This window comes from Microtus pennsylvanicus, chromosome 5, assembly GCF_037038515.1.
Source record: "Microtus pennsylvanicus isolate mMicPen1 chromosome 5, mMicPen1.hap1, whole genome shotgun sequence".
Classification (NCBI taxonomy): Eukaryota; Metazoa; Chordata; class Mammalia; order Rodentia; family Cricetidae; genus Microtus; species Microtus pennsylvanicus.
Genome location: NC_134583.1, coordinates 64,227,305 through 64,297,792, shown reverse-complemented (window position 1 = coordinate 64,297,792; position 70,488 = coordinate 64,227,305). Strand labels below are relative to the sequence as shown.

Below are 70,488 nucleotides of genomic sequence, written 5' to 3'. Positions count from 1 at the left end.
GGACACATGCATACACATACTCACACAAAAGCACTACATATACATATACCCATGTGCACACCCCCACACATAGCACTATGTGTAAATGTACACATATACATATGCATACACACATGTATTATGTTAGTTTTTCATTCCCATCAGAATGCCCTCCCCACATCCAAGTCTTGTCCGCTAATATTACAATCTAAGTTCATGCCTGATTCCATCTGGTGCGTACCTGCTTTCCCCAGCTCGTTGGGACTTTCGCTTACTACCCTTCCCCCTGTCAAATGCTTTTTGTCTGATGCAAGACTCTGCCTGCTCACAAATCTCCACCAGACCTTGGTGAATAAATCCTTTTCAGGAATTCTCACAGCCTATTCTTCTGGGAGAGTTGTTGGCTGGGCACCACGACCATGTATCTTCCGACAAGTCCGTGATTCCATTTATACCTCCTTCAAGAAAGATGTCCAAACCTAGCAACAGTTCAAAGGAAGGACTTCTCTTTGGTCTGCTCCTGGGAGGTAGCCTCTTAGCCCTGGGGATATGGATATCTTGCCCGCTAAGAGCCTTAATCAGCTGGATGGGGCAGGGTGGGGTGGAATGGGGTAGTTATGTCTAGTAGCTCATGTTGTGTGGTTTATGATGGGGGCATTAGGCCGTGCTATCTGTTCTGTCTGTCTATCTATCTATCTATCTATCTATCTATCTATCTATCTATCTATCTACCTACCTACCTACCTATCTATCTATCTACACACACACACACACACACACACACACACACACACACACACACACACACACATCAGGTTCACCATTGACCCAGGAACTAAAGAAGACTGGGTACCTGATCCCAAATAAAAACCATGGATGCTGAGGCGTGGCTTAGCAGCCCTGGACACATTAAGTTCGCAGGGTCGCCCATCATCCACACTGGGCAATGAAGTACAGTTACCTCTGCCCTGTGCATCTCTTTCCCGGGCTGATTTTAGTATGCATCCGTCACTGTCATAAACTGTCACTCTGACTTCAGGGGCTTTCTGAGCTCTGGAGTTCTGGCAGCTAACCATCAAACTGGGCATGTCTTAGGAACTCTCTGACCTGTCTTCTCACCCTCTCCTCCCTCTTCTCACCTTCTCTGCTGGAGTAAGTGAAACTGTTCTTCTACTTGCTTCTGGTCAAATGGTTCTGACCATCTGGGATCACCTGTGATCTCACACCGTCTCCTAAGTGGCCCGTTTGCAAATTTCTTCTGCCCATGGACTCGATGCTAGTGATAATGGTTTTGCTCCAGCATGGTCTGTACTTTTGCGAAACTCTGCTATGTGAGCATGTTTGTACAAATGCAGCATCCCTCTGTTCGGCTTTATGTAAATAAGGGGAAGGATCCTTAACCAATCCTCACACCACGAGGGGCCAGCTAGATTCTACTGCATGGACGTTCTATAGCTTTCTCCTGCAGTTCTCTATTCGTGGCTACTTAGATGGACCAGCAATGATTCCTGGGGAGGAGGCACTAGACACTTCTGTCATTATTACCTCGAGACACATTTCTACACAGGAATTTCTCAATTCAAGAGACGTTTTGTTCACAGATGTTCATGGAACTGGGGATGTGAGGGACACCCGAGGAGTCGGGGCTTAACTGGAGGATGGGTCACTGGAGTGCAGGCCTCATGGGTTCTAGTCCTATACCAGCTTCAGCTTCTCTGCTTCCTCACTGCTGACTGAATGGAGCCAGCCTCTTCATCTATGAGCTGTCCTAGCCACTGGGCCTTGGCTTCCAGAACGGACGGTTTGCTCTCATACTGTGAGCCCGAATAAAGCCTCCTCCCTTCAGACGTTTCTTCCAGGTATGCCATCACAACAATAGGAAAGTAACACAGAAGGCAAAGGGTGAGGACCCTGGAAATATCAGCAGGTCCTGCGATTTGGAGAGAAGCAGGTAAAGAGAGGGGCCAAAGGGTGGGAACACTAGCAGCCCCTTGCTCATGTCTAGGCCCAAGGGAGAGCCACAAGGCACCCAGATCTGGCACTATTTAGTTGAGAGGGAGTTTGCTATTACCATTGCCTTCCATAAAAGAGACCAAACAGAAGAGGAACCCAAGAAAAATAACCATCTTTGGGGGACTGTGGCCTGTGTGGCAGGCAGAGACACCCTGCTGTCTACTTCCTCACCACACCTAGTGAGCAGATTGAGGGTGGAGCCCCCAAGTAAGGCTGGGGAGGGAACACCCAGGGCCAAGCCTACCAGGTACGGGGTTTAACAAACCTGTAGAAGAGGGGCTCATCACCTGTTTCTCTTTGCTGCCTGCTCCTCCTATCTCTGAGAGAAAGCTGAACAGAATACAGTATATTAGCAAGCAGTTATTTTTCTTTTACTTTTGGAGGTCAAGAGATATTTCCAAAAATTGGCAATTCTGGGAACAGAGTTAAATCAGCCTTCCTTCCTTCCTTCCTTCCTTCCTTCCTTCCTTCCTTCCTTCCCTCCTCTTCCTTCTTCTATTATTATTATTATTATTAATTTAGTTTTTCAAGACAGGTTTCACTCTGTAGCCTTGACTGTCCTGGAACTCACTCTCCAGACCAGGATGACTTCAAGCTCACAGGGATCCACCTGCCTCTGCCTCCTGAGTGCTAGGATTAAAGGTGTGCACCACTCCTGCCTGAGAAGATTTGAATTTTCTAAAAGAATACATTTAAAACAAAGATGAAAACGGCATACAGAAATAAATATAGAGTACAGCACAGCAAACGGTGCTTGTATCAGATTATCGAACACACAGGAGATGTTAGAGCACAAGATGACCGAATTATGACAAATAATATTTGAAAATTTCATCAATGAACTTGGAATATAAATCCCCCAAAGGATCAAATTCAGATTTGATAAAGAGAAAAATATTCAGATGAGCTCAAAAAAGTAAAAGCTACAGCAGGAGCTCACAGCTGCCTGCAGCTCCACCTTTTTAAGAGATCTGTTTTGAGATAAGGAAACTGGTGCTTTTACACAATGGAGTGCTAATCAGCAAGGAAAAAAATAGTGACATCTTGAAATTTGCTGACAAAGGGACAGAGCTAGAAAAAAAAGCCTATTGAGTGAGGTGACCCAGACACAGAAAGGCAAATAAAGTATGTATTCACTTGTAAGCGGATATTAGACAGAAAGCAAAGGGCAACCCAGCCTACAGTCCACAACCCCAGGGAACCCAGACAACAAAGAGGATCCTAAGAGAGACATACATGGATCTGCCTAAGGAGAAAAAGACGAGATTTCCTGAGTAAGGGAGAGGGTGGGAGCGGAGAGGGAAGAGGGGAGGAAGGAAGGGGAGTGGGGAAAACATATAACTCAATAAAAACAATAAAAAAAGATGCTGGGTGATAGTGGCACACACCTTTAATCCCAGCACTTGGGAGGCAGAGGCAGGCAGATCTCTGTGAGTTTGAGGCCAGCCTGGTCTACAAGAGCTAGTTCCAGGACAGCCAGAGCTGTTACACAGAGAAACCCTGTCTTGAAACCCCCCAAAAATTTAATTAATTAATTAATTAATAAAAAGAGAGAGAGATCTGTTTTGACCCCCAAATCACCTGCTGTCTGCACTCTCGTGCACACACGCGCGTGCACACACACACACACACATGCACACACACACTAAAATAAAACCTTTACAACCAACAACAATATGAACCAAACCCATGGTTGGGGACTAGAGAGAAGGTTCCGTGATTAAGAGCACCCACTGTTCTTTCGGAAGAGCTGGGTTTGATTCCCAGCACCGACAGGATGGGGAACTCCATCGTGCACCGACATCGTGCACCGACAATCATCTGTGACTCCAGGGGATGTGACACCCCCTTTTGGTCTCCAGTGGTGCCAGATACACACGTGGAAGACAGACATACATGTAGGCAAACACCCATGCACATTTCAAAACAAAACAAAGCTCCTGAGCTGGCCAGATGAAAGGGCTCAGTGCCAAGCCTAGCAATTTGAGTTCATTTCCTGAGACTGAACCCAGGGCACAAGGAAAGGACTGATTCCCACTAGCTGTTCTCTGCGCTTTTGCTCTCTCTCTCGTGCACAGACACACCTAAAATAAATAAAAATAATAATTTTTTAAAATGAAAACTCAGCTTTGGGTTGAAAAGAATACAACAAACCTTTTTTTTAAATATAAGACTGGAATTAAAAGTCTAAACAAGCACATAGCAGATAAAAGATAACACAGAGCTATAAGTATCAGATGAATTTAGATCCAAGACTAAGGAAGGCAACCAAGACAAACAGGGATACTGAGTCAGAACACAGAGGGCGGAACTTCACTGATGTGGAAAGCACCACACAAGAAGAGAATCCAGCAGACCTGAAGGACCAACTCCCGGCCAGCGATCTGGGAAGAAAAGTCAAAAGAAAGTTTGTCTGTCTATCTTTCTTACTTAATTACTTTGTAGCAGGTCTTGTATAGTCCAGACTGTCTTCAAACTTGTTATGTAGCCAAGGGTAGCCCTTGAACTCTTGATTCCCCTGCCTCCACCTCCCAGGCACTGAGATAACAGGTGGGTGCCACCACTCCCAGTACTGAGGATGGGACTCAGGGCTTCCTGTGTGCTAGGTAAACTCTCCGCGGACTGAGGTACATTCTCATTGTGGATTGTATCCATTCTGAATGTGGATATTTTTAAAGGTCATCTTTGCAATTTAGTGTCAAGTGCTACAATATACAACAGAGAACAACATTGTTTATGGTCCTGAGGAATTTTTATAGTAATGAAGTCTATTAACAGTCTGGGAGGAAAATCTTAACAAGATCCCAAAAGCAGCTATGATAAAGTTCCTTTTCTAAGCTTGATTCAAGAAAGAAAGAACAGAGTGGAAGAGGAAGGGAGCTGAAGAGATGGTTCGGTGGTGAAGAGAACTTGTTGTTCTCACAGAAGACCCTCTTACGTGTGTATGTACACATTATTAAAAATAAAAATAAATCTGGAAAAAGGTAAATTATGAGTTGAATGATCAGAAAAAAAGAGAGACAGTTCAAAAACTTACCACCTGGAATATGAAGTGTAGGTACTGTTACAGACCAAATGGGAAGACAATATTTTGCAAAACTTTGCACAATCAAATTGATCTCTTTTTTGAGAACAACACAAATAATTACGAGAATAAACACAAGCTTTGGTTCATATTTGATCACTTTTTAAAATGTGTGTGTGAGTGTTTTTGCCTGCTTATGTATCTGTATACCAGTGCAGTGCTCAGGAAGGCCAGAAGAGAGCATCTGGAACTCCAGTTCCAGAGAGTTCCCTGTGGGTGCTGGGAATTGAATCTGGGTCCTCAGCAAGAACAGCCAGTGCTCTTAATCACAAAACCATTTTCTTTGAAGAGCATGGAGTAACATTTATTGAGAAGCAAAGAAATAGCTTGCTCTAGCCATGAAGGGGCTTGAAAGTGAGTTGTCCTTAAATTTTACTTCAACTAGGACTACTACTGTGAATTTTTATAAGTACTACCACTATTAATTATTCTTATTATTTGGTTCAGGGGTAGAACCCGAGGCCTCGCATATGCAAGGTAAGTGTTCGACCACTGAGCTTCATCCCCAGCCCTGGGCATCTTAAAGAGTTAAGTAAACAGGAACCCTGCCTAGCTCACCACCTAAAATCTATCAGCCATGCATGTTTTCTTGGGGAAGAACTTCCTTTGAGTTGGCTTCCGGAAACAGGCCATTCAACTTTCTTACCAACGATACCAGAACACAGAGAAAACAAAGACTTCTTTCTTTCTTTCTTTGGGAAAACCACATAAAAACTAAAAATTAAAATCCACAACATTATAAAATTATTGCTCCATGATCACTTAGAAATGATACTGGCTAAACACAGCATGATCATGGGACATAGCATGGTCTAGGAATGTAGGAAGGTAGGATATATTCCGAATGTAAGTGTGCCAACAGGCATCGTTCACTCTGTTTTGGCTTTTCATGTGTGTGGTATGTATGCCTGTTAAGATGTATGTGGGAAGGTACATGGTCATGTGTGTGCATATGTATGTGGAGATGCAAGGCTGATCTATGGTACCTTCCTCAATTGCCCTCCGTGTTATATATTGAGGCGAAGTCTCGCATGAACCCAGAGCGCATCCTTTAGCTAGTCTGGCTAGGCAGCTTGCTCCAGAGTTGCCATGTCTCTGCTGAAATTACAGATGGGCCACAACATCTTTCTGGCATTTATGTGGGTTCCTGGGATCCAAACTCTGGTTCTCAAGCTTCCTCAGCAAAAGCTTTGCCTGCTGGGCCATTCCCTTTTAAGTTCCTATTTTGCCTTAAAAGAAAGAAAATCTTAGCCAGGTGGTGGTGGCACATGTCTTTAATCCCAGCACTTAGGAAGCAGAAGCAAGTGAGTCTCTGTGAGTTCGAGGCCAGCCTGTTGTAGAAAGTGAGATTCAGGGGAGTCAGAGCTGTTACACAGAGAGAAAACCTGTCTCAAAAAAAAAAAAAAAGAAAGAAAGAAAAGAAAAAAAGAAAAAAATCTTGAAAATTTAATTAGCAGAGTATTACAAAATATTTTCTCACTATTCCCCTGCAGGTGTCTAAAACCCTTTTTTATTTCAAAATATTATTATTGTATTGATTTCATTTCCCTTGATAAGTCTGTCTAGAGCTTTAGTTTTAGTTTATTGATTTTTACCAAAGGCTCAGATTATGATTTTATTTAATGTTTTTCCTCTCTATCACTTAAGTTAGTAATGCCTGTTTTCATCATGAGTCGTTCTGTTTACCTGTCATTTACAGTCTTTTGGTCCTTTCTCATGGATCTTTGTTTTTTGTCTTTTTGTGTCTGGTATCCCTGCCTGCTTGTATGTGTACTAGAATGTGCCAGGGGCTTGGAGTTTACAGACATGTGGAGGCCACTGGTTAATATGAGTTCCTTTTCTCAGTAATTCTCCTTTATTGGATGAGATAGGATCTCTCACTTGAACTCAGAGCTTTCCAGTCTAGGAAGCCAATTTATGCTGAGAAACCTGTCTCCTGCACTTCAGGGGTTACAGGCGGGCCTTCATGCCCACCCAGCATTTAGGAATTTTTGTTAGTGCTGAGGATTTGGATTCCAAGTCTCATGCTTGCACGGTAAGAACTTCCCCACAGAGCCACTCCTGACCCCGTCTTCATACCTCTTTTCATTCTTCCGTAATAAAAACATTTCAGATTATGATTTTGCCTCTGGTTACAGGATTGTCTACGTCTTAATCAGCTTTGAAAGGTCCATGTTATTTTTGTTTTATTTTGCTTTTCAAGACAGGGTTTCCCTGGTAGCCCTGGCTGTCCTGGAACTCACTCTGTAGACCAGGCTAGCCTGGAACTCCCAGAGGTCAGCCTGTGCTAGGATTAAAGGCGTGCACCATCACTGCCTGGCCTTTTTATCATTTTTTACAAAAACAGAAACTGCAGCTCTATTTTCCTCAAGAGTTGGATCATTCTCCTTCTCTCCCTCTTCCTCCTTCTCCTAACCCCCATTCCCTCACTCTGCATTCTGACTGGCCTTGAACCCTCAGCGCCTCAGAGTCTGGGATATAGAATTGCAGGTGGGCCCCATTGTGCCTGGCCTGGATGATTTTTTTCAAGACTTTTAAGTGTTTTGATTTCTAAAAAACAAAACAAACGATAGCAACAACATCAAGAAACCTCGAGGGCCAGAGAGATGGCTAAGAGGTGAAGGTCCTTGCACACAGACAGGCCTGATGACCAAAGTTTGATCCCCAATCACACGAGGTAGCAGGAGACCCCAAAGAGTTGTCCTCTGATTGCCACACGTGTTGCCTGCCTGTGCGCACACACACACACTCACACACACACACACACACTCTCACACACACACACACACACTCACACACACTCACACACACACTCTCTCTTAATTAAAAATTAACTTGATATAATTTGTTATTTGCTTCTATCTAGTACTTGACTCTCTAACATCTGCCCTAGGAACCACTTGGCTTCCATTTGTCCTCACACATTCCTGTGTTTATATGTGTTCTATATGTTTGAAAAGCATGTACACTCTTGCTGCTTATCTATCATCTTGTGTTTGTTGATTCCATTTTTAAGATATTTACATTATTGTATTCTGTTCTGTCTGACTGGAAATAGTTGCTTTCTTGCTTGGTTTTGGACTTCTCAACATTTTTAACATTTCCATGTTCTTTGTCAAGGCTTCACTTGAAGCTCATGGGGCAATCAACTCAATGGCCCCACCCCAAACCCTCTAAGATATAAGCTGTGGGATCCAAATATTTTTAGAATACAAAACATGGACTTTTATCTAAAGAGATTTCTGAAGATTTTTGAATGCTTACTTTTAGTCACTATTTATTGTGAATTATGGCATGTGTATGGATAGGTATGTGTGCCACGGTACGTAGAGGGAGGTCAGGGGACTCTCCTCCTAGCACAGGGGCTCTAGGGACAGAAGTCAGGTCGTCAGTCTTTGAGGCCAGTGCCTTTCCCTGCTGAGCCATCTCGCCTGCTCGGGCTAGAGTTCCAAAACATTCTAAGCACTCTAAAACTATGCTGGATGCTACAGAACAGAAAATTAAACTCTCCATGTACTTTCACGTATTCCTATCTTTTCTTCCTTTGTGTCGAAGTCTGAGAATGGCAAGAACGCTTAGCTTCGGAAGTTGGTTTCAGCAGCGCCAAAGTTAAAATAATAAAACAATAAACATCTGGTACAACAACAGCATTTGCCAGGGTATCCACTTGTTTGTTTGCTTTGAGGTGCAGCGGGGTGGGCGTCAAACCATCTGCACATGTCAGGCAAGCACTCTGTGCACACCAGGCCTGCCAGAAGGGTGTCATGGAGAAAGGCGCATGCTTCCTTGATGTCTCAAGCTACACTTGGCATTGGAGTGGCGCCTTCTCATGCATCTAGTAATAATGGACTTGGCCAGTATATGAATTGTGTACATGTTCCTGGATCCAAGGAGAGCTTCAAGATAAGGGACAGTATAAGATACATGCCTTCAGTTTCTGTGTATGTGTGCATGTTTAAGGGTCCCCATGCATGTGTTTATGTAGTGTTGTTTCTCAGGTGCTGTTTTATTTGTTTGTTTGTTTTGAGACAGGCTTTCTCGCTGGCCTGGAGCTTACCAAGAAAGCCAGATCAGTGAACCCAGGGATCCACTTATTGCCACCTCCCCAGTGACAGGATTTTTCCCTTTTTCTTTTTAGGGTTTTATATAATTAATGTATATGAGTGTTTGCATGCATGTAGATCTATGAACTACATGTGTACCTGGCACCCACGGAAGCCAAATCAGAGAGTTTCTGATTCCGAGACTGGAGTTACAAACGGTTGTGAGCTTCCACATGGGTGCTGGGACGCAGAACCCAGGTCCCCCTGCAAGAGCCACCAGTGATCTTAACCGCTGAGCCATCTCTCCAGCTCACGGGCAGGTTTTTATGTGGGTTCCGGGAGTCGAACTGAGGTTGTGGAATTATTTTGCTGACTGAGCCATCTCCCTTGCCTTCTTTAATTACAATAAAATGAAACAAATAATAAATAAATAAGTAAACAAAATGAACCATCACTGCCAAACGTCCAATTAAATTATTTCGTTGTCAGCAGTCTAGTCTCCAGTAGGTACCAGGTGTCTTAGCATGCTCCAGAGTAAGGAAAACGTTTCCCAGAATGCTCAGTGCATGCTACGTGAAGAGGAGCAGCTCCTCAGGACTGCTCCTGCAACAGAAACATGTAGCAATTATGGCAGATATGCTTAAAAATAGAATTGCACTGTCTTGGACAATATCTATTACTGAGCTATTTTATTCATCTATTTTTGTGGGTTCCTGTGTATATGTGTGTGGGCTCACATACCATGACACGCGTGTGGAGGTCAGGGAGCATCCTATGGGAGTGGTTCTCTCCTTCCACCATATGGGTTCGGTGGACTGAACTCACTGTCCGGCTTGGCAGCAGGTCCTTTTACCCATCATGACATTTCGCCTGCCCAATATCCATTATTTTTTTTTAGCTCTGTCAATACTATGCTTTTTCACTAATAGACCCTGTGAATGTTACCATGCTGGGGGAATGTACTCTCCGAGACGGAATAACGCTCTGTCTCGAGTGTTTTGTGTGCATGTCCTCTTCCATCCAGCTAGTGTGGCTGTTCTGTTTCTTTTACTTTTGTCTTCTGGTTATTTTAGACATCCTTTGTCTTGTCTCTGGGCACTTCTGGTTCACGTTGCATTAGGCAGGCCTGGAAGTACGGCAGAACAAGCAATAAAAGGCTCTGGTCTGCGCTGTTCCACTGGGTGGCCTCGCGCTTTGTCCTTCCTGAGGTCGAAACCCTCTGTCTGTCGTTTGCAGCATGAATCACGCTGTCCTGGGCTGTCAGTGTTCGTGTTCTATTTTTTAGGATTTGTCCATTTGTGCCTCACTCTCGGGCACACATCTTGGGCTTAGAGAGTTCAGAACGACTGCAATCCTGGCTGAGGAAAATACTGTTTCAACTCAGCTAACGCGCTGAGAAGCTCTGAGTCCAGGGTGCTTTTTCAACAGAGTTCAAGATGATTCTCACACCTCTTGTAATTCCATTACCATTCTTGGCTAACTTATTTAGTCAGTGTCAGGAGGGGTTAGGGTAATTTTGAGTCTGAACTAAAAATTAAATGCGTCCATGCGTGTCTTATATAGGCTTTAGCAACCATTTCCCTGCTTCTGTCCGACTCGGAAGGAAGGCTGTGTTGTTTGGGTTCTGTTACCCAATTACCATTTACCAACACGCACATCTAAGCAACGAGAAAAGAGAAAGCCAAAGGAAGAAAGAACAGTGGGGCTGGGTTTGAAAGAAGGACCAGGAACAAGCGCTGTGCGGGCTGAGAACCATTAAGCAGGGGGACTGGATGCCTATGGTCCTGCGGCCGCGAGTTTCTGCAGCAGCAGTAGCTTGGGATGCATTCCCTGGCCGGTAGCCAAGTACTGGTGGCGAAAAGCTTCGCAGATTAGTTTTGATCACTGCCTGGCATTTCCCATTTTCGACTTACGGAGAGGCCACCCTGTAATTTGTGTATCTTCCCTTTGAAGACTTACTTTTGACATTTGTATTAAATATTGTGCCACGGGATAACTTATTTAGCCGCCTTCTAATGTGTGCTGCAATTAGTTCTATTTAATTGGGTGCTTTGTTCATTTTCCTACTTCTGTCATGACTTCCTCTTTCTTAAGTTCTTTCTTCTAAGTTAATTTTAATTATATAAGTAATACTTGAAGGCTCAACTTCTTACCCAATCCAAGTAGATCTGGGCTGTCTTTCTCCCTCCAAAGAAGTTCAGAGGTAGCCACCCATGTGTGTGTGTGTGTGTGTGTGTGTGTGTGTGTGTGGTGTGTGTGTGTGCATTTGCATGCTATACATGTGTCAAGTACAGAGGCCAGGGGTTAACTCTCCTAGTTTGCTTTCTATTGGTGCAATAAAGATCATGACCAAACACAACTTGAAAAGGAAAGGGTGTGTTCAGCTTACATGTCCCTGTCACACTATATTATTATTTGAGAGGCGCCAGACTCAGTCAGGAACCTGAAGGCAGGAACTGAAGCAGAGACTATGGAAAAGTCTTCTTACTGTCTTGGTCCTCCTGGCTTGCTCAGTCTGTTTCCTTACACCAGTCAGGACTGCCTATCCAGGGGCCTTCCCACATCAACCGTTAATCAAGAAAATGCCCCCCTGAGCTGCCTACAGGCCAGTCTGATAGAGACATCTTCTCATTTTCTCAACTGAGGTTCCCTCTTCCCAGATAACTCTAGCTGTGTCAAATAGACAAAAACAAACAAACAAATAAAATAAGGAAACCAAGCCAGGATATTAACGTCAGATGTCTTCCTTCCTCAATCATGCACCAATTTATTTTTTGAGACAGGGTCTTTCACTAAATCCAGAGCTCATCAATTCAGTCTGGCAGCCTGGCAAGCAAAGCCTGCTTGCTAGGACTACGGTCGTGCACAGCCCCACGTGGCTTTTTAAGTGGGTGCTGGGGATCAGACTTAGGTCTTCACATTTGTGAAGCACTAATTGAGCCATCTCCAAAGTATACTGGTTGCTTCCTGTTTATCTCTCTACTATCATTTACTTCTTATTTTTATTTAATGTGTGAGTGTTTTGCCTGTATGCATGTCTATACGCCATATGTATGCAGTGCCTAAGAAGGACAGAAGGGGGCATCAGATCCCCTTGAACTAGAATTATTGAAAGTTGTAAGTCAACGTGTGGGTGTTGGGAATGGAACCCGGTCCTCTGGAAGAGCAGCCAGTGCTCTTAACCACTGAGCCATCTCTCCAGCCCCTGGTTTGTTTTCAAATCACAGCAACAGAAAGGGAATTTGGGCATATTCACTCTTAAACATCTTCCAAATTTATCAAGAAGCCTTGCCAAGTCACAATTGTGGAAAGGATTGTTGTAATCTTTTGCATTCGGTGTGGAAGAGTTTTTGGTTCGCTATGGGAAAGTTGTTCCTGCCGTGCCAGATGGTACTCCAGAAATGCAGACTCATCGGGATCTCCAAACAGGAGGGAGACTGATGTTTCCTTTTATTGCTTCATCCCACCGTATGATGTATACTCAAAATATCTGCACGGCTTTCAGGAGCAGACGAGAAAGTGTCATGGATACAGTTGCTAAAACTGTTCAGTGTGTATGTACAATGCGGTGACTCACTGCCAATGTATGGAACCTCCTCCGAAGGGAGCACAAGGCTGCGAACGGAGGAACGTTGGGACCAAGCCAACGCTCGCGGCTTGAATTGTGCACGGGTTTCACAAAGACTCATGGGACTGTCAGTTCCAATTCAAGATCTTCTTGAAACAAAAAGACGTTTTGCCAGGTACTTAATAGCCGAAGACAGAAAATGACCGCGCTTGCTGTTATTTTTGTCAATATTACAGTAGACATGAAGAGGATAAACATGAAGCTCAAAAGGAAAGAAACATTTCCTTTTCCCTATCTAGAAAAGGATTGGAATTTATATTAAGATGTAACTTTCAGGGTGCAAATCAGTTAGGATGATTTGGTGCACTTTCAAACACGAATCCAGGGCTGGACATGGTCCGGTGGTTAAGAGCACAGGTGTCCTTCCTGAGGACCCAGATCCCCAGCCCTCACATGGCAGCTCACAATTGTCTGTAACAGGTTTAGGGACTCCAACACCATCACTGCACACATGTTGCTGATATGAACAAAAGTTGACAGGAGACAGAGGCAGGCAGATCTCTGTGATTCTGAGTCAAGCCTAATCTACAGAACAAGTTCCATGACAGCTAGGGCTACACAGAGAAACCCTTTCTTGAAAAAAAAAACCAGAAACCCAAGCAAACAAACAAACAAGCTGTGAGTATTTTTGCTGCATATGATCCCCTTTGCACCCCCTGCCCTCAGTGTTGAGTCAGTGTCAGAGACTGTGTGTTGACACGGTTTGGACAAAAGCAGTTTTAAAACTGATGAAATGGGCTGGAAAGATGGCTCAATGGTTAAGAACACTGGCTGCTCTTCCAGAGGACCCAGGTTCAATTCCCAGCACCCACATGGCAGTTCACAACTGTCTGTAATTCCAATTCCAGGGGATCTGATGCCCTCACACAGACATACTTGCAGGCAATACACTAGCGTATATAAAATTAAAATAAAATAAACCTACTGAAGCAGACAAGCTTTTGCTACAAGGTCAAACAATTGTGACAAAGATGAGCTACAAAGGCTGGGCGGAGGTGGTGCACACCTTTTATCCCAGCATTTGGGAGGCAGAGGCAGGCAGATCTCTGTCAGTTCATGAGTTTGAGGCCAGCCTGATCTGCAAGAGCTAGTTTCAGGACAGGTTCCAAAGCCACAAAGAAACTCTGTCTTGAAAAACAAAAGCAAAAATAAAAACAAAAGAGCTACAAAGGTGGCTATGACGGAAACGCATATTAGATATCAGAAAGCAAAAGTCCACTGGGCAATGCCTCACTAATGGGAAGATGTCCAGAACAACACGCGTATGTCATTCTTTTTCAGCTGTGACTATAAATGTAGATCGTACATCTCCAAAGGAAATTTAGAAGTTTAGCAGCATAATTGAACTGAGCTGTTAAGAGTTAAAAAAAAAAAAGTCATCCTGGATTTCAAAGATTTAAAAGAGCAATGGAGAGGAACATATTACTGCCTCATTTTTATATTGATCACATGTTGCCATGGTATTTTAGAGTGCTAGATTCAATAGAAATCCTAAATTAATTTTATGTAGTTCTATCATTAGAAAACGCACAACTAGTAAACACTTGAAAATTACATTGCTGGGCTGGGGTTGTGACTCAGGGGTACAACGTTTACCTGGCATGCTGAAGGCCCTGAGTTTGGTCCCTAGCACTACAAAATAAATGCATGCATACACGCATGAACGATAGGTGGCTTATATTTTCATTTTATTCCGCAGTGTAAAGCTAAAATCACTTCCCCTGTTATTAACGCCTCTTTTCTTGGGAGAATCAGCTCCTGAGATTATGTCAAACAAGAACACATTGTGAGACACCTGACTTCTGCCCCCAGATGGAAGGACCTACCTGGATCTAAGCATCTGGTGGTGGACCTGAGCCCTTAGATGCCGACTTCTGGGACTTTGACTCTGCAGCAAGAAGAGCCAAACAGCGGTATCTGGAGCCTAACTGAACTGTGCTGCCTCTGATGGGGGTGGCTCGTAGACAATCAAGCAGAGTTTCCAGTTCAGAAGTGTGTCTAAGAAGGTGTGCCAAGCCCCAAAGTCCAGAGGGAACAGAATGACAGAGACTGGAAGGCGGGGGATGTAGAAAAGGGAAAGACTGTTGCGGAGGATGAATTCCAAGGACAGGAGAGCTACAAGTGTGAATGAATGGTGCGTATCTGAGGGGTACCCAAGATGGCCAGCCGGAGATCCTGGAACAGCTTAGCGCTGAGAGCTGGCCCTGGTCAGCAGTGCCGAGAAAACGTCCTCTTGAGTTTGGGAGTGAGTACCTGGGTTAATTAATGAGGACTCTCAGGAGCTGTAGTTGTCATGGCAACCATGAAAGGACTGGTGGGGATTTGTACAGACAAAAGGAAAGGAGCAACAAGTGTTACCTCCCCCCTCTTCCTCTCCTGCTTGGATGCCTCCAGATGGGTGTTCCCTCATCTTCCCTCCTCTGTAGCCCAGGCCTCTGTGTGAATGGGATGGAGTCTGTCCTTATTCAAGAGGGACTTGGAGGTTCTGGATGCTCAATCTGACTTTATATTCAGGCTTGTGCCTGGCCTCCTATAATCCTGTCTTCTTCGCTAGTTTCAAGATCGCTGCACCTTTGTCCTCTACCTGAATCCTCGTTCCAACACCTCGTATGGGATAGAATGTTCTTCTCGCAGAGGTCAGAAGTGATTCATGGACCACTTACTGCCCACCGCCTCCTGCTCACACCCTGCTTGTAAATCACATGGAGGGTAGATGCCTCTAGGCTCCCTCAGTGAGTAACCAGACACCTGTAACAAAATGCCGTGATTCCTTGGCACCTAACTACCTGCTTAAGATGTTCCTTTGTAACATTCTGTTCTACAAGCCTTTTCCCCAGGGTCTCCTGGCTGCCTTGTGTACCCAGGTGTCCGCTCTATCGGGAATGCCAGAGTCAGAGATATCAGCTCAGGTAGGTCTTCAGTGGTGTTCACCAGGAATGAAAAGTCTCAAAGGGACCTAGGCAAAGTCAACCTACAAATACAGTCTTTTGAAGCTTTTACCTGAATCAATAGTATTGAATTGAGTCATTTCTCCTAAGCCTTTTTTGTCCCATTAACTTGTCCAAGAGACTAGCTTATTTGGACACCTTCTTCTGACTGAATTCCAGGGGGGTTAAGGATATTTATATAGAATACTTGATATATTCCTGGCACATAAATAACCACTGAGTGAATAGAAAAATATGACAATTCTTAAGAGATATGGATACATAGCATCAATGGCTGGTATCAAGGTTTACATTTAACACTCAGGCTCCATTGAAGCTCCGACCCAGGATGGACATAGGCTAGAATCTTCCCGGTAAGACCGGTGCTCACAGATTATTAGAGATGGGTTGATCGGGATATCAGAATTAGCCAGTAAGGGCAAGAGCTAAAGGGCCAAGCAGTGTTTAAATGAATACAGTTTGTGTGTTGTTATTTCGGGGCATAAGCTAGCCAGGCTGCCGGGGTGCTGGGGACGCAGCCCCGCCGCTCCTATTTCAACACTCCATCTCACTTACTTAGGTGGTTACTACAGGTTACTATAAGTGAGATATGACCTTGCCGATACTTGGCTTAAGAAATTCCTTCATAGAAACAAGTGGAAATATACGAAACTAGGGTTCCCTTCCCTTCCCGTTTCGGTGGGCTTTATTTCCTGTCTGTCTTGCAGCGTTCCTACTGACCAATTTTACCAGCTAATAACCAAGGCATGCCAGGCCGACCAGCAGACCGCGTGCCCCCCTCCCCCATAGCGAGCCTTTTCTCTGGCTTCCTCCTGGATCTCCAGAGGAGCCGCCAAGTGGGTCTCCCTGATTCCCTTTCCCTCTGACCTCCCCACGCATCTTCTGCAGGCAGTCACTGTGTTCGATGACACCGGGACTTGCATTGATGAGAGCCTGAGCAGCAGAATGGCCAGGCGAGTCACTGCCAAGCTGTTTGGAGATGGACATGTGTATGACCAGAGAGGAACCACCTTCAGGTGGGGATAGCGGCATGGGGGTATGGCTGTTAGCTGCTGTCTCTGGGTCTTAGGGGCTGAATTTCAGTTCTTTGGCTTCAACCCCATTCAGTGTGTCAGATTGGGAGGGCCTGCCCCCTCTGCTTACTCAGTACACATCAGGCACCTCAAGCTGCAAGGACTGACCCGTACCCCCATTGTGAGGTACGTTACCTGTTCCATTCCTCAGGCAGGGGGGTATCTTGCGATCCAGGACACCTGGCTTCGAGGCCGGGCTCTGCCACTAGTTGCATGACTTTAGGCAAATCACATCACCTCTCTGGGCCTCAGTTTCCACACCTGGGAAATGAAGGAATTGCGGGTCAGTCATTTGCCGCTGAATACCCATCCCCCACCCACAAACAGAGCCCAAGCATGTTTCCCCATGAAACATGCACCGTGTGCAACTTCCGGTGCAAGCCTGTGTCCCTTTCCTTCAAGAAAACCTACTATACCAAAGCGAAGAATGGAACTGAAAAATAACCCATCTTTGGTCTGGGGCTCTAGTTCAGTAATAAGAGCATTTTCCTAGCATGTGAGAGGCCCAAGGTTTGGTCCTCAACACTAGAAAACCAAACCAAACCAAACCCTTGAGCATAGTATTTTGACTATAATAGAGCTACACTTACTGAAGATTTAAATGTATAGTTTAAGAGTAGAGAAGGGAGAGCCGGAGACAGAAAAAGACAGAGAGAGAGAGAGAGAGAGAGAGAGAGAGAGAGAGAGAGAGAGAGAGAGAGAGAGAGAGAGAACACAGCTGGGGAGGAAGGAGATGCTACCAGGCTTGGAAGCTGGTTTCGAGGGTCCCAGGGAAGGCAGCTGAATGCAGTGGATAAGAGGTTGGCCTTTGGAATTAGACTGTCAGGCAAGTGGTAATTCAATACTAATGTTAAAGACCAATTTTATCCAAGGTCCCTGTCTTCACTTCTGTTCCCGTTGCTGTGATGAAACACTTGAAGGTTGTGATGGAGTCACAACGGCAGAAGCCTGAGGGCACTGGTCAGGCTGCATCCACAAGGCAAGTGGAAAGACAGCTCAGTGAGGACGCACACCTTTAATCCCGGCACTGCAGAGGCAGAGGCAGGTGGATCTCTACGTGTTTAAGGCCAGCTTGGTCTATGTAAAGAGTTCCAGGACTAAGACCTTGTCTCAAACAAAACAGAGCAAAAATACAACAATAGCAACAGCAATAATCCACTAACCACTGAAGCCCCTAAACGATGCCAGCCAATGATGCCAGCTCATGTGCAGTGAATCTGTGCCCACGCTGCAGGAAGATGATGAGATCACATGCTGTGCCTGGTGCAGCCGTTTTCATGGCCATTTGGGCTCATTCGAGATGCCACTGCAGACCTCGGCTCATCGGACTCATAGGTTTCATGAGTCACCTTATGTGCTTGCTTCTTTTGTGAGCAACACTGACAGCTTCAGAACCAGTTGGTTTCTTCCTCCTCCTCCTTCTCCTCCTCTTCCTCCTCCCCCCCCCCTTCTTCTTCTTCGTTTTGGTTTTTCAAGACAAGATTTTTCTGTAGCTTTGGAGCCTGTCCTGGAACTAGCTCTTGTAGACCACGTTGGCCTTCTCACAGAGCTCCACCTGCCTCTGCCTCCCGAGGACTGGGATTAAAGGTGTGTGCCACCACTGCCTGGCTCTTAGAGACAGGTGGTTTCTAAGGTCCTGCCTACCATCAGGCTGCTGGGACATTGCCAGATGTCACCAGTACCTGGTTCTCTTTTCTACACAACTAAGAGAAATGCCACTTAGCTATGTCCATTAATTGAGCTATCAGAATTTGAATCTTTTAGCTGTTGTCTTCTTGAAGAAAGGGTATCACTTTAAAAAAAATTAAGGTTCTGGGGAGATGATTTAGCAGTTGAGAGTGCTGGCAGCTCTTCTAGAGTGCCTAGGTTTCATTCCCAGCACCCACAAGTAGGCTCACACAACCATCTGTAACTCCAGCTCTAGAGGATCCCATCAATCCCCTTTTCGTGGTGCACAGGCAAAACACTCAGTCACATTACACCTTTTAAAATTTAAAACCAACAAAACAGATATCAGAGTTCACTGGGGAACAGCGATCAGAGTTTATTGGGGTACATGGCTACAGCTGCAGCACTGAAAAAGCTGAGGCAGGAGGATCTCTTTCTAGACTAACAGGTGCTAACTTATCTCAGAAAGAACACCAGTAGAACTAAACACATAAAAATGCAGAGGCTGGTATAACAAACAAGTACTTCCATGAAAGTCAACGACTGAACACAACTAGTCTTGTCTGTTGGTCCTCTTTAAGCATGAAAGCTCTGGACTTTTCTTGTCTTGCGGGATTAACGTTCACACAAACACCGAAAACAAAGGGCTAGGGATACAGCTAGTTAGTAGAGTGTTTGCCTACCATACAGGAAGTCCTGGGTTCAATCTCTAGCCCTGAATAAACTGGGTGTGGCAGCCCACACTAGTAACCTCAGTTCTTGGGTAGAGGCAGGAGGGGCAGAAACTCAAGGTTAGCCTTGAGTACTTAGTGAATTCAAGGCCAGTACTGGCTGTACGAGAGAGACCCTGCCCCAAGAAATAAAAACGCTAAAAAACCCAAAAACAAATCTAAATTTGAAAGGGAAGCACTAAAAATATTTGTAAGTATTCTCTATATTTGATTGAGGCAGGAGACGGAGGCCTGCAGCTCCTTCTGGCTGTGCAAGGCTGTTCTGCTAGGCTGCACTCCGGGCCAGCATTCAGACTGCAGATCCTCACGGCTCCTTCCCTTTCAAACCTCTGCAGTCTGGCATCTGCTGCCTCCGCCCCGGTAATGTGGCTTCCAGTAACACCATCAAGATCCTGTAGGCTGCCAAATTTGGCAGCCAGTTTCTATCCTCATTTTGCTTGCCTTCCTGATGCTAAATCCTAAAACCATTTGAATGTTTGCTGGGTGAGTTTGAATTTATTATTCTTACATAAGCAAGAAGACAAAGGAGTCTTTAAAACAAGGGAACAAAGCTAAAAATAGTCAATGCTTCAGTTTTTCCAAGAGGACCATCTCAAAAGACCAAATATGACAAACAGCATTTCAGATTACAGAGACTGAGCCATGAGTCACGGTGGCACATACCTGTCACCCCAACATTTGGGAGGTTCGGGCAGGAGGGTCATCAGTTTGAGGTCAGCCTGAGCTTCCTAGCAACACCTCATCTCAAGGACAGAGTGCTTACCTAATGTGAGCAAGCCCCCTTCCCACTCCCATCCCTTTCCATTCATTCCCTGTACTGCAAGCAGGAGAGAGGGAGGGAGAGAGGAAGGGAGGGAAGGAGAGAGGGAGCAAGAGAGACCAGAAATTCATTTGCTTTAAAATCTTAAAACAAGATTTATTTTATGTGTCTGAGTGCGTATGATATGTGTAGCCCTGGAGGCCGAAAGGGGGCCTGGATTCCCTAGAGCTAAAGCCCTAGGGTGGGTATGAGCCACCTGGAGTGGGTGCTGGGAGCCGAACTCAGATCCTCTGGGAAATCAGTGAGTGTGCTTAACCACTGAGTCATCTCCCCAGACCAGAGACTAATTTGCTTAACCATTTACCTGTTCTCTCTCTCTCTCTCTCTCTCTCTCTCTCTCTCTCTCTCTCTCTCTCTCTCTCACACACACACACACACACACACACACACACACACACACACACACACCTACAAGGTGCCAATAATTATACAAGATGTTGCGGATGTTAAGGGCAAAACAAGCTAGCAAATTTCAGAGCATATCCCACCTAGGAGTAAGACGGCAGATTCTGAATTAAGAACGCGATTGGCATGTAGCATTCATACAGAAAATACACATGCTGTCTGTCTTCAGTCTGGTGGATTTTCACAAACAGAACACACTGATTAGAAGTAGCACCTGCCAGCCTCCCAGAACCTCCGCTGGGCGCCCTTGCAGACTGTTGATCTCTTACAGTAAGTGCTGGATGTTGGACAGTTGAAATCATTCAGCATATATCCCAGGTGAATCCCCGCTTTTGTTCGACGTTATTGGTGAGATTTTTGGGCTGTGGTGCATTGCTGTGGACATACATTCTTGCTATTGTGGATTTTCTCTCCTCTCTAGCTGGGAACTTCCCACGGTAATTGCATTCTCATTTTCAGGAGCGCTGCTCCCCCTTTCTTGGCTCTTTATAAAAGAACTATGTGTTTGTTTACTTATTGTTTAGTGTATGTTGCATGCATGTGGACATATGGACGTGTATGCCTTTAAGCATATGTGGGAAAGCCAGAATAGGATACCTCTCTCTACCTTATTCCTTGAAGACAACGCCTCTCCATCGTATACTTTGGTTGTACGACATAAAGAAATCAGTTTGGAACTAACTGGGAAATGTCCTCCCTGCTGGCTAGCTTTCATAGCGGTGGAATGTGTTCTGAATCTGAGAAAAGGCATTAATGGCCCTGCCCAGTGCTGGACCCTGTATGCTATAACGCCAACCTTCCAGGAAAGAGGTGTGTACTGGTGCAATCGTGACAGGAAGGTAAACAATCACTTTCTGATTGGCTTTGAGGTCTGCTCCACAGGAGGGAACTCATGACTGGTCCTGTCAACATGATTAAAAGCTCATGGCTGGGGAGGTCATAGGCCTTAGGGGAGATGAAGTCTATGCTTTAATGGGGCTTGAAGTCTGTTGGCAGTGGGTGATTTGGTAACACAGAAACCAAACAGTGCACAGATGCACAACCAGAATGACCTTTTAGTTTTGCTATCCAGGGCCTCTGTGTGCTAAACAGATGTTCGACTAAAACCCCAGCTCTTTAATAGAATTTAAAAACAGAAGAAGAAGAAGAAGAAGAAGAAGAAGAAGAAGAAGAAGAAGAAGAAGAAGAAGAAGAAGAAGAAGAAGAAGAAGAAGAAAAAAAAAAGCAACTGTGTGGGAGGGAGAAGGGGAGAGCTGGGCAGATGACTCAGGGAAGTGCTTGCTGTGCAAGCATGAGCACCTGAGTCCAGATTTCCAGAACCCACATAAAAGGCAGTTGTGGTGGTGTGCACCTGTAACCCTGGTGCTGGAGACAGGCAGACCCTCGTGTTTGCTAGTTAGCCAGTCTCACTGAACTGGTGAGCTCCAGAACTGGTGAGAGACCCTGTCTTTAAAAAAAAAAAACAATATGGAGGAGGCTGGAGAGGTGGCTCAGAGGTTAAGAGCACTGGCTGTTCTTCTAGAAGTCCTGAGTTCAATTCTCAGCAACCACATGGTGGCTCACAACCATCTGTAATGAGATCTGGTGCCCTCTTCTGGTGTGTAGGCAAACATGCAAGCAGAATACTATGTACATAATAAATATGCTTTTTTTTTTCTTTTCTTTTCCGAGACAGTGTTTCTCTGTGGTTTTGGAGCCTGTCCTGGAACTAGCTCTTGTAGACCAGGCTGGTCTTGAACTCACAGAGATCCGCCTGCCTCTGCCTCCCAAGTGCTGGGATTAAAGGCATGTGCCATCACTGCCCGGCTGTACATAATAAATAAATAAAATCTAAAAAAAAAATAAAAAAGAATGGATCTGAGTTTTTAAAAAAAACAATATGGAGAGCAACAGAGGAAGATACCCAAGTGTCAACCTCCAACCTCCACATGCGAGCGCACACACAATTTCCAAAAAATTCATAAAGAAGTTGGTACTGTAAATAAAATCAACCTGGTTATGGTGATAAGACACAGGGTGTGTGTGGGGGGAGGGTAAGTTTAGATTGAAGACCTCTTCAAAGAGACGACACTCAAGTCTACTTCTAAATTGCCTAAAGGAACAAAACCACAGTCCAGACATGGGAAATAAAGAGATTGTGATGGCTTTAATACCAGAATAAGTGTGGGATATTCAAGAGTCAGCTAGGACTGAGTGTAGTCCAGTGGCAGAACACTTGCCGAGCGTGCACAAGGCACTAATTTCAACCCTTGGCACTGATACTAAAGACTAGGCAGGGAGTTACTGTGGTTGGAACCCCACAGAGGGAGCTTAGCATGTAGTGAACCCAGCAGGGGTCAGGTCTTTCTAGGACTGTGGACCACACTGACAAGTCTGGGTTTCATTTTCAATGTGAAGTCAAAGGAGGATTTTGAAGTAGAGAGCTCACATGATTTGCCGTGTGATTTTAAATGACCATGGGGCCGCTTGTGAGGTGGTCCTTGAGGAGGAAAATGAGCAGAAATGACAGAAGGAGATGCAAATAGGGCACGTGAGGACAACACTGACTTAGAGGAAGATGGTGGCAGTATAGAGATCAGTGACTGGCTAGGAGACAGGCTTGGTTTTGAGACAGGATCTCTGTATAGCCTGGGCTACAAACTCTCAACCCTCCGCTAGAGCCTCTCTAGTTTTGAGGGTGTAAGTGTTTTTTACTGCTGTAGGAATTTTTGGAACATTTAGGAGGGAGAAGTCTCTGAGAGAAGTAGGTGATTGCAGGGCGAGGGGGGGTGGTGGTGGTACAGTCCTAGAGGGTATCTGGTCCTTCCCTCCTCTCTGTCTTGGTCTCTCTCTGCTTCTGGTCCACTGTGAGGTAAATATTACTGTGCAGCATACTCCTGTTACCATGATGTTCTGCTCAAGCACAGGGGGGCAAAAGCTTCGGCCAGAGCCCCCTAAAACCATGAGCCAAATTAAGCTTTTCCTCCTATGTTGTTCTTTGGAGCGACTGTTTAATCATAGTGACACAAACATACATAAGAGCAGGGGGGGCCAATGGGGAGTCCAGAACCTGTTGACGTGTGAGCTAAATACCTGGGGAGATGGTCATGGAATGTCTTGAGCTGGGAAAGACAACGGGAATGAAAGCATAGAGAAAGGAATGGTTTGTCGAGGGGATATCAAGAATTCTAGGTTGGACCTACAAAACCTGGGGTGTCTGTTAAACAGGCAGGTGGAGATGATAAACAGGAGTCTAGAAGTGCCCCAAGTCTGTGGTTGATATGAAGAGACAGAAACCCTTTGCATACCCCAAAAAAGGATTTAGGTGCTAAGGAATTGAGGTCTGAGAATGGACCCCAGGATGACCCGATATTTATGGGAAATTCTGAGAGGAGGAAAGAGAAGAACTAGGAAGAAATAGGAGACAAATCCAGGGTGGATCGGCCAGAGAAGACTGTGACTAATTGGGTCAAATGCCGCCGAGTGGCAGCGACAACTCCGTCGCAGACAAACGCGTGGAAGGCATGTGAGGAGGATTTCACAGGATTGTGTAAATGGGATTGGTGTGGGCCCCAGGACACAGCCAGTTGTGGGTCTCCATGTGCCTGAATATCAGTGTTAACAAGCAAGCAAAGCCTTGTCCTTCTACTTTGACAAATGAATTGATGGAGGAAGGTCATTGGTTAAATAAAAAGAAACTGCTTGGCCCTCATTGGTTAGAAGATAGGTGGAAGGAGTAAACAGAACAGAATGCTGGGAGGAAAAGGAAGTGAGCACAAAGACTCCACAGCTCTCCTCTCGGGGGCAGACGCCTCAGAGAGACGCCATACTCCCGGCTTCTGGGCAGACACACGCGATGAAGCTCTGACCCAGGATGGATGTAGGCTAGAATCTTCCCAGTATGCGCACCTAGCTGTGCTACATAGAATATTAGAAATGGGCTAGTCCAGGTGCGAGAGTTAGCCTAGAAGAGGCTAGATAGAAATGGGCCAAGCGGTATTTAAAAGAATACAGTTTTCCGTGTAATTATTTTGGGTAAAGCTAGCAGTGCAGGCGGCCGGGTGCCGGGACACAGCCCCGCTGCTCCAATTACTACAATAAATATTTATCATATATATTTAGAAGGTGAGTTTAGAATGTGTACTTTCTCAGTTCCACAAGGAATGGACTGACGTAGCAAAGGCTGGTCCCTGACCGTTTCTTCTTTATTTTCTCTCATTTCATTTAAAAATCCATCTACATAGCCAGACGTTGGTGGCGCACGTCTTTAATCCCAGTACTCGGGAGGTAGAGGAGGCAGATCTCTGTGAGTTCGAGGCCAGCTTGGTCTACAAGAACTGGTTCCAGGACAGACTCCAAAGCTATAGAGAAACCCTGCCTTGAAAAAAAAAAAAGAAGACAAACAAAAATCCATTACATATACTTCTCCAATAACCAGCTGAGCAAACAGACATCTTTTAGGCATGAAAATACATAGACCACAGCCACTGCATATGGAACATTGTTCCACAGACCCTGAGAGACCTGGCACCATTTAGACAAAGTATTCAGAATTCTAGTCAGCCTGAAGATGCCCTTGTATGCTGGTGCTGTGTACCCTTGGCTTCATGGAGAGGAGTATGGCTGGAGGGGGGCAGCAGGGGTCTCCCTACCGTGTTAGAGAGGGCGAAAGAATGGGAGGATAGGAGGTGGGGGGTGGAAAGAGTAAGTGTAGACAGCTCTCCAGAGGAATGTGTCTATCCTGGGTTAGTAGCAGGAGAAGATCCAGAGGATGCTTTGGTTTGAGTTTTTGTTGTTTGTTTCTTGTGTTCTTTGTTGTTTGTTATTTGAGACTGACTGGCCTCATACTTGGTATATTGAGGAGGATGTACTTGAACTTCTAGGTCTCTTGCTTCACCCTTTCAAGAGGTGGGACTACAGGCTTGCGTACCACACCTGGACAGGGCTTTTTGCTTTAGTTTGTTTGACACAAGGTTTCCTGGAACTTGCTCTGTAGACCACGATGACCTTGAACTCAGAGATCCGCCTGCCTCTGCTTCCTAAGTGATGAAATTAAAGGCATGCCTATTTTTATTTATTTATTTATTTATTGGGGTTTTTGCTTTGTTTTGTTTTGGGGGGGGCTTTTTTGGCTTTTTTTTTTTTTTTGGTGTTTTGAGTCAGGGTTTCTCTGTAGCTTTGAAGCCTGGCCTGGAACTAGCTCTTGTAGACCAGGTTGGCCTCAAACTCACAGAGATCCACCCACCTCTGCCCCCTGAGTGCTGGGATTAAAGGTATACGCCACCACCGCCCAACTTGTGCCTATTTTTAAAGACAGAACTTTGGGACGCTGAAATCACCCTGTGGAGAGAACAGTTTATGAAGAGAAGAGAAAGGGCTGTTATTAGGAGCAAGGTACTTGACAGAGTAGAGAGGGAGGGCACAACCCAGCCAAAGTGAAGACATTGGCCTGCAGAGGCCTTACAAATAATAATACTTAAGACAAGGCAAAGCAGATGCTGTGGGCCCCAATGCAGATGGCTAAGGCATTGGGGGAAACCACTACATCATTCCCAAACTGTTTCTGTGTCGGATAGTTCTGTGTCAACTTTACACAAGCTCGAGTTATCTAGGAGGAGGGAACCTCAACTGAGGAAACGCCCCCACCAGACTGGCCTGTGGGTAAGCCTGTGGTGCATTTTCTTGATTGACATGGGAGGGCCCATCCCATTTTTGTGGGCAGTGCTAGCCTTGGACTGATGATCCTGGGTGCTACAAGAAAGCTGGCTGAGCAAGCCATCAGGAACAAACCAGTAGGCAGCATTCCTCAATTTCAGTTCCTGCCTCCAGGCTCCTGCTTTGAGTTCCTGCTCTGACTTCTCTGGATGGTGGACTATGAACTATAAGCAGAAATAAATCCTTTCCTCCCCAGGTTGCTTTTGGTCATGGTATAGACAATTTTCTAGAGGAATGTGTCCTATCATGGGCTATCACAACAATAGAACCCCTAATTAAGACAGCTCCTAACATCCACAATTAAATGGGGGAAGTTGAGGTCAACTTGGGCTACATAGCAAGACACTGTTTCAAGAAAACAAAGACATAGATATTGGTGGTTTAATTAAAAATATTAGATTTATTTGATTCTGAGTGAAACTGAGGACTGGAGAGGCGGCTCAGCCATTAAAGGCTTGGCTCACGGTCAAAAATATAGAGAAACTAAATGCCCTAAAACTTCTGGGTTAGTAATTACAGACTCCAAAAGTTTGTAAATTATGTTGAAACGTTTAGCAGTTAGCTGCTGAACAATAAGTTGGCATTGTCGGTTATCTGAAACACTTCAGAGTCTTCAGTTTGTAATTGTAGTTAAAATGCCAATGCCAGGGAGATATTTATTAACCAAATTTGTAAATGGTGTTAATATTTAGGAGAATTCACTGGGTGGAATTTACAAGCTAACTCAGCTAAACACAAGAACAAACAGAAAGCTATCGTTAGCTTTAGAGAAGATGCACTGAATTCATGAACGCAACAATGGAATCTGGTAATTGTGTAAATTTTGTTAAAGTCTAGGAGGGGCTGGGGTTTTAGATCCATGGCTTTAATAAATTGAGCCTGGTTAGAATACACGTAACTGTGAGCATGTTTTTGGTGGCCTGAGGCTCAGTGTCAAGTGTGAACAGCCGTGTTCACTGACTGTAAGACTCCTTCTATGCCAGTCTCAAGATTCACTTTCTGCAGTTTGATGTCTGCTCCTCACAATCCCCTCACATTTCACAAAAATAACATGAAATATATTTATATCCATATACATGTTTACGTGAGTCCATCATTAACCCCAAATGGGAAAGAAAAATGTGAGCGGGCCAGCGGGTGCTGAAAGTTCCAGTGCTTCCTCACAGGGAGGGAAAGTCAAGGTGAGATCCACACCAATAGGAGAGTGAACTCTTCCGCCCCAGGCCTCTATAATCAACTACAGGGTTGCTTGTGTCCTGGCTGGGTCAGATGCTGTCCTTCTGCTTGCTAAAGCCAGGAGAATCCAGCCCCAAGGCTAATTTTTGAACAAAGGAATAGATAGTTTGCTTGGGAAAAAGTTCTGAACTTGAAGACTGGCTAGGATTGTGAAGCAGATTCTGCCCACCCAGTCACCCGTGTGTGTGTGTGTGTGTGTGTGTGTGTGTGTGTGTGTGTATGTGTGTGTGTGTGTGCACATGCAAACACATGCATATGTGCGTTCGTGTATGTGTTGGTGCCATGACACATGTATGGAGGTAAGAGGACACCTGCAGAAACAATCTCTCACCTTTCTCTCCTTCCACCATGTGGGTTCTGGGGATCTACTTTATGACTTCAGGCTTGGCAATAAGTGCCCTTATTACTGCCACATTATTATTATTTATTATTATTATTATATTTTTGTACTGAGCCAGGGTGTCTCAATAAAACTGGAGCTTACTGATTCAACAAGACTAGCTGGCTAACAAGCCCCAAGTGTCTTTCTGCTCGTACCGCCTCAGTGATGGGATTACAGGCTCATGTTGCTGCACCCAGTCTTTTATGTGGGTGCTAGAGATCCAAACTCAGGTTTTCTTTTCCACATGAGCCCTCTCCCCTTTCCTCCAGACCTTCTTTTAAAATAGAGCTTCTGGAACAATGGAGACTGAGGTTGGAGCAATGCTTGCCTCAGATCTCAGCTTCATCCTTCTTTCTAAGACAGGAGTAGCCACGGGGTTGCAAAAGGCCACCAATGTCCTGGATAACGTTGACCTATAAGAAGGATGCAGAGCTCCCCCTCTGGAATATAGGCTCCTGGGTCTGGCAACACATTCATCTGTGCCTTTTAGAGTCATGAGTTGGCTCTTGCTGCTGAAGGAAGGAAAAGGATCCTCATTTGGATTAATGCTCCAACTTCTAAAATCATAAGAGCCAGAGAAAGGGAAGTTATGGACATGTGGAACACAGTCTCCCCAAAGACTGGTAAAAATCTATGCCTCATGTAGCTGGTGTGTGTGTGTGTGTGTGTGTGTGTGTGTGTGTGTGTGTGTGTGTGTGTAAAATCTACAATGAGAATTTCATCAGATTTTTATGCTGGAGTCAGGGCAAGAAAAGTGCTAAGTCCAGGTGTGATGGCACATGCCTTTGATCTTGGAGGGTAGAGATAAGTGCCCAAAGCGTACCCCAGACCAAATAAGTTCAAATCAGAGATGTATATCCGAGAGCTCCTATATTCTATATGAATAAAAGACAGAAGTAAGGGCACGGAGAGAGGGCTCATTAGTTAAGAGTACTTGCTGCTCTTGCGGAGGATCTATGTTTAGTTCCCAATGCTCACATGGTGATTCACAGCTTTCTGTAACTGCACTTCCAGGGTTCCTGTTGGAGCCCTCTGGGGGTACTGCGTTTACATCGTGCATAGACAAACATGCAGGCAACGTACTCATATAATTAAAAATAAATCTCTAAAAACTGGGGAGAAAACCAAGCCAACAACCCAGAAATCAATAAAATTGATGAGTGAAAACATCGATTATAATAACTGTAACTGGGTTAAATCTCCCCATGAAAAGAATTCAGGTGACACCGCTGAGATTCAAGTTTCGTCTTTTAGGTCTCTTACCGCAGCATTGTCTCTGTTCTGAATCAGCCACGGCTCCAAGATTTTCACAGTAAACAGTGTCCTAAGTCCATGTAAGGGGGCAAGAATCTTTGAATTTGTTCCAGAGAGTCAGAATTCCATGGGATCTTTTTAAAAAAATTATGATCATATATTTTTCCCTGAAACAATCGCTATGACCAGGAACGTTGATTATCCAGGCCTAAGTCTTGTACATACATACTCCTTTTCTTGAACATGAAGAAGTGTCATGTCTACCAGAACTACGTAAGATGAGATTGTTGGGGAGAGGAGGGACCTCAACCAAACTACTAGCAGAAGTAGAGAATGAAGGCAACTGGTCAGAAAAAAAAAAAGCTGGTGCATTTGAAATGTATTCATCCTTTGATGTCATAGATTAGTTCAGGCCCCCAAGGAGATACCAAAATCCATGGATATTCAAGCCCTTTATATAAAATGGTGTGGTATTTGCGTATCTGTGACACACACCTTCTTGAATAATTTTTTAATAACAATTATTGAAAAAGAGGCTATGAATTCAAAGAACAAAGAAGGGTGTGTGGGAGGGTTTAGAGGGAGAAAAGGGAAGGAGGAAATAGTACACTCTCAAAAAAAGATAATTTAAAAACTTGAAAAAGTATCTAAAAGCTGGGGGCTGGAGAGATGACTCAGTGGTTAAGTGGACATATTGCTTTTCCAGAGGGTTCGATTTCTAGCACCCATATCAGATGGTTTCCAACTGTCTGTAACTCCAGCTCCAGGGTCCGGCATCTCTAGCAGCTGAGAGCACCAGCAGTCACATGCACATACCCACATGCAGACACGCACCGACATACACTTAACAACAATAAACGCTAATATTAAAAATGTATATATAGGGCCATGGAGGTAGCTCAGTGGTTAAGAGTGATTATGCTCTTTCAGAGGACCCAGGTTTGGTTCCCAGTTCACTTCAGGCAACTTATCAACTGCCGGTAACTCTTGTTCCAGGGGATCTGATGCCTTCTTCTGGCTTCCATACTGTATACACGTGGCGCACATATACGTACTTGAGACATACACACTCACACCTAAAAATAAAACACATTTTAAAATCTTTTTAAAACTTATACTTAGGCCTGGGGGAGGTAGCTCAGTGGGTGCTGGCTGTGCAAGTGTGACCGGAATTTGGATCTACAGCACCCAGGTGATGCTGTAATGAAGGTAGGTGTGGTAGCCCCATAGTGACAGTACCTGCAGGCAGAGACAGAGCTTCTCCAGAGCCAGCTGGCTAGCTAGACTAGCCAAATCAGTGAGCTTGGGGACTAAGGGACCTTGTCTCAGTGTATAAGTTGGTGAGTGAACAAATAAGACATCTGATGTTAGCCTCTGGCCTCTGCACACATGCCCACACACACACATGCATACTCCCACACACATGTGCACCTACATGCACGTAACATGTACACAAAAAGTGTGTGTGTGTGTACATCTGTTTACACCTATCTTTGTCTTTCTCTCTGTGTCTACATCCCGGCTAATGACAGAGCCCATTTCTTTCTTTCCTATTAAATTAGAATGTATTAACAGCTATTTGCTTTTAAACGAGGCAGCAAATGTTTGGTGGTCCTGGCAGTTGGTTCAAGACCGACCTAGAAAGAGTGGTGGGGCCCCCAGAAAGACCACTTTTCATTAGCGTTAAGAACACTCCTCACTCTGAGGCAGAGGGGTTAGATGTTGGAGCTAGGCAGGTAGCTAGCTGCACATCATTTTCTACAGTATTTAGTTTGGATTCATCCGTAGGAAGAACTTTTCACATTTCCAGGCATTTTGCATAGTTCTTAAATACTAATATGTCACATAACGTATCTCTACTGAAGGGCGAAGAAGCTGAGCATTAGGAAAGTGTCCACACCCGCTGCCAGAGTCTCCTGCACTGAGCTCAGTTTCCTGGTGTCTTATTCTCGGTACTGAATGTCCTCTTATGCCAGCTTGTCATTCCGAACTGCTAACCACAGCATGTTGATACACCACTTGAAATCAGAGATAACATTTCTTCCCATCCCCAACAGTGTCTAGGACCAGGCCTGGGATGTTTCTGGCGTTGCTGATGCTATACAGAAATCGTAACACCTCCTCAGTTGTTCTCCTGAGTGCCGTCCCCACTGGACAGCTAACGTGCGTTAGTGTGAAAAGGCCTGAGTCACACGACTCCTTGCAGCCATGCCTGGCTTTTCTATTATGGGTTCTGTGATTCAACCTCATGCCCTCAGGCTTTCGGATTTAGTGCTCTTGTCCCCAAATCCCCACGCATGGATTTGAAAAGTGCTTAGTGTCTTTGGCCCTATGTCTTTACTGTGAACATGCTTTGGCCTAAACTGTACATGGCTAACCCATGGGCTGGAGTTGAACTACCATGGCTGTCTTACCCAACTCTGTTCCAGACAGAACTCAAGCCAAAACCGGGTGAGATCCAGGCATGACCCACAGCCATGGGCAGACTTCATGGCCATGTGACCTTTGGGTGTTCAGGGGACCTTGTGTTAAGGAAGTCCCTATGCTTGGCTTAATGCCCTCTGAGCATCATCTTGAAAGCCTTAATTTTTGAATAAGGAGACTTCATTTTTCCTTGTGCATTTGGTACTATAAAGTCTGTATTGTTCCTCGTATATCTGAGCTCTGACCCCTGACTGAGCCTGGCTGAGATGCAAAGGACCTCCCTGCCACTCTACAGACACCAGTGAGCACATCCTTGTTCCTTAAGTGGGATGGGTTACTTAGCAGCATTATAGCAATATGTAAGCTCAACCTTTTTAGACAGCCATACAGCCTATCCTCCTTCAGCAGCACCTCAATGTGCTTCTTCTTTAAATATTTATTTTTATTTGTGTGTGTGTGAACACATGTCCGTGTGTGCGCTACGTGCATGCGGTATCCGCAGAGGTCAGAAGAGGGTGTCAAATTCCCCTGGAACTGGAATTACAGGCAGTTGTGAGCCATATGGATGCTGGGAATGGCAGCCAAGTCCTCTGAAGAGGAGCCAGTGCTCCTGAGCACTGAGCCGTCTCTCAGTCTTGGAGAACATTTCTAATCTGTGTCACATGTCACAGAACAATAGCTTACACGGAAAACAGAAAAATGCCCTCTGAGTTTTGCTTCTAGTGATTGTTACACCTCAGGATTATCAAGTCTTTCCACCCCCCATTCCCCAGCACTGACGACTGAACCTTGAGTCTCCCCCAGGCCGGGAAAGGGCTCTACTAACTGTATGCTCAACTACGGTTTGTGCTTTTTATTTTGAGATAGGATCTCACTATGCTGCCAGGCTTGCCTCGAGCTCACTCTGCATCTAGGCAGGCCTTGAATTTGCAGTTTTTCTGCTTTAGTCTTCCAAATAGCTGGGACCGCAGACCTGTGCCACCAGGTCCCGCTCTGCGTCTTTCTCACACAAATGTGATTTTCCTCTACCAGCTGTTTCTCATAGAGGGGCGGTGTAACAACCACGTTTGCTTGGCATCTGCCTCAGATAATCTTACCCCTACATTTTGCTTTCTCTCCCAGCATGCTTTGTTGATTTGTTTTTACTTCGACCAGATCCCACTATATAGCCCAGGCTAGCCTGTAACTCCCAATCCTCCAGTCTTCACCTCCTGAGCACTGGGAGGACACCTGTGTCACCACGCTGGCTCTCCCAGCATTCTGTTTGTCCTGAGTTTTTGACAGTGGTATATGATTTTCATCCAGCTTTGCTGGGGTTTTATGTGAGTGTAGAATGAATGTGTGTACAGTGTGTGTGTCTGTGTGTCTTTGTGTGTGTTCTTATGTGAGTGTGGGTGTGTGTGCGCCATGGTGCACAGGTGGAGGTCAGAGGAAAACCTCTGGTCTCCTGCTGTCCCTGCTGTGTGGGCAGGCTTGCTGGCCAGCATTTTCTCTCATTTCTACTTCCCATCTCACCATGGGGAGACTTGGGGTCCAGATGCTTGGTGCTGCATGGGCTTCCAGGAGGCTGTGGAGATCTGTGCTCTGTCCTCATGTTCTGCAGCAAATGCCTTACCTACTAGGTCACTCCCCACCTGCATCCTGCCCCAGCACTGCTGGGTTTAATCTGCTTTGTTTGGAGACAGGGTCTCACAATGCAGCCCGGCTGCCCTGGAACTCAAAAAGATCCACCTGCCTCTGCCTCCAGAGTTCCAGATGTACACCTCCACGTCCTGCCTTCTACTGCTGTTTCCTCGGTCAGAAATAAAATATGGGGCTGGGCGGTGGTGGCACACACCTTTAATCCCTGCATTTGGGAGACAGAGGCAGGCAGATCTTAGTGAGTTTGAGGCCCGCCTGGTCTACAAAACGAGTTCCAGGACAGCCAGGACAGTTACACAGAGAAACTCTTGTCTCAAAAAACTAGAAACAAACAAACAACAAACAAATAAATAAACTATGGGAACTGGGAGACGGCTCAGCAGGTAAAGACATTTACCACCAAGACTGACCTAACTTTAATCTCTGTGACCCACACAGTAGGAGGAGAAAAAATTCTCTGACCTCTGCATGGGCATTGCAGCGTATGTGCACCTGCGCACACACACACGCACACACATACACACACACATGTGCACATGCACACACACATGCCAAATGATATGCAATAAAAATAAAATCAAATAATTAAATTGTTTATAAATGAGTGATTACTGAACTAGAAACTTGGTACTTTTCTTTCAAGGACAGAGACAAATCCCAAAGCTATGATCACACTGGGGAAGCTCTGGGCCACTGAGCTCCAGCCCCACCTTACCGAGCATGTGGCTGAAGAGCACTGGCTTAGTCACAGAGGTAATTCCGCTTTGGAAATGATGTGAAACCTCTGGCTGAGCCACACAGCTACCTGACAAAGTTGCTAATGGAAGACACGGTGCAGACAATCTTTTGTTCAGTAAAATCCAATTTCCAGATCTCCGCAGCCATGTTTCTCATTCACACTTTCCCCGCCAGCGACTCTGGTGAGAACGTCACATCGCAGAGGATCTGGAAGCCCTGTTCTCTCATTAAGCTTCGGCGGCGAGGGTTGGAACTATTTTTATCATTGCTTTTACACTCCAGTGAACCACATTTTAGTCATTAATCTATTTTTGTTAATCAGAGCCACAACACAACAAATAGTAACAAAAAGCAAATTTAACTTTAATAAACAATGATATGCAAATGACAAAGCTAAGACAGACTATGTCCTATTAACCAAATTCCAGCAATATCCTGTTAAAGACTGACCATCTTGAACCCAGGGCCTTTGAACCACTGTGAGTAGCAGTAGGGAGTCAGTTTTGATTTTCTTGGCCATTTCAAACTTATGAAATTCTTAAGCAGGTTACTTTTGTTGTCACGCGTTTGCTGTGGAAACCACAAAACTACAGGACTATTTTATAGACATGTTGATTTCATTTTAGGACCATGGATGTAAAAGATAAAGACTGGAGATGAGATGACTCAGTTGGTAAATCCCTTGCTACATAAACAAGAAGACCTCAGTTCAATCCCCAGAACTGGGTAAGAAGATGGCATGGTGGCACACACCTGTCCTCTCAGCACTGGAGAGGTCGGAGGCAAAGATGGGCAGATGTGCTGAGGTCAGAGGACAAGTTCCTACAGCTTTCTTTCCTTCTACCATGTTGGTGGGTCCTTCAGGCAAACTCAAGTCCTTACTCTTGATGGTAGGCAGGATTATGTGCTGAGCCATCTGGTCGACCCCCTTCAGCATTCTTCAAGCTGGGTGAGCTGGCCTCTTACCCTGTTTTCTTTAACATCTACTTCATCCTTTCTCCTGAACCTCCCTTCCTCCTTCCCTTCCATCCATGTTTTCTTTCTATTCTTACTGATGTCGTGACACATGACCTGCTCTGCCCAGAAAACTGACCTTCCACCCCTGTGCCTGCCTTGTCCCCTATATCTGGGACATTTTCTTAGCTGTTTCTCTCCTTATCATCCTATGGACTTCAACATTCCCTTTACCATCCATTTAGAGAGTTGTTTCTGTCAAGGTTTTTGCTTCTACCCACACTTGTGGTTGCTACTTTGGCTGCGATTATCAGCCCCGATTTCATTTCTTTCCATTCTCCACACAAAAGTGTGGAAATGTCTAGAGTGACAGCTGAGTTATAAAGAATCCCAATATAACCAAACCGAATCTACTCCACTGATCTGACTGTTCCCTGGTCTCTCATTACTCGGCTCTGCTTATTGTCTCATGCCTCAATGAATAGGCAATTCCTTACCTTCTAATGCTATTCCCAGACAGTGGGGAGACAGAATTAACTCTACAACAGTTAACTTCATGGGACAAAAAGAATCTATTCTGCTTTAACTTCTTCTATTTATCTACTGAGAGTGAGACCCCCCCCCCAAATAAGAGAAGTTTCTAAATACCCTAACTCAAGGCATAGAACATGGCTTATAAAGACATAAAAAAATATTGTCCTATCACAGCAACAAGACTGGGTTTTTTTTTCTTTGTTTGTTTTTTGTTGTTGTTCTTTTGTTTTTAGCTCTGATGATAATTAAGACATCTTGGGTGGGTGCTGGGGACATTGCTCAGCAGTTAATCCCTCTTTTAGAGGACCTGGGTTAAATTCCCAGACCCCACATGATGGCTCACAACTGTCTGTAATTCTAGTTCCAGGACTCCAGTGGCACTGTACCGTGGTTGTAACTCCAGTACTAGAAGGTGGAGACAGGAGGATCCCAAGGTCTTGTTGACCCAGAAGCTAGGTGATTAGTAAGATCTGGGTTCAATGAGAGAGCCAATCTAAAAAAAAATAAGGTGGAGCCTGATGGAGGACACCAGCATTGACTTTGGGCCTTCATAGGCATGTGCGCCCATTCCACTCTTACAACAAATTGAACACCCTTGCTTAGAACCAGATCTCCAACTAGGAAAAACACTGAGATTAGCAGCTGCCACTTGCAAGCACTCAGCAAATTCTTTCGGAAATTGTTTCTATCAGACGAGCCCAGTCAGAACCCTTAATACAGCACAAATACAGACAAAATCAAATGCCCACTGTACATCTTCTGAACTGGCCACAGAAAGCGATCAGAGATAGCTTCACCATTTCTGAAGACCCAAGAAGGAAGAGCACAACAAGGGGAAGGCAGGCTGCAGAGCCACACACCCTGCATCTAACCAGATGGCCTCTGCTTACAGGACACCGGCTCGGAATCACTACATACGTTCATCATATTAATGTAGTTATTCCTTGTTATCAGTGAGGGATCGCGTCTGCCATTTGCCCCAGGTCCCCAAACCTGCAAATCCTGAATCCATGGCATAAAATGGCACAGCATTTTCACTCAAGGTATGACTATTTTCCTCTGTATTTTTTTTTTATTATTATCATCTTTATGGTGCTAGAGTCTCACTATGTAGCCAGGCTGACCTGGAACTCTCAATCCTCCTGTCTCAACATCCTGGTCCTGGAATTACAAGTGTGCATGCAATCTGACTTCATAGATTTAATGAGACTACTAAAGGAACCTGTAGCATATAGAAGGTTTAAGAAGCCATGAGTCAGGATGTTGAGGTGGCTCGGTAAGTGAAGGCTTTTGCTACCAAGCTTGATGAGCTGAGTTCTATTCCCAGGACCCACGTGGTAGAAGGAAAGAACCTACTCTTAAAATAATAATAATAATAATAAACATGAATGTATATACATGGTGAACAGACATACATGTAGGCAAAACACATTAAAGTAAAAATAAATAAAAATTAGAAAAAAATAGGTTAAGATACCATAAGGGGGCTGGAGAGATGGCTCAGGGGTTAAGAACACTTTGTGCTCTTCCAGAGGTCCTGAGTTCAATTCCCAGCAACCACATGGTGGTTCACAACCTTCTGCAATAAGATCTGTTGTCCTCTTCTGGCCTGTAGGCATACTTGCAGGTAGAACTATATACATAATAAATAAATCTTAAAAAAATAAGGTATTGGTTAAAAAAAATTTAAAGATACCATAAGTACAAAAAGATACATCTGTGTACAATCATAGGAACAATATGAAATATAAAAAATATTTCTTTGATCACATATATCACTACAATTATATAGAAAGATGTTGTAAGATTTCTCTCCATCCAGAGAAAACAAGCACACAAAAAACTCTTATAGACTTCTACAATATAATTCACATACATAAAACTTTGAATCATGGGAGTGGAGAGACAGCTGCTCTTCCAGGTCACCAGGTAGTATTCCCAGCAACTGACAACTCACAGCCTTCTGCACCTCCAGTTCCAGGGCATCTGATGCCCTCTTCTGGCCTTCTTGGGCATTACATCCATTTAGTACACACAAGCAGGCAAAACACTCATAAACACAAAGTAACAAAATATAAACAGCTTCAAAAATGTTGAAGGTCACAATTTTCAAAATACATTATTTTTAAAGTGCATATGGAAAATTTACCCAAAATGATCATGTCCTGGGTCAAAAAGAATATCTCAACATTTTTTTTTGTTTGTTTGTTTTGTTTTTTGAGACAGGGTTTCTCTGTGGTTTTGAAGCCTGTCCTGGAACTAGTTCTTGTAGACCAGGCTGGTCTCGAACTCACAGAGATCCGCCTGCCTCTGCCTCCCGAGTGCTGGGATTAAAGGCGTGCGCCACCACCGCCTGGCTTATCTCAACAATTATTAAAGAATAAAACTATACGGCATATTCTCTGACAACAGTCAACAGTAAGAAATAAGAAGAGAAGAACCACCCCCTTCATGTTTTAGGAGGAATATATTGCAGATAATTTTCCTGGTGTTAATGATTTAAAAAAATTTGTTTAAGAAAAAACTATAATGAAACACAAGTCTTTGTAATTTAATTTTTTTAAAAAATTGGTTCTTTGGGTTGGGCAGTGGTGGTGGATGCCTTTAACCCCAGGACTTGGGTGGCAGAGGCAGGTGGGTCTCTATGAGTTTGAGGCCAGCTTGGTCTACAAGAGCTAGTTTAGTTCCAGGACAGGCTCCAAAGCTACAGAGAAACCCTGTCTCAAAAAAAAAAAAACCAAACAAACGAACAAACAAACAAAAAGTTGGTTCTTTGAACAACTTAAGGACAGAATGGGTAAATGCTCTGTAAAAACTGAAGTAAGAAAAGTGTAGACTATATAAAAAAAGACATCAAAGCCTATAGACACAGAAAAATGATGAAATATTATGTCAAATTTGTGAAAATAAAACAGATAATCATTATGGGCAAATGCCCAGACAAAAACAACTTATCAAAACAGGGAAGATCTTTTAAAAACAAAAACATACAGTCTTTTCTCATTTTACATACCAATCCCAGTTCCCACTCCCTCCCCTTCCCCTGCTCCCTCTACCTTTCCTGCCACCCCACCACCCATCCACTCCTCAGAAAGGGGAAGGCTTCCCATGGGGAGTCAATAAAGTCTAGCACATGGCTTTGAGGCAGGACCAAGGCCCTTCCCACTATATCTAGGCTGAGCAAGGTATCCCTCCAGGGAGAATGGGCTCCAACAAGCAGTAGGAATAAATCCTGCTCCCACTACCAAGGACCCCACAGTCTGTCCCAGCCATACAACTGTCACCCACATTCAGAGGGCCTAGTTTGATCCTATGCTGGTTCCTCCGCTGTCAGACCAGAGTCGGTGAGTTCCCATAGCTCAGGCCAGCTGTTTCTGTGGGTTTCCCCATCATGGATCCTTTTGCTCCTATTATCGCTCCTCCCTCTCTTCAACTGGACTTTGGGAGCTCAGTCCAGTGCTTCGCTGTGGATCTCTGCATCTGCTTCTATCAGTTGCTGGATGAAGGCTCTATGATGACATGTAAGGTGGTCATCAATCTGATTACAGGGGAAGACCAGTTCAGGCACCCTGTCCACTATTGCTTAGAGTCTTAGCTGGGATCAAACTTACGGATTCCTGGGAACTTACAGGGAGAAATCTTGAGTTTCATATTTGCTAAAAACAATGAATCCATTATTTGTAACTTTTCCAAGAAGCGAATTCTAAATTCTAATATCTTCACCAGTAATTTTTTATAATTTATTTATTTAAAGCATATGTGTATGCATGAGAGTCTGCATGAGTGTGCACTACGTGAAGAGCATGCGCAGAGGCCAGGAAATAACGTCAGATCACCAAGAGCTGGAGCTGCAGGTGGGTGTGACTCACCGTGTGGGCGCTGGGAACCAAAGTCTGGTCCTCTGTAAGAGCAGCAATTTCTCTTAAGCAGTGAGTTGTCTCTCTAGCCCCTTCGACTAGGAAAGTCTATTTAATATTTAGGAGAAATCTACCAGCGTTACCCAAACTCCTTCAAGGAAACTGTAAAACAATATGAAAATCTTCCAAATTCTTTTTTTCAGTGTGGCACAGATGTCTTACCCATATCTGGTAAGGATGTTAGGAGAGAAATTACAGGAATATTCCTTTCCTGAACACAAAGTAAATTAATATATACTCATAGACTAATTCAAACCTAGAAATATAGTATAGCTGAGGGAAATCCAGCTACATCACGGTGGTGGTAAAGACGAGACCACTTTGGGAACTACTGCCTAACATCTGAGAATTAAACACCACCCATTAGCCTAAAAGAGTGAAGTAGAGAAATCATGCTAGAATTTCAAAAGACAGAGAAAAACCACCTGATGAAACAAACAAACAAAAAAGATAAAAAGAAAACTCAGAGCAACAGAGGAACTTTCTTAATCTGGCAAGACAGTAAACTAACAGCGATGAAACCCTTAGGCTTCATCCGTATGCGATGTTACTGAACCGCATAACGCTGGGCTCATCTCCTCTGAGGCCGGGAGACAAGCGTAATTGTTTTTGTTTCTGTTACATTTTATTAGAAGCCTTGGCTGGTGTGAGGAGTCGAGAGAAAAAGAGATTAAAAGATGTATGACCTGTGAAGGAACGGCAGCTACTGGCAGAGCGCCGTCTGGTTCTCTCTTGCAGACTTGAACGGACGCATGTTCTACGATCTGGGACATCCCCCTGTGTACGCACAGCCTGGAGACATTTTGCAACTGGCACAACACAAAACACACACGAGATTGTGTCTAGCAGCATTATTCATGAGAGCAGAAAACCAGGGACGCAGTCCAAATGCCAATCAAGAGCAGATGATCAGCTGTCACAAGGGGAGATGAATGGCTTCTACAGTTACTCTCACCGATATGGACAAACCTCACAAAACGGTGAGCCAAGTGATAGAGGAACACTGTGTCAGTTACACCCACAGAGGCTGAAAGGAATTAAATAAGATATTCCTTAGGAATACACGTGGGTGATAAAACTATAACGTTGAGACCAAAGAGCTGCTAGGGAGGATGAAGAGACACTAAACAAGTTCTTAGGTAATGTGTGACTGTAACAGTCTTCTGATGCTTAAGGCTGCATGCATGTACTTTGTATATACTCTGATATGCCTCGTTTAAACATCTTGTCATTCTCTTTTCTAAAAAAAAAAGATTTACTTATTTTTATTTTATGTGTATGAGTGTTCACCTTGCATGTATGTATATGCTCCAGTGTGTGCAATATTCAAGGAATCCAAAAGAGGGAGCTGGATCTCCTGAAACTGAAGTTATATAACCAAGTAAGCCACTGAGATAGGTCCTCTGGAAGAGCAGCCCACGCTCTTAACCATCTCTCCAAGCCCTAAAACATCTTTTCAAAAGTATTTCCCTTTATATCTCATTACTAGTTTACAGAAAATACACAGGCAGAGAAATGTATAAAATGACGCCATGAACACTGACTGAGTTCAAACTTATTAAATCAAATTCTAAGGGAAAAAAAAGGAATCCGTTATGTCCAAATCCACGAAGTCCCCCAAAAGCCAACAAGGAGACCGAGTCCCATATGTAAAAGCAAAGAGCCTTTATTTTATGCAAGTTTGCAAACTCGGTTTCTCCGCATGTCCAACGTATCGGAATAAATGGAGAGCCCTGAGCTCAGTTAGAGTTGGGTTTTTATAGTAGTACAGGTGGGGGTGAGGGGTTTCTGAGGTTCAGGACTCCTGTTTTGCTGACATTCGTCTAGGGGTGTCCTGGTGAGTGTGCTGGCAGGTGATCCTATCTACAGTATTTGGAATGTTAGGCATTTCCTTTGGATGGTCTGTTCTTGGGTGGTGCTCAGGTAATCTTAGTTTGTGGTTCTTCCTGCAACCAGGTATTTCTTCAGGCCAAACTACTGAGACTCGGGCCTCCATTAAGCTTATCAGTGGCTGAGTCCTACTCTGGCAGGTGATAATGGTTGGAAGTAAAGAACTTCCTTTGGGTGATCTGTTCATATTTAGCTTGTCATGGCTGACTCCTACAGAATCAATAAATTAAAGAAGGTGGTAAAGGATATACTAATCAATTGCTACAAATAGGCATTTAAATATTTAAATGTTTAAACTGATAAAAGATTAAATGACAGAAGACAATTGCCAATATGCAAGCACCAACTAGATAGCTCAGGATAAGGACTTACTCTTGATTTGGGGGATGGGGTGATGACACAATAGTTATATTTAAAGGAGGCAGGGCAGCCCTTGGAGTTGAAGTATAGTTTCCACAGTTGAGTGACTGCCTAGCTTGTAAAAGGCCTAGGCTCAATCCTAGCACTGAAAAAAAAATTAAAGATTTTTTTTTTAAAAGTGTAAAGAGGTAGTTAAGAACTTGCATCTATGTAGGGCAGAGTGTGGTGGCCCATAACTTTAATCCCAGCACTCTGGAGGCAGAGGTAGGTGAATCAATGTGAGTCCAAGGCCAGCCTTGTCTACAGTGAGTTCTAGGACAGCCAGGGCTACATAGAGAGAGATCCAGTCTCAAAACAAAACAACAAGCCAGGCAGTGGTGGCACACACCTTTAATCCTGGCACTCTGGAGGCAGAGGCAGGTAGATCTCTGAGTTCAAGACCAACCTGGTCTACAAAGTAAGTTCCAGGACAGCCAGGACTACACAGAGAAATCCTATCTTGAAAAACAAAAACAAACAAACAAAAGCTAAGCAACAGCAAGATAAAAATATCCCCCTCCCCAAAAAGCCCAACCAAAAAGATTTATATGTAAAATTATATTATTCCTAAGATTTGATCCAAGATAGTCTTGGAGGGGAGGGCTGATGTGGAATGAAGAAGATTGCCTAGGAACTTAAAATTATTGAAGGTAATAATGATTGTGTAAGTTTTACTATATTATTTATATGTATTTGTTTTCAATTTTGAGTAATAAAATATAAAATAAAAACCACGGGCAAGGAGGGGAGGAGCACCGGCTAAATCAACCCTTGCTTTGAAAGGAGAACAGGAACAGGAGTGTGGGGCTTGGGACTCATTGTCTTGTCTAGCACAGATTAGCATCAGCTTTTCCTGAGACAACCCAGACCCGCATTCCTCAGACTTCAACGTGCTTATGAATCACCCAAGGTTCTTTTTTAAGCCGTGGGTGTGGATGCAAAAGGCCTGGGGTGGGCCTGGAAGCCAGCCTTTCTAGAAGTGTGCAGGTAGTGCAGACTGATACTCCCAGAAGGCTCCCTGGCAGAACTCATTTTGGGGCTGGGTGTGGTCATGCCTATAATCCCAGCACCCAGAAAGCTGAGGCAGCAGGCTTTCACTTTTTTAGGCCAGCCTGGGACACAGCTCTTTCATTCACTGTAGCTTCTGTTGCTGTGAGGGCTCCCTCGTTCTCCATGGTTCCTTCCTGCTTTGGTTCTTACTCTAGCTTGGTAGAATCTGCAGCTCACCTTCCATTGATTTCCTTCTAAACCCCTCCTCTCCTCTCCTCTCCTCTCCTCTCCTCTCCTCTCCTCTCCTCTCCTCTCCTCTCCTCTCCTCTCCTCTCCTCTCCTCTCCTCTCCTCTCCTCTCCTCTCCTCTCCTCTCCTCTCCTCTCCTCTCCTCTCTTCTTCTTCTTCTTCTTCTTCTTCTTCTTCTTCTTCTTCTTCTTCTTCTTCTTCTTCTTCTTCTTCTTCTTCTTCTTCTTCCTCCTCCTCCTCCTCCTCCTTCCTCTCTCTCTCTCTCTCTCTCTCTCTCTCTCTCTCTCTCTCTCTCTCTCTCTCTCCTTCTCTCTTTGGGATTATCGAACCTGACTGTTTTCTACCATCTCCCAATACTTGGTCCCAAGCAGTTAAAAGTTACTGGATACAAGGGCACGATTTTAAACACATCTCTCTCCTCTCACCAAGCATTTTGCTCTGCTCTGCAACCCCCACTGCCTGCCTCAATGCTCACATTCCCCTCTTCAAAATGACCTGCCTCTCAACTACACTGTCCAGCTGCTTGACTGCTACACGAAACTGCCTCCTTCCCATCCCTACCCACCCCCACAGCCACGTTCATTTGCTCCAGGACTTTTGCATGTGCTGTCATTGTGCGAAAAGAGAAGCATCCTGAATTCTGTCTGGATTAGATTTCATTTTAGGGCAACTTCTCACAAATCTCCTTGGAGTTTCTCAACAATGTGAGGAGACCTTGACCCATCTCCTCCTAGACCTCTATTATTTTTCCCATCAATTCCTCAGACCCTTGTTTGTCCTAAGCATAAAATCGTGTCTGATCATGACAGGTTATCTCTAGGCACAAAACTGTATCACCTCTTGGCTTCAGTTCCTCCCAATATTACAGAGGCACTACCCAGTTTATCGTGTGTGTGTGTGTGTGTGTGTGTGTGTTTGTATGTGTGTGTGTGTGTGTGTGTGTGTGTGTGTGTGTGTTTGTATGTATGTGTGCTTACAGGTGTCTGTGCACGTGACTCATGTTGGATGTCACATCTTGATCACTCTCCACCTTTAGTTTTTGGACAAGGTCTCTCACTGAGCCTGAAGTGCACCCATTCAGCTAGCCTCACTGGCCAATGAGACTAAGGAATCCGCCTGTCTGTATTTCCCCCTGCTCTCCCCAAGGGCTGGGGTTATAGGAGCACATGAGCAACCCCAGCTCTTTACACAGGCTCTGGGGATCTGAACTCAGGTCCTCATGCTTATGTGGTGGGCACTTTGCTGACTGAGCCCGCTCCCTGGTCCCAAGCTTATCCGCTTGAATTCATCTAGTAAGTCTAGGGGGAAAAGCAGACACAGTATTTTGCAACTTTCCCAGTCGAGGGGTGGAGACCCTGGTCCTGACGGTGTTGTTGGTTTAGGCCAATGGGGCATCAGCAGCAGGAGTGCAGCAGAGACCTGAGAACGGCTACAGACGGAGGGTCCCCTTTCTGACTGCTGTTGCGATCCAGCTGTCCCACGTCTCGGACTGGATATGGAGATACACAGCTCAGACCATTTGTTTACACTGCTTCTGTTTTATTTTTGACAGTTTCACACTTATATACAAGGTACTGTGTTCTTATTGACTCCTTATCTCCCTCCCATTTTCGCTGACCCCTTCTTTTCCCCCAGCGCATCCCCTTTCTGCTTCCATGTCTTTTGTGTGTACGTGTGCAGGTCTTATCCAGTCACAGCTGCTGTGTGTTTACAATTGCAATGGGCATCCCATATCCAGAAGATAGCATGCACAACACTCCTCCATCCTCCCAGCTCGTATAATCTTTCTACCCCCCTGGGCCTTGGAGGGAGGACACAGATGCCCTGTTTCAGGCGAAGGACTCAGAACCCACTGTTCCCATCATCCGACTCTCTGCATTAACCAAAGGGCACTGTTAGAAGACCTGATCAATTTCGCTGTCCCTGACAATCAGCAGTCCCTGCTTGTGACCTCTCCTCCCAGCCAGCCTACCAGCCACCTCACTGGACAAGCCAATGCCGCCAAGCACAGAGTCACTCACACCATCCCAACCCCAACGGCTGACTCCCAGAACAAAGAGCTACAAACCATCCTTGTTTGAAGCCACGGCCTTGGAGGTGGTTTTTGACCCAACACACTGGTTTCACTTCGTGCGGTTTTCTTCATGCTGCAAATCCAGTTCCCTCTTTTAGGCTTTTGTGGTTGTTCATCAATCCTGGGATGAAACCTAAGACCCCAAGCAAGGTCTCCAGAGCCCTTTATAATCCAGAACACCCCAACTGGCACAGCCATATCCACACACCCTGCTCAGCCCACAGGCTTCTCCTTGTTTCTCAAGAGCCTGACTTGGTCACCTAGCCAGGCCTTTGTCCCTGCCTCTCGCTCTGGTAGAAGAGAGCTCTTTTGGACCCTTCACCTCGTTGGCTCTGCCTCCTTTCTCAGATCACAACATCACAGAAGCTTCCTTTGACTGCACTCCCTTTATCCCCACTTCTTGGCCTGAAATGTGTCTTCTATGTTTTCCTGGTACCTTGCTGTTTTTTTTTTTCTTTGCAAATTCCCCGGTTTGAAACAAAAGATTGCCTTGTGTGGTGACTTGCCTGATCTGTGTAAGAACAGGACGTTTTTATTTTGTGCACAGATGTGGCCCCAAACCCGCAAGGTACCTGTTGCATGGTAACTGGTGGCTGGCTGCTGTTGTTTGAGGCAGGTTACCATGATGGCTAACTGTGTAGTCGTCCCTAGCGAGAAACTGCTGGGGCCCAGATGCTCCCACCTCGGCATTTATTAGCTGTGCGACCTTAAGTAAGCAAGCTAACTTGTCATTCTGTGCCTCAGTTTCCCCGAGGGCTAAAGGTGACAATTCTCTTTCTACGCTGCTGCGTGGACTGTGCTCTGTTGTTGTTTCTGGCTGAACAGATGATACCTGCGTGCCTGCAGCCGCCCACTTGCTTGTGCCTACAGAGGCTGCCACCGTGGCATTCACACGGGATTCACAGCAGCTTCCCCCAAGGCTAGTTTCTCAGCCAACTCTGCCTCCATCTGCAGAGGTGTGGCCTGAAACTAGGAGCAAGCTCTCCTGTGTGTGGCACCTGAGAATGCCCCTGGGCACTGAACTTTGGCTCTGCTTGCAGCCTTGATGTCTCCTCCCTCAAAGTCAAATGTTTGGGGTCACCAGGAGACCTGCCTCCCTGATGGCTGTCATCCTGCCTCCTGTCACCTGATGAGCCAGCCTCGGTTTGGCTGGCATCTGGGGGGTTAACAGACAACCTTCAAACAATCCCAATGGCAACATCATCTGAGTGAAGGGGGAAAAATATCAAGGGGCCTTAGAACATGTCCAAGTCCTTAGGACCTGGCCTTTTCATTCCTGGATAGAAACGACATACAGTCTAGGTATCCAAAACAAAAAGATTTGTAAATCAAGATGAGAGGTGCAGCGCGCGGGGGGGTTGGGGGTTGGGGTGGGGTGGGGAAGCAGGGGGGGCGTGAAAAGGGGGCAGGAAAGAACAAGGTGAGAGGTGGGGAGGCTCAGAGGAGACAGAAGAAAAAAGTGCCAGGAGACAGACTGGAGACCGCAAGAGACACGCAGTTGCTTGGTCCACCCCAGCAGGACCTAGCTTCGCAGGGCAGGGCCCAGAGCTTAGCTCCCCAGAGCCGCGGGCGCCCCCCTCCCCCAGCTCCCTTCCACCCTGCGTCGAGAGGGTGTCCTATGCATGCTAATGAGACAGTTGAGGGCAGCTTCCCAGATAATTGTTAAAGTGTTCAGCAACTTACCAGGCTGGGAGTCAGAGGACTGCAGAACGATGGGGGGCACTGCTCCTGGGGTGGGGGCAGCACAGGGCCTGGTCTCCAGGTACCCGGAGCTCACAGGCTGCCAAACGAAGACGGGTTTTCCATTCGGTCAGGCACCAACGCAAAGGTAGGGAGAGCCAGACCAAAAGGCAAAGGAAAGGAGGGGAACCTGCGTGTGTTTTTGTATTTAAATTGTTTTTGAGCCCACGTAGCCCTGGGAGTCACATGCCGCCTCCAACATCACCGGAGCCATCACATGATACAGGTCCCCCATCATGTGATGAGAAAAATCTGCCTAACTTCAGACCCCCCCACCCCCACCTCTGCTCACAGCCTGACAGACGAAGCGCTTCTGGAAGAGGCCCCCACCCCCAAATCAGTGACAGAGGGAGGGATGCAGATAGGGGAGCCTGAGCCCACGCAAGGCTGATCTTGATGCATTGTTAATGCGCCTCTCTCTCCTAAGCCCTGAGACTTGGAGCAGTGCCAGCCTCATTCGAATTCCAGCCTTGAATAACCAAGTGTTGCCACCGCTGCCCCAGCAAATGCAGGGCGCTTGAGCTCACACCATCCTGCCTCGTTCTGGGGAGCCTGACGACTGCCTCCCCTCCCCACAGCTTCCGAACCTCGTTACCAACTGAGGAGGGGGAAGAAGCTAGGGGGGAGTACTGTGGGGGGAGACCTGTAGAAGAAGGAGCCTCGGCTGCAGTCGAACCTTCCAGTCCTCTTCCCACCCCTCAGCCGCAGTCTGAGTCAGGTGGGGCCGGCTGGCGCTCTGATTACAATGTCTCCTTTTATACTTGGTTCTGGGACCTCTGTGGGTGGAAACCTTCGTATTCTGTCTGTCTGTCGCTCTCTACTCATTCCCACTCCCGAATCAAGATACAAACAAATTGTGTTTAAAAATCCGCCGCAGTTTCTTTCCTTTGTGCTCGTTTATTCGCACGCTCAGAGCCTCTTTTTTCATACAAGCACCTTCGCAGGGCGCCTGTTCAGCTTCAGGTTACACACACACACACACACACACACACACACACACACACACGAGTGGGGGTGGGACAGAGGCTACAGTGTGGAGCTCTAGCCTTGACAGGCATCTTGTCTGTTAGAGGTATCAGAAACGCAGACAGATGTGGCAGATCCTAAAGCCAGAGCCACACAAACGCAGTACGAAAATTCTCTATTGGCCCAGCCTGAACGTGGCTTCTGCTCCCCCAATCCCACCCCTCCCCAACCCCAAACTGCTTAACAGAGGAAACTTCCTCTGCTACCCCCCACCCCAATCATCTGCTTTATTTGGTTTTCTCCTCTACTTCGATTCACACATCAGTTGGAGATTTCCCCCTCCTCAGTGGTGTGAACATTGACCTCTGATTCTCACCCCATGAAACAAGTAAGCAAACAGGTGGGCTACTCTCCTTGGGGGCAGTGTGACTTTCTGTCACTTGCCAGTTCAGGAGGTTCTGAGGAAGACCAGCCAGTTGGGCAGCAACATCAAAGGCCCCCTGAGGAAGGAAGGAGCTTGCTTCCCAGCAGACGGTTTTTTTTGTTTTGTTTTTATTTTTTCTAGACAGGGTTTCTCTGTGAAGCTCTGGTGCCTGTCCTAGAACTCGCTCTTTAGCCCAGGCTGGCCTTGAACTCACGGAGATCCTCCTGTCTCTGCGTCCCTAGAGCTGGGTTTAAAGGCATGCGCCACCACCAGCCCAGCTGACCAGAAGTTTTTGTCTACATTGTCCTAGATAATGAGAGCGGGAGAGGTCTGTGGAGAAATGCTGGCTGCCTGTTCTTGCTGGCCTCCCTCGATAAGGACAAGGCAGGTTGTTTTCAACAGGCCAGAAAGGGTGCTTTTGATAGGAGTTGGGGCTGGGTATAAACCTACAGAGTTTTCATGCCTAAATTTGTATAGCTGGCCTCTTCAACATGGAGGGACCAAGCCATCAGAGAGAAAGTCTGGGTAGATAGAATTGACACTCTGTTAAATGAGCTCTCAAGAAAGGAGAAAGAACCAGCAGAAAACCAGGGTGCTAGCATGACCATTAGCTGGTCCATCCGAGACTTAGCTCTTGGTGGGAACATGGCTGTCTTAGGGGACAGGGGACATAATTATTAGCAGAAAAAGAAGGTCATGTCTTGTGCCAGAAGACTTGTGCAGCAACGGGAGACCCTTAATTCATTTTCTTGTGTATGTGTGTACACATCTGTGTGTGCCTGCTTGCCTGCTGGTGTGTACGGAGGCCAGCGGTTACCATTGGATGTCATCTTCGATTGCTCTCCACCTCACTTTCTCATTGAACCTGTAGCTCACAGATAGCAAGGCAAGATGACCAGTATGCCTTAGAGATCTGCCTGTCTCTACCTCCCAAGCTCTAAAAGTACAGTGTGTGCTCTCCTAACTGGCTTTTCACATGGCTAAGGGATCTGAACTGAGATCCTCATGCTTGTTTGGTAGGTACCTTCCCCTCTGACCCCCAGCATAGTGACTTATACAGTGCTGTGTCTGTAGGACCCAGCCATGACAAGCTCAACAGAAGCCTGAGTCTCAGTAGCTGACCCCAAGGCAATACTTGGTTTCCAGAAAGACCACAACCTAAAATCATCCAGGCGCCACCCAGGAACTGACCATCCAAAGGAAATTCCTAACATTCCAACCACCTTGTTCTCAGGCCTTCAGACCCCAACTGAGCTCGGCAGCTGGTTTACCTCAATCTCCAGCTTAACAGCAGAAGGCCGTGGGACTTCTCAGCTTCCCCAACTCTAGGAACCTCATTCTGTCCCTGCCCACTATTTTACCTGAACTGATTGGGGAGTGGGGAGAAGACTTCCAGGATAATTAAGAGCAAAGACCTATTCTTAAGTAGATTTGATACTTGAACATCAATAACCTAGGGATAACAAAAATAAGGACTAGGGACTGGAGAGGTGGCTCAGTGGTTAGCAGCCCTGACTGCTCTTCCGGTTGGCCAGGGTTCAGTTCCCACACTACATGGTGGGTTACAAACATGGAGAACTCTAGTTCCAGGGGGATCCAATGCCTTCTGCTGAAATCCATGGGCATCAGCCATGCACATGCTTCACAGACAGACATGCAGGCAAAACACTCATACACATGCAATAAAATAAATAAATGTAAAAATATTTTTAATAAGGAATAATCTGGAGGCATATTCCTTAAATCCAGGTCCCTCAGAATTCCCTTTGGGTTAAGGGCCTGTTACAAATGTGTTTATCATTCAAAGATCATTTAAAAACTGAAGAACACTAGTATACAGAAGAGTGAGGACAGACACATACAAATTTCACATAATAAAAACAATTGCATTGATTGACTATTTTGTTTCGTTTTGTTCTTTGCTTTTCGAGTTAGGGCTTCTCTGTGTGGGTTTGGTGCCTGTCCTGGAACTAGCTCTTGTAGACCAGTCTGGTCTTGAACTCAGAGAGATCCGCCTGCCTCTGTCTCTCCAGTGCTGGGATTAAAGGCGTGCGCTGCCACCGCTGGGCACATTGATTATTTTTTTTAAAATGATGCATTTTGCTGGACAGTGGTGGTGCACAGGCGGATCTCTGTGAGTTCGAGGGTCAGCCTGGTCTACAGAAAGAGTTCCAGGACAGGCTCCAAAAGCTACAGAGAAAAACCAAAAAAGGGAGAAACAAGTGCATTTTTTCTATTATTAAAAAGTAAAATAACTGAACAAATCATGCCCTTCTGCTCGACAACAAACATCAGAGGAAACAAAGGGAAGGGCAGCTCTGAGAGCACGGAGCATGAGGCAGAAGGGAAGACTGTGTGCGACCTGTGACTCCCACCCTGGGAAGCTGCTGAAGCCAAAGGAAGCAGGTAGGGTTTCAGAGAGTGCGGAGGGAGAGGCAAAGATCTGCAGAGGGCAGCAAACCCCACTCCAAAGGAGCAGACAGCCTAGCAGGAACAGGAGCATCCCTGACCATTACCTCAGAAAAAACCATAGACATGGAATCAAGAATCTCCAGAAGCTGCTGCCTCAACTGTGGGACCAAACTAGTCCTGTATCAAATAACGCGTCCAGGAAACCAAAATGTTTTGAAAGCAAACCTTGAAAGAACTGTAGTGTTCCCAAGCCATTTTACTGCATCTTAAGAAGCGAGCGCAAAGGGGCAGAAGGACAACTTAGTGACTAAGAGCACTGGCTGCCCTCCCCAACCTCAAATCGTATAATAGAGAGATAGTAATAGAAGCATTATCATAAAAATAGACATGTTGATCAATGGGATGGAACTGAAGACATAGGTCCACACACCTATGAACACATGATTTTTGATAAAGAAGCCAGAAATAACACTGGAAAAAAAAAAGATGCGTCTTCAACAAATGATGCGGGTCAAACCGGATGGCTGCATGTAGAAGAATGCAAATAGATCCATACTTCTCACCCTGTGCAAAACTTAACTCCAAATGGATCAGGAACTCAGCATAACACCAGATACACGGCATATGAAGAGAAAGCAGGGAGATAACCTTGAACTCACTGGCACAGAAAAACACTTCCAGTGTAGAACACTGATAGCACCGGCACTATGTAATAATAACAATAACAATAATAAATGGGACCTCAGGAAACTGAAAAGTTTCTGTATGGCAAAGTACACTATCATTCACGCAAAGTGGCAGCGTACAGAATGGGAAAAGATCCTTACCAATTACATACTGGACAGAAGGTTAATATCTAAAATATATAAAGAACTAAAAATAAAAGATCCCTGGACATCAAGAAAACAACCCAAATTACAAAAAAAAAAACTGGGATATAGATCTAAACAGAGAATTCTCAAAAAAAATGATATACACATGGCCGAAAAACACTTTAAGAAATGTCACCATCCTTAGTCACCAGTGAAATCAATGCAAACCAAAGCTACTTTGAGAATTTCATGCTACACCAGTCAGAATGACCAAGATGAACAAAACAGATGACAGACAGTTCTTACTTGCAAGGATGGGGGGAGGGGTAAAGGGATACTAAACCTTTGCTGGTGGGAGTACAAACTTGTCTAGCCACTATATAAATTACTGTGGAGGTTCCTTAGGAATCTGGGAATGGCTCTACCTCAAGAGCCAGCTATACCACCCTTGAGCATACACACAAAGAACTCTACATCCTACTACAGAGACACTTGCTCAACCATGCTTGTTGCAGCTCTGTTCATAATTAATAAATTGAAAACAACCTAGATATCCATCAATGGATAAGTGGATAATGAGAATGTGGTACATTTATACAATGTAATATTATGAAGTTCTCAAGGAATTAGGTGAAGCTTGAAAAAAAATCATTCTGAGTGAGGTAACCCAGATCCCAAACTAAAATACGGTATCTGCTTACATGCAGACATTAGCTTTTAAGTCTTTGATAAGCAGGCTACAATCTATACAATCACAGAGATTATGTGTTGAATAAGGGACTAGGGGGAAGGGATGCATCCTAGGAATGGGAAATAGAATAGATGGTTCTGGATGGTTATGTGGGGGACTGGAATGGGAGGATCAAATGGGAGGGGTTGGGTGAAGAGAGGGAGGGAATATGGGGAGACACAGCTAAGATTAAGGGCCACTTGAGGGGGTCATGTGGAAACCTAATACCGTAGAAGATTCTGAAAATATATACATACATGGAAGACATCTAAATGGAATCACCAAATAACAAGGGAGACAGAGCTGCAACCAGACATCTCTTGCCATCAAATAAACCTACCAGGGGTGGGTTACATCTAATCACACTCTTGGCCAAAAGGCCCCCCCCCCCCGTGGAAACCCCCAAACAACCCAGGCTACTGCTAAGGCTAGTGATTTCTCTCCACAGTCTGATGGTGAGGGCCTGTTGCTGAAGACAATGGCAACATATAACTCATGGAACATGGAGAAATCAGCCTTCACCCCTACTGACTAATGTTTGTGGTACAGGAAGGAACTCTGCACGAGACCAGAGGAGAAAGGCAAACCCCATCTCAGCTAAAAACATATCTGTGATCTGCAATGATGACCCACAAGGTGCAATAGTGGCACGAAGAGTTGTATGAGTAACCAACCACTCTCTGGTTGGATTTAAGGCCCACTCCATGATATGGAACCCATGCCCAAGACTGCTCAGGAGGCCGAGAACCTGAGACTAAATAGGCCATGGATCTAGGGGAAATCCAAATATTATTGTTAAAGGAATGTAGTAATGAAATGATGGCTGACGGCTTCCAAGGGTGACATTCAGCCGGCGGTTCGAGGAGACGGACCTTCCACCCTAGACCACAGCCAAGTTTGTCCGTAACTTCGCAGTTCTCTAGTATCCGCTGCTGTGAATTACTCGAAGCTGCTATTGGCCACATTTTGGCAATACGCCAAGGTTGAGCTGGTTCCCCCAACCCCTGCTGAACTCCTTGCAGCTATTCAGAGTGCGAAAAAAATAATTCAAAGTGCTAAAACTGGTAGCTTCAAACATCTTACAGTTAAGGAAGCTGTGTTGAATGGTTTGGTGGCCACTGAGGTGTGGATGTGGTTTTATGTCGGAGAGATCATAGGCAAACGTGGCATCGTTGGCTATGATGTGTGAAGACTGACCTTCACATCTGATTTTATTTGAGTTCTTTCAATATTCTTGGACCACATGTAATGAGACTGCTATCTGAATAAAATACCAACTGTCAAATAAAAAAAAAAGAAATGATGGCTGACGACATTCTGCTATCCACAGAGATCAGCAGCTTGCTCAGCTATCATCAGAGACACTTTCTTTTGCAGTAGATGGCCCACAACGCAACAAGAGAGTACTGACCATGCAGAGAAGGAGCCGCTCTAGGATGCTTGGTCCTAAATAGGACGCCTCCATCAAATCCCTCCCCTTGAGAGTCAGGGAACTCTGCAGAAAAAGTGTAAGAGCCAGTGAGGATGGAACACACCGAGGAAACAAGGTCTTCTAGACACACATATGAACTCACAGATACTGTGGCACCATGCACAGGGCCTGCCCAGGTCTAAGCCAGATGGGTTTGCAGCATCGAGAGAGTGGACCTAAGCCCAGATCAGAGCTTCTAACCAAGAAGCTATCTCCGACAGATAACTGCTTACAAAGCAAATACTAGTTTTCTTTAACAAAGTCTCATAGCTAGGTGACAAACTACCCTGCAGGGCAGGCCCCATGCTCAGCTGTAGATAATCTAATGCAAACCAAACTCAGTGGTACTTTTGGAGGTTTTGGTTTGTTTGTTTCATAAAGCTTTGTCTGAACTTTTTTTTTAACCTAACAGGTCTTTTGTTTATATGTTATGGTTTCTAATTTTGTTTTATGGGTTTCTGTGTATGTAAATGTGTTTGTCTCTGCTTCTGTATGTGTTCCTTATACTTTTTCTGTAGCTCCTTTTTCCCCTGTTTTTTTTTTTTTTTTTTTTTTTTTTGGATTTTTTCAAGGCAGGGTTTCTCCGTAGCTTTTGGTTCCTGTCCTGGAACTAGCTCTGTAGACCAGGCTGGCCTCGAACTCACAGAGATCCGCCTACCTCTGCCTCCCGAGTGCTGGGATTAAAGGCGTGCGCCACCACCGCCCGGCTTCCCCTGTTTGTTTTGTTGTTTTTTGAGACGGGGTTTTTCTATATAGCCCCTGGCTGTTGCTCTGTAGACCAGGCTGGCCTCTAACTCACAGAGATTCACCTGCCTCTGCCTCCCAAGTTCTAGGATTACGGGCAAGTGCCACCACCACCTGACTTGTTTGTTTTTATTTATATTATTGTTAGAAATATTTTCTAGCACAAGCTCCCTGCCTACGCAAAATTCCCAATCAAGCCAAATCAAAACAAGCCAAATTAAGAAATATCCAGGGTTAATGGGAGTTCTGCATTCTCAGGTGGCCCTGAGGGGTAACCGGGAAGCCAGGGATACGCTGTCCTTGGGAGGAAGAAAGGGAGACCATGTGGTGTGTTCTTCTTTTGGGAGATCACTTAAATACCCTGGGAGGGGTCAGGATATGGCCTGCTGGGATTTGGAGTCCAGGCCAGGCCTGGGGGCTGGGATAGATGCGAGGGACTGGGGCCTACGCTCCCAACTTGACAATTATTTCATTAATTTTTTTGATGTCTGTTTTCTAATGAGGGAGAGCAACACAGACTATGGATTTGGGTGGGTGGGAGGTGAAGGATCTGGGAGGAGTTGGGGCAGCAGAACCATAATCTGAATATATTGTATTTAAAAAAATCTATTTTCAATTTTAAAAAAAGCACTGGCTGCTCTTGCAGAGGCCTTGGGTTTGATTCCCAGCACCCACATGATGGCTCACAACCATCCATAACTCTAGTTCCAGGGTATCTACTGCCCTCGTCTGAACTCCAAGGGCACCAGGCATACATATAGTACACATGCATATATGCAGGCAGAATACTCATACACACTGAAAAAAAAAAAGAAGAAGAAAGGAAAAAATTATAGGGACTAGCTAGGGCCAGGACTCCACTGGTACATTGCTTACCTAGAACATACAAAGTCCTAGGTTCCATCTTCAGCATTGCATAAACTAACCAGTGGTAGTGACACATGCCTATAACCTTGGTTTGGGATTGGAGGCAGGGGGATCAGAAGTTTAAAGTTATCTTTTGATGATCCCGAGTGAGTTTGAGGCCACCCCGGATGCAGGAAAGATTTTGCCTCACAATAACAAGAAAACAAAACCCAAGGTTTCATCAAAGCAAAATGGAAAATGTCTACCATATAACCTCAAATACAGGCAAGGAGGCTGAAAACGAGGTCTGGGGGTGCTGCCAGGGCAGGTGGCAGAATGCCACACTTCCCAGGTTGCCAGCCTGGGCCACCTAGGGAATTCTGGGCCAGCCTAGATTCTAAAGTGAAACGCTGTCTCAAAAAACAAACAAACAGCAGGGCGGTGGTGGCGCACGCCTTTAATCCCAGCACTCGGGAGGCAGAGGCAGGCGGATCTCTGTGAGTTTGAGGCCAGCCTGGTCTACAAGAGCTAGTTCCAGGACAGGCTCCAAAACCACAGAGAAACCCTGTCTAGAAAAAAAAAAAGCCCAAACAAACAAAATAAAAAAAAAGAACCCCACAGCAACAAAGAAGTAGAAGCAAGAACAGAAAGAACTGTAAAAAATGAGCAACGGGAACCACCTGACAGAGGACGCACAGAGAAAGAAAGGCTGAGAAGCAAAAAAGCATTTTGAGCCAGGCAAAAACTCAGCAGCCGAGCCCAGGTGTAACTGGAGATGTTTCAAGAAGGAGGAGGATGGAGAAAATACAGTAATAAATTATACCTAAAAGCCTTCCAAATTTCCGATGAAAACCAGAGATACACAGGCTTAAACAGCTCAACAAATAGCAAGCACAGGAAGCAAAACAAAAATTATCGTCAACAGCACCCAAAGCGGCTGGGTATGATGATTCAGGCCTGGAACCCCAGCATTTGGGAAGGGAAGGCAGAGAAATGGGAGCTTGGGGCAAGGCCAGCCTGGGCTTCGTAAGAGAATTCCAGGGTATCCACAGTTATTAGACCTTGTCTCCGAGGGGTGGGGGAAGGGTCTTATGTGGGAGTGTAGACCGCCTTGGCGGGTTACTCAGTCTAGGGGTTGTAACCCGCCTGGCAGTTTAGTAATTCCAGGGTCCTGGAGAGGCGCTATCTGGAAGATATGGGGGGGGGGGAAGAGAGGAAGAAGGCCATGTTAGGTTTGTCAGAGCCTCCGTTTATTAGAGACAGGGTTACAGCTTATATAGGATAAGGAGTTTGGGGGGGGGGGCACAAGGGCCTGGACTCTTGCCGCGTGGTTCACGTTGGTCACATAGGCCAGGAGGTTACGTTTGGTCAGGTCACATAGGCCAGGAAGTCACAAGTTGACACACCTAGTTCTCTAGATAATTTGGAATGTGGGGCGGGTTCCGCTAACAGCTCTCTATTAACAGCTAATTGGGTGTGGGGTAGGCTCTGTCAATAGAACAGTTCTCAATACAATTGGGGGTGTGGGGTTCTCTGCAGACTCCCCAGGGCGATGGTTCCTGTAATAATTTTAGGAGGAAATTGGCTCCTGACGTGGGAGAGACAGAGGTCATTTTCATGAGATGGTCATAATAAAAAAAGGCAAGGTGGGGCTGGGAGCACTTGGGAGGTGAAGCGGGCAAATCTCTGTGATTCAAGGCTAGCCTAGACTACATAGTGAGTTCTAGGCCAGCCAGGGCAATAAGGTCCTCTCTCAAAACAAAGCAAAAGAACAAGCAAGACCCAGGCAATACAGAGTTTTGGTTGTAAGGATTAGAGGAAGTGAAACACACACCTCTAACTGACCCAGTTCATTCTGTACGCAAGTATTTATCAAGATGAAATGGAAAAATGTTTATACAGGAGTGCTCATAGCAGCTTTATTCCCAGAGGAGAAGACATAATACCCCAAATGTCCATCATCTGATGACTGGATCAACAGGATGTGAAATTGTAGAAAGCAATTAAATAATGATGCCTACGTCAGCACAGATGAACCTTAAAAACTGTCCTAGGTCAGCAAAAATACATGTTGTGTAACTGTCTTTATGTGACATTGTCGGAGCAGGCAAACCGTGGCTTAGGGTTTGTGTAGGGCCAGAGTATGGGGTGGGCAGGATGAAGAGCAGGGGGAACGAGAAGGAGAGGCTTTCCTTTGGAGATCAGTAGACTAGAAATCTGAACGCTAATATAGAAATATTAATGTAAACGCAAGCTGGTATAGTCAAATCATTAAATATTGTAAGCCTTTAACCAGGTTGGGGAGGCGACTGACCAACATTAGGAATGACAGATGACATTACTCCAGACTAAGGTAGTGATAATCAGAGAACACAGTATAATGGGTGATTTTATGCTAACAAATTTGATAACGTAGATGAAGCATGCAAGCTCCTAAAGAAACAAACAGTAACTCTCCCTTAAGGATAGGTAGCCCTGAGGGCCAGCAAGATAGTTAAGCAGGTCAAGGTGCTTGTGGCCAAGCCTAAGGTTCTGAGTTCAATTCTGGGGACTCTACCTGATAGAATGAGAGAAGTGACTTCCACAACTACCCTCTGATCTCCACATGTGTGCCATGGTGCACACACTTACAGCTACACCCACAATAAGCAAATAGATGTAAAGGAAAGAATGGGCAGCCAGCATAATTTGTGTGTATTAAAGAAGTTCAAACTGTGATTCAAATCTTTTCAGCCAGGAAAACCTAAGCACTAGACAACCTCACTGAGGAATTCCAGGGAATTTCTAAAGAAGAACTATTTCTACTTCTAAATGGGCTCTCCCAGAGAGCTAGAGAAAGAACTCCCTGGGTCCCTGTGTGAAGACACCATCACTGTTGGAAATCCAGTAGAGACAAAACACAGATCAAAATCCCTGTTGAACTCAGTGGGGAAAAAACTTAATAAAATTTTAGCAAATTGAATCTAGCGATACATGGACAGACTACACAAAATGGCCATGTGGGATTTGTGCCAGCAAATAGGGCTGACTTGGCATTCAAACAGTGTAATTCATCCAGTATGCAGCCAAGACAAAACCCTGTGGAGAGCTCGGTGCACAGTATAGAGACCATCTGACAAAGCCAACGTTCACTTCTTTGTTTAAGATTTTTTTTTTTTAAGTGTGTATGTGCTTCCACCCACAGGTGTGACTGCAGGCATGTGTTGGTGACCAAAGGGGCCAAAGGAAGCATCAGCTCCCCTGGAACTGGAGTTACAGATGGTTGTGTGTTGTGGGATTTCATACACTGTGTACACATGTATGGTTGTGATTGGTGTAACAAAAAGCCGGATGGGCGATAGCTTGGCGGGAAAGACAGGCAGGACGTGTGGAGACAGAAGAAGGCAGAGTCACCAGTCAGACGTGGAGAAAGCAGCATGAGCAGTATGGAGAGATGAGGTGACGAGCTATGACACAGAACGTAGATGAAAATAAGTGGCTTAATTTAAATGATAAGAGCTAGTGGGACAAGCTATGGCCGAGCTTTCATGATGAGTATCAGTGTCACGTCATATGGCGGTCTGATGAGAGACTACTACCGTTAGGAGCCGCCGTGTGGTGCTGGGAACTGAGCGCTCATCCCCTGGAAGAGCAACAAGGAGGCGTCCTCACGTGAGAGGAGGTGTTTATTAAAAGGTTCTACTGATATTTTAACTACTGCCTGGTTCCCACTGCCCCAAAGTCAGCACCCTGTGGCTCAGGCTGAGGCGTGGTGGAATTTCCAATCCTGCTGGCACCAGCTCTACTCATCAAATGTAGTTTTTAACTAAGTCTCTATCATTCTATTTACCAATAAAGACTCAGGAGTCAGATGTTGGGGTGAAAACCTGCTGGCTCAGAGAGGCTGAGAAGCAACCAGCTGACCTTCCTTTTTGTCTGGAGACCAAGCAAGAGAATATCTCTCCAGACATCCCAAACCAAAAAGACCAAGAAACTCCAAGTCCCTCCCTATTCCTTCCTGTGCATCTCTCTGTCCGTCTTCCTGGCTCCTCTGTACTCTCCGTGGCTAATTCCTGTCAGCTAGTTGCTGGCTCCGCCCCCTGATCCAAGGCTGATTTTAGTAACACAGTCTCGGGTTTCACTGTGTGACCAAATATCCCGGCACAGTCTACAGCTAAACCGTACACAGTGGCAAAGGCCAAAAGCTTCTCTCCTAGATCAGAACCTAACAAGGAGGTGTGGACTCATCACAGCCTCTCAACATCATTCTAGCTTAGGCACAGGAAAAAAATATTTTTTTAAAGATTTATTTATTTATTATATATACAATATTCTGCCTGCATGTATCCCTATGGGACAGAAGAGGGCACCAGATCTCATTATAGATGGTTATGACCCACCATGTGGTCGCTGGGAATTGAACTCAGGACCTCTGGAAGAACAGCCAGTGCTCTTAACCTCTGAGCCATTTCACCAGCGCCAGGAAAAAAATATTTTTTTTAAATATTTATTTATTTATTATGTACACAATATTCTGTCTGTGTATGTCTGCAGGCCAGAAGAGAGCACCAGACTTCATGACAGGTGGTTGTGAGCCACCATGTGGTTGCCAGGAATTGAACTCAGGACCTTTGGAAGAGCAGGCAATGCTCTTAACCGCTGAGCCATCTCTCCAGCCCGGAAAAAAATATTTTTATAAAAATAATATTTCATCTATCTTTCTACCTGTCATCTATGTGATGTATGTGTGTATGTATGTGTGTATGTATGTATGATCTGTCTGTAAGTACATGAGAGATCCCTAATGAAAGAAACTGGAGTTAGCAGGTGAGTTTAGTACTGTTTTAGGATCCAAGAACCCTGTTTCCTCACATTGGTGACAAATCAGACATTAAAAAGTTAACAAATACAGTGTGTGGTGCTTTGACGAGGAATGGTTTCTGTGGGGCTTGTATATTTGAATATTTGGTTCCCAGTTGGTGGGCTGTTTAGGAAGGATTAGGAGGTGTGGCCCTGCAGGAAATGTATCAACAGGTATGAGCTTCGAGGTTTCGAAGGTGCACGCAGACCCAGCCTTCCTCTCTCCCTCTGCTCCCGCCTGCAGATTAGTTATGATCTCTCCGCTACTGCTCCAGCCTATCTGCCTGCTGCCACATTCCCTGCCAGAATGGCCATGTGCTCACCTCTAAAACTGTAAGCAAACCCCCAGTCAAATGGTTTACAAGCTGCCTTGGCCATTGTGTCTCTTCACAGCACCTTAGTAACTAAGGAACTTGGAAAACTTGAGGATAAAGCGACCAGAACGGTCAGCTCCTTTTTTTGCGGGAACCTAGCAAACACTGCTGAGGTTCAGGAGGATTAGCATAAATGGAAAGCTTTAGTGTATTAGATGCTCATTCCCGCCTAATCAACCAATTGGCTCAATGCAATACCAGTTAAAAATCCAGGCTGGGGGTGGTGGCCTCCTTCTGCTACTCTTCCTGTTTCTTTTGTTTTGTTTTTTGAGACAGGGTCTGTGTCTTAGGGTTTCTATTGCTGTGAGGAAACACCTTGACCAAAAACCAAGTTGGGGAGGAAAGGGTTTATTAGGCACTGCTGTTCCTCACGGAAGGAAATCTGGACAGGAACTCAAGCAGGGCAGGATCCTGGAGGGCAGGAGCCTGATGCAGAGGCCACAGAAAGGAACTGCTTACTGGCTTGCTTCCCATGGCTTGCTCAGGCTGCTTTCTTATAGAGCCCAGGACCACCAGTCCAGGGATGGTGCCGCCCACAAGGAGGCTCCTTCCTCTCTGATGACTCTAGTTGGTGTCAAGTTGACACACACAACCAGCCAGTAAAACTGACCCCTTGTCAGCTTGACAAACAAACACATCACTATGAAGCTACAACCCTTCCTTTCTTATTCATCCTCAAGATCTTAAATAACTTTAAAAGTTCCACAGCCTTTACAGATTCAAAGACATTAAATTTTCAGTCCCTTTAAATTAGCCAGTCTCCTTTAAAATCCAAAGCCTTTTAAAATTCAGTCTCTTAAACGTTGGCGCCAGTAAAATACTTTTTTACTTCAAGAGGGAAAAATCAGGGCACAGTTACAATCAAATCAAAGCAAAAGAAAATTCCAACTGTCCAGTATCTGGGATCCACTCACGAGCTTCTGGATTCCTGCAAAGGGTTTGGGTCACTTCTCTGGCTCCTCCCTCTGCAGCACACACAGCTTGTCTTCTAGGCTCTGACTGGCTCCCCTCCATTGCTGCTGCTGTTCTTGCTGGTCATTCTATGGTACTGACATCTCCAAAACACTGGGGTCTTTCTCTACAATGGAGCTGCACTTTCACCAGTAGCCTCTCATAGGCTCTCCTCACAGTGCCAAGCCTCAGCTGCTCTGTGCTCTCAGGAAACACTTTCCCGATTTCACCTCAGTGATGCTGTCTCTTCTTAATCACTGCTTCGTTTCTTAGCTCCAGCCAACCAGCATCAAGTATCCCAACGAAGCAAATTTGCGCTTTAGTAATTCTGGTGTCTTGCTAATCACAGCTATTTCTTCTGCCCCAGCTAACCAGAACCTCAGGATCTTAGATCAAAATGACAAATGGTCCTGATAGAGTCTTTAAACTCCCATCTGAAACTTTATAAGCCAGGGCTCCCGTCCTCTGCACTTCTCTCAATATTCTTATCTTCCATGTTTCCACAGAACATCCCACTGAGGTCTCAACACTCGATGGTTTTTCTAGCTCCAAGTTCCAAAGTCCTTCCACAGTCCTCTCCAAAACAGGGTCAGGTCTGTCGCAGCAATACCCCACTGGTACAAATTTGTCTTAGTTAGGGTTCCTATTGTTGTGATGAAATACCATGACCAAAAAACAAGTTGGGGAGGAAAGGGTTTGTTTGGCTTACACTTTGCATTGTTGTTGTTCATCACAGAAGAAATCAGGACAGGAATTCAAACAGGGCAGGATTCTGGAGGCAGGAGCTGATTCAGAGGCCATAGAGGGGAGCTGCTTACTGGCTTGCTTCCCCTAGCCTGCTCAGCCTGCTTTCTTATAGAGCCCAGGACCACCAGCCCAGGGATGGCACCCCAAACAATGGCCTGAGCCCTCCCCCATTGATCACTAACTGAGAAAATGCCTTACAACTGGATCTTGTGGAGGCATTTCCTCAACTGAGGCTCCTTCCTCTTTGATGACTCTAGTTGGTGTAGACTTACTACGTAGACTAGGCTAACCTCAGAGTCACAGAGACCTGCCCACCTTTGCATCTCTAGTGCTGGAGTTAAGGACATCTTTCATGCTTAGCTTTTTTTCTTCTTTTCAATTGAAAAATTGTGTACATTTATAAAAGTGGAAATAAACCAAGCATTCATCAAGAGATGGATTGGTAAGCTAATGTGGTATAACTATACAATGACTATCATTTAACTTTCAAAAGGAAGGTAATCCTGACAGCATGCATATGTGGTAAACTTGAAGACATTATTATAAAGTGAAGTAAGTCAGTTACAAGGAGACATAAAGCTCCTACTTAAATGAGGTAGCTAAATGGGTGATTTCCAGGAGTTTAGAGGTTGTGGGGGTGACAGAATTCTTTAATGGGAAGAGAGTTTTTCTGGGAACAAGAAAGGTCTGAAATTCAGTGTAGTCTATGCATGTATGTCAGTGTGAATGTTTTTTCAATATTTACTTTTATTTGTGTGTATGTTCCCATATGTGTGTGCAATTCCCTCAGAGTCCAGAAGAGGGAGTCATGGAACTGGTTTACAGATGGTCGGGAGTTGGCAGACATGGCTGTCGGGAACTGAACTCAGGTCCTCTGAAAGAGCAGCAAGCTCTTCCAACCACTGAGCCATCTCTCCATCCTCCCGTGTGAATGTTCAGAAAAACCACTGTGACAGGCAATCTAAAAATGACTAATACGAGAAATCCTGTGTTATATAAATTGCAGTCAAAATATTGAGACATCAATTCTAAAGTTCATAGAAAAGTAAAGGCTGTGGAAACTAACGATAAAACTTCCAATAAAACTAATTTTGGAGGCTAAAAGAATCAATATAGCACAGTGCAAATGCAGAGACCTGGAAAATAAGAGGCCAGAGAGTTCACAGAGAGACCGCATGGTCAACAACAAAAGGGGACCACAACAGGTGCAGTAGGGCCTCTAAAGCAAATGGCAACAGCACAGCTAATTTCCATAGGCCAAAGGAGAACTCTGACAGGACATTGCGTTATTCTCATAAATGTTAACTCAGAAAGAATCATCCGACACTTTCAGGTTCATTTTCTGAGAACAGCATGATCCTGATACCAAAACCAGATAACAGTGGTACAGAAAACCAGAAACCAGGACCTCTATAGACGGGAAAATACCAGCAAACTGAATTCAGTAACATGGAGAAAACTATACACAAGTGGGATTTATCCAGAAATGTAGTTAGATTAATATAAGAGAGCAAATGAATACAATACTCTCTGTTAACAAAATAAGAATAAAACCCTCATGACCATGTCAAAACCTGCAGGAAAAGCCTTTGATTGATTCCAACATCATTCCATAATGCAAATACTTAATAAATGAAGAGTAGAAAGTATTATTTTCCCAAAATTTTAATTTTATTTTGATGTGCATGAGCATTTTGTCTGCATGTATATCTGTGCCCCATTTGTTCATATCTCTTCGGACTGGAGTTAGGGAGGGGAGTGGGCCACCATGTGTGTGCTGGAGTTGAACCTAGGTCCCCCAAACTGCGGAGATGGCACTTTAAGCTTAGGGAAGCTTTTACAAGGAAAACTCCTGTCGTGTTCAGGGACATTGACAGACAGATGGCCAGTCAGAAGAGGGATCTGTTGCCAAGGGTGACTATCTGAGCTGGATCTCTGGAACCCACATGATAGAAAGAGAGAACTGACTTCTGAAAATTTTCCTTTGATTCACTGTGTGAGCTCAGGACACGTATATGCACACACGTGAACACACACACACAATTTTTTTTTACATAATTTATTTGAATTTATTTATGTGCATTCGTGTGAATGTGCCAGATCCTTTGGAACTGGAGCTACAGACAGCTGTGAACTGCCATGTGAGTACTGGGAATTGAACCCAGCTCCTCTGGAAGAACAGCCAGTGCTCTTAACTGAGCCATCTCTCCAGCACCACGAAATTTTTAAAAGCTAAAAGTAAAATGAAACTTTAAAAGTTGCCGGGCGATGGTGGCGCACACCTTTAATCCCAGCACTCGGGAGGCAGAGGCAGGCCGATCTCTGTGAGTTCGAGACCAGCCTGGTCTACAGAGCTAGTTCCAGGACAGGCTCCAAAGCCACAGAGAAACCCTGTCTCTAAAAACAAAACAAACAAACAAACAAACAAAAAAAAAAGTCACTCAATTTACAGTGGTATCGAAAGTAAAATCTCAGCTATTGTTTTTTCAGAAATAGACAAAATGAACCTAAAATTTTATTGAAATAGGAGGGACTAAGAATAACCAAAACGAACATTAAAATGTTTTATAACACTGGCTGGAGGGATGGCTCAGGGGTCAGAACACCGTCTGGAGGGATGGCTCAGCATTAGGAACACTGGCTGCTCTAGCAGAGGACTTAAATTTAGTTCCTGCTCACAAACATCTGTAACTCCTATTCCAGAGGACATGTCGCCCTCTTCTGGCATCCTCAGGCATTGCATACGTGTGATATGCATGCAGGCAGGCAAAATACCCATACACATAAAACGTCTTAAAAAATAGATAAATAGGGCAACCGTGGTGGAGACTGAGCCTGATCATAGGCAGGTCGGAGAGGCGAACGCGGTCCGGAGGGGCCACCCAGTGGTCTGGCCCCAGAACTCCGTTTGCTAAGTCTTCAAAGAGGTCCCAGCGGAAATCTGGCTCAGATCTTCCAACATCTTTTCTGAAATTTGGCCGAAGACACCTCATGCGGCTCCAGTCAGAAAGGCCATTGTCTGGAAGATCGTGGCTCATGCAGGAGAAGTCTCAGTTGTCCACACACTTCGAAGGAGTCTAGGATCTCTTTTATCTTGGGAAAAGAAAACAGCCCTCCTCTCAAGGTCCCTCTAAGGATCCCTTCAAAACTTGTAGTGTCCCTGGTACCCCCACCAGCACTCCAGGGCTGTACACTCAGAATGCTGAGTCTAACTCCAGGAAGGGAGAGCTGGACCCCAGAGACTTGGAAATGTCCCAGAAAGTCAGACGATCTTACAGTCCGCCAGAGAGCCTCAGTTCTGCCTCAACCTCCACTCCTGGCTCCCGATCCTTCTTTGGCTTTGAGGGACCCGAGAAGACTTTCCTGGAGTCTCACCTGTTGTGTGTTCAAAGTTAATTGTAGTCCCCAAAGTACCTGTGAAGCCCTGGGTTCCAGATATACTCCCTGATATCTCTCCTCAAGTGTGAAAGAGAAACCAAAGAAGAAGGTGCCAGAGGTCCTGCATTCGGAGCGGGATGAGTGGGCTGGGGCCGTGAATGCTGAGTTCGAAGCTGCTGGACAGTTTGATCTTCTGATTGAATGAGATAAAGTGGGGGTACACTCCACCTGGCCAGACTCTCCCCTCTTCCTCCCTGTACATATTGTCCTTTGAGAAGAACAGGACTTGTGGGGTCCTCTTCATTGGCCTTGATATCCAGAAAGGTATTGCTGGCCCCTTGTCATATTGTGACTAGTTACCCTGGGCATTCCCCCTCCATAAAAATGGATGTCTCATGGTCTCTCTCTGCGGAATTGTTTCCAGCCTACCATCTCCTCTCTATGGTAGAAGGTATAAAGGCCATTGGACTCCCATTAGCAAGTTCCTAGGAGGAGACGCCGGCCGTGGGGAATGAGAACTGCGAGCAAGCACACTCTTACACCAGAATGGTTTTGGGTGGAGCACACACGAAGACTTCATCCTCATTGGTTCCTGTGGATCCTGACCAGGACCCTGTTAGTTGCTGCCATCAGTACAAACCTGTCTGCTTTTGAGGAACTAATGTGCAGCCCACAGGGAAAGGTTTAATGTCAAATAAACTTTTAAATAGTTTCTAAAAAAAAAAAAGATAAATCTTTTAAAAATTTAAGAACCTCGTGTGGCGGTGACATAATGTCTTTAATTCCATCACCTAGCACTTGGGAGGCAGAGGAAAGCGGATCTCTGTTTACAGAGCTAGTTCCAAGACAGCTAGGGCTGTTACACAAAGAAACCCTGTCTCAAAAAAACAAAACAAACAAACCAAAAATTTAAGAACAAAGTTGGAGAACTCACGTTTCCTAACTTCAAAACATTCCATAAAGATACAATGGTACTGGTATATTGATAAATATCTGCGAACATATATACTCATCATATTATCTAATCTGTCTATGTAAGTCAATGGAATAAAATTGAGAATCCAGGCATAAATCTTTAAATATCAGGCAATTTTGGAAAAAGTGCCGAGCTTCAGCAGGGCAAATATTAGTTCTTCAGTAGGTGGTTCGGGACATGAAACAGCCACATGCAGAAATCTGAACAGGACTGGGGAGAGAGAGGGCTCAGCAGCTAGAGCCCTTGCTGCTCTTACAGAGGGTCTGAGTTCAGTTCCCAGCACCCACTTGACAGCTCACAACTCTATGCAATGCCAGTCCTAGGGAATCAGACACCCTCTTCCGACCTCTGCTGACACCCACACACGTAGCCAAAGCACCCATATAGATACAATACATAAACTAAAAGGTAGTCTTTTAAGTTTGACCCCCATTTCCTATCTGTAAAAAAACAAACAAACAAACAAACAAAAAATCCCAAAACGCATTACGGACGTGGACGTGCAAGCAAAGTGTTGGGTGTTTTTGTCAGAAAGTGTGGAGTAGAGCTTCACGGTCTCGGCTCAGTTGATGGAGTTTAATGAAACTAAAGTGTTAGTGATCAAAGGCAAACTAAACATATCGGACACCATCCAAATTAAAAGCTTTTATAGGATGAAAGATAACACACAGGAAGGCAAGCCAGAGAATGGTGCAAATACTTGTAAACCAAGCATGCAAGAGGAGACTATGTGGATTCAGGCCAAGTAGGATCAAGTCCAATAAAACTGCAAGTAAGCTTGGCACAGTGCCAAGGGCTGATGTTTCCAGTTACTCAAAGGCTGAAGCAGGAGGAACCTTTGAGCCAAGAGTTCAAACCCAACTGAAGTAACCTAGTGAAACCTCGTCGAAAAAGAAAACAAGCAAAACTGAGCATGGGCTGAGGCAGGAGAATTGCCACATGTAGAAGTCTTTCTCTATCCCATCAACCAACTCCCAAATCACAACATGGAGACTTCTTATTTAATCATGATAGGTTGGCAGATAGCTTAGGCTTATTCCTAACTAGCTCTTATAACTTAAATTAACCCATATCTTATTTTTAAAGATTTATTTATTATGTATACAACATTCCTTCCATGTATGCGTGCATGCCAGAAAATGGCACCAGATCTCATTATAGATGCTGTGATATTGAACTCAGGACCTCTGGAAGAGCAGTCAGTGCTCTTAACCTATGAGCCATCTCTCCAGCCCATAAACCCATATCTTTTAATCTACGTTCTTTTACGCTGCTCTGTTATCTTTGCTTTGTAACAGTCACGCTGCTTGCTCTGTGTCCTCTGTGCCTGGCTAGCAACTCTGCCTTCTTCTTCCCAGAGTTCTCTCTGACCTGAAAATTCTGCCTAGCTATTGGCCATTTAGCGCTTTATTAACCCAGTCCCAGTGACACATCTTCACACAGTTTAAAGGGATATTCCACAACAGCAGTGAGCTCAAAGCTAATCTAGGCTCCGTGGTGAATCCAGACCAGCCTCAACTAGAAGAAATCCTGTCTCGGAAACAAAAGCAAAAATACCAATCAAACAAACAATGCTCCCTCAAGAAACCAAACAAAAATGGCAAAACATTAAATATATTTTCCTTCAAATATGCAAATAGGCAATAAGCATGGGGATTATGGTTTTGTTTTTCATTCGTTGGGAAGACACAAAGCAAAACTAGGAGGGTCCGCTTTCCCCTCTAGGAGGGCTGTGTTTAAGGTGCCTGTGCGAAGAAGCCAGAGAATGCAGAACAAGGTGCTGATGAGAGCCAGAGGGTTAAACGTGATTGACAACCAGACCTGAACGGTGAAGGGAATCTGGGAAGACGCTAAGTAGCCAGGCCATGTGAAGAGGTAGCCTGGAAGCTGGCGTTGGGGGAGATTTGCAGTGCCCAGAGAAATGAGCTGAGCTGGCAGAGACCCAGGGTGTGGAGACAGACAAGCACACCTGACTGATTGTCTTAGTCAGTGTTCTCTTGCTATAGAGAGACACGATGACCACAGCAACTCTTATCTTTAAGTGGGCTGGCTTACAGTTTCGGAAGTTTAGTCCATTATCATCACAGAGAGACATGGTGGCGTGCAGGCAGACATGGTGCTGGAGAAGGCACTGAGACTGCTACATCTTGACCCACAGCAGCAGAAGCAACTGTATCACTGGGCATAGCTTGAGTATAGAAGACCCCCGAACCGTCCCCCTACAGTGACACACTTCCTTCAACAAGGCCACGCATCCTAATGGTGCCATTCCTTGTGGGTACCATTTTTTTTTTCAGACCACCACACTGATGGAGCTGAGCCTGAAATGTTTGAACTGCTGATGAAGTCTTTAAAAGAAGACAAAGGGGCTGGAGGCCTGTCTCAGCAATTAGGAGCACTGACTGTTCTTGCAGACGACTGAGTTCAATTCTCAACTCAGTAACCCACAACCATCCAATTCCAGGGCACCTGGTGCCCTCTTCTGGTTGAACTTGGTGCACATATATGTAAAACACACACACATATAAAATAAGGTAAATAAGTCTTTTTAAAAAAAGACAGCAAACACAAGGAAGAAATAAAGATTTGAAGCCAAGGAGGCAGAGACCAGTATGGAATTGGCTGACAGAGGGGTACCAAATTAGAAAAGATGATTGATAACTTGGAAGATAGGCTGAAGTATGCCAAAAAGGAACACTACTGTGTACTGGGGATGCTGAGCCAGACTCTCAGACCAGAGCTCCCCAGTCCCACCCTGGTCCTCCGTCTGCCACTGGCCGTGCTGGAGGCCGGCTGCTGCAACTGATCTCTAAAGTTCCTTCCCTGAAGTTTGGTTTCTAGGCACATCCAGGCCTGGGAGGTAGGAACCAATCTAGCCTAGATGGGTTTTGGTGGTGTGCCAATAATGTGGAATTGTGTCCTCTGCGTGAGCTCATAGGGAGAATTCCTTTACCATCTTATACCTATGCAAATTTGGGATGCATATAGTCAAATCAGATGCATCTTGGGAAGGGACCAGAACAGTGAGGAAAGGTTTACATAATCCGTGCTTATCAATCAAAATAGAGAACCACCCAAATTATATCCCTTAGCAACCAGCCCCTCCTTCTCCTAAAAACCTAAACAGAAGTTCCAGACAACAAGCTAGGACCCTTGAGTACTCTATCATTGTATCTGGTCTGCTGTCACTTTTGACAGCGTATCTGATCTGTACCACCACTTTGCGTCTCAATAAAGCCTTCATGTTGCTTTGCTTTTGTTTAACTCTGTGAAACTGTGTTACTTTGCCCATATAAAAACCTGATTAGTCTAATAAAGAGCTGAACAGCCAATAGCAAGGCAGGAGAAAGGATAGGTGGGGCTGGCAGGCAGAGAGAATAAATAGGAGGAGAAATCTGGGAAGAGAAGATGGGGGGCAAGAGAAGGAGGAGAAGAAGATATCAGGGACCAGCTGCCCAGCTACACAACTAGTCATGGAGTAAAAAGTAAAGAAAGAAAGATAAAGCTGGTTTGTGGTGGAGCAACGCCTTTAATCCCAACACTGGGGAGGCAGAGGCAGGCAGATCTCTGTGAGTTTGAGGCCAGTCTGATCTACAGGAGCTAGCTACAGGACAGACTCCAAAGCTACGAGAAACCTTGTCTCGAAAAACCAAAAAAAAAAAAAAAAAAAGAAAGAAAAGAAAAAAGAAAAAAAGAAGAAAGAAAAAGAAAAGGAAGAAATACAGAAGCAGGAAAGATAAAAGCCCACAGGCAAAAGTTAGATGGGATAATTATTTAAGTTTTCTTAAATAAGCTGGCTAGAAAGAAGCCAAACTAAGGCCAGGCATTCACATTAAAAAAAGTAAGCCTCGGCCAGCTTGTCTACAAGAGAAACCCTGCCTCGAAAAACCAAAGCAAAACAAAACAAAAAAGTCTCTGTGTATTTATTTAGAAACTGAGTGGCAGGCCCCAAAAGAATAAAAACAAAAACAAACAAAAAATTCAACTACCCCAAACGATAGGATGCTGAGAAATTTTACTATGTCAGCAGAAATAAAAGTTGGAAAATGTTGAAGAAACTTCCTAACAGGTGAGGGAATTCAGTAAGTAAAACTGTGTGCCACCAAATCTGAAGACACCAGTTAGAACCCAGGACCTACATAAGAACTGACTCCTGCAAGTAGTCCCTGACCATACATGCACTGTGACTCACACACATACACACTCATACACTCACACACACATTCACACACACACACACACACACACACACACACACACACACACACACACACACACACACAAGTTTTTTAAAAAAATGACATTAAGAG

The 70,488-nt window shown here is 45.0% G+C and overlaps 2 pseudogenes; both read left to right on the top strand.

Annotated features, from left to right (window-relative positions):
* Positions 1-50,231: 50,231 nt before the first annotated feature.
* On the top strand, positions 50,232-53,152 carry LOC142851329 (ATP synthase F(0) complex subunit g, mitochondrial pseudogene; annotated as a pseudogene).
* A 9,106-nt stretch (positions 53,153-62,258) lies between these two features.
* LOC142851328 (sororin pseudogene) lies at positions 62,259-65,407 on the top strand (annotated as a pseudogene).
* Positions 65,408-70,488: the final 5,081 nt, after the last annotated feature.